This window comes from Odontesthes bonariensis, chromosome 10 (assembly GCF_027942865.1).
Source record: "Odontesthes bonariensis isolate fOdoBon6 chromosome 10, fOdoBon6.hap1, whole genome shotgun sequence".
Taxonomy (NCBI): domain Eukaryota; kingdom Metazoa; phylum Chordata; class Actinopteri; order Atheriniformes; family Atherinopsidae; genus Odontesthes; species Odontesthes bonariensis.
Genome location: NC_134515.1, coordinates 33800170 through 33862023, shown reverse-complemented (window position 1 = coordinate 33862023; position 61854 = coordinate 33800170). Strand labels below are relative to the sequence as shown.

The window sequence follows — 61854 nt, the reverse complement described above, 5'->3', positions numbered from 1 at the left end:
ACAAGAGGTTTCTGTGATTTCCACTGAGAAAAACAGTTTTTTTTCCAAAAACTGAGAATCAGAGATTCTAAAGAGCTCAAACTAATCTTGGGTCTGAGGCTGATTAGTAACCCTGATCTGAAGATCCTCCTCTGCCTGTGGTTTGAGGAATGTGAACATTTAAAACAGTCAGAGGGAGTTGATTCATTAATGCTAACATGATCCTCCTGCTGTAGCCAGGTTTCTGTAAGACAAAATATATCAGTATGATGATCACAGATCAAGTCATTCACTAACAGAGACTTCATAAGGAGAGATCTAATATTCAGCAAACCACATTTAATAGTTTGATGTTTTTGTTCAGTGACACATTTGAAATTCCAGTGACCGAATGATATCTTCTGGATGGTTGTTTACCATGTGTATGTCTGGTGACCTCTTTTTTTCAAATCCCACATCTGAAAAAAATTATACAAAGTTGGTGTCTTTATATCCAACATCTTCAAATTTCTTAATACAGAACATCTGATTGCAAGTAGATTCCTCTGAAACCACTCAAGGAGAAGAACCACCACTCCCAAAGATTTATGTTGTAAGTTCTGAAGGGACATAATCTGTAAAAATAGCTCCACATGCACTGGAGTCAACCATCTAACTATATAACTATTTTTCTTTCACGGGGGACATGTTTTTTTTGTTTTTTTCTTACTTTGACTTCTGATATTTTGTACTGATTATAATATAACAATGTTATTAACTATAAATATATACATTAATTCAATGGTACTTTCATTTAAGTAAAATAACTGATTACTTCTTCCACCTGAGCTCAATTGGCTCCAAAAGTTTGGCAAAAAAAAAGAAGTGTATCTAAATTTAAATAATACAGTACAATTGTTGCAGGTACCAACACTTTCAACAGAGGGCACAAGTGAGTGCTGTAATGATGGTACCTCACACAAGGGACAACATTTAAAAAAAAAAATGTAAAGTGATTATGAATGAGTATATGAGCAGAAAATTACACTTCAATTGGACTCTATTAACTACATAACAATAGACAATTAAATATATTCATGACACAATTTCAACAGTTAGTCTCTCATGAAATACATAAAGCAATACCAACATCACATATCTTAATAGGTACGTGCTTGAATATAGGGTTGAATAAAATTATAATTCTTGTGAAAACTCATTGAAAAAATGCTGATCCTATTTGATTTGATGCAATGCATGGCAACGACATCATTTTATTACAGCTATTTATTTATCTATCATTTACATTTCTTTCTTCAATGTCAAAAGCTTATTGGAAAATAATTGTGTATAGCTACTTTAACTGCATCAGAGTACTGAATGGCATGTACCTCACTCCCCAAGTGGCAAGACTCTGGCATGGCTCCTTGCAGGCAGAGTAAGGATTGGGTTGTATTTTTGGAAGGGTGTGTGTGTGGATTGGTCGCCTTGTTAGGTCTGCAGAAGTATTTCTAACTGCAACGACTGTCAGGAGATAGCTGGGTGGCAGGGACAGGGGGAAAGGGGCTTTTCTCATTAGCCACCTGAGAAGCCATGAAAGATCCCTGGCTTATCAAGGCAAAAAATACAGAAAAAAACTAAACATATAATGATTAGCTTCAAGAGCGAGTATGCATATTGATTTAATCAACTTATCTAAACAGAAGACAAAGTAATCTGGAGAAGAGGAAGAAATAAAGAGAAAAGGTGCTCAATGGAAACGCTCAAAAAATCCCAAATCTAACTCCAAAAGAGGACATCTGCAGAAGTTCTACACCGAGGAAATGTCCAATAAGTTTTGATGTCAGCTGAAGGTGAAGTCAGACCGTCGGAGCTTTTCTCTTCAACAAGGTAACAAACAAAAACAGGAAGAAAAAAAAAAAGAAGAAGAAAAAGCTCTTCTCTCTGATCGGAGCGTTTTGGGCTGAGGTGCGGCATGAGTGGAGGTCGCTTCGAGTTTGATGACGGCGGTGCTTACTGCGGAGGCTGGGAGGGGGGCAAAGCCCACGGCCATGGCATCTGCACCGGACCCAAGGGCCAGGGTGAATACTCAGGCTCCTGGAACTATGGTTTCGAAGTGGTGGGAGTCTACACATGGCCCAGTGGAAACACCTACGAGGGTTACTGGTCGCAAGGGAAGCGCCATGGTCTGGGAGTTGAAACCAAAGGACACTGGATTTACAAAGGGGAATGGACTCATGGCTTTAAAGGGAGATATGGTGTACGGGTCAGTGGTGGCAGTGGAGCAAAGTATGAAGGAACGTGGAATAACGGGCTTCAGGATGGTTATGGAACTGAAACATACGCCGATGGAGGTGAGTGGCACATAAAACACTAACGAAAGTGTAAAAATATTCATCATTTAGAACGAGGCTATTCTCAGCAGTGCTTTATGTATTAATGAGTGTTTGTTTTTTCAGTTAAATTCTATTCCATTTCATTCAATAATATTCTATCAATCCCCTAATGGACATTATGTTACTGCAGTAAAAAGCATTGTGGATAGATAACACAATTTAAAAAATAATAAAAATCAGCTGACAAACATTTAGAAAGTTGAAAAGTTGCAGAAAGAGCTGTGTGGTAGAAATCTTCGGAGATCGCGATCAATTAATTGGGATGTTGTCTTTGTGCACATTGAAACTGCAGTTGCCATCCTCTGCAGAGCGTTTTTTTTATTTTTCTGTGATTATCAGTCGTGTAATTAAGCGAAGCATTTTACTGCAGTCGCTGAGGTGAAGCCAGTATAAACCTACATATATCTTTCATATCTTTCTCGCAATCTAACTTATATATATATATATATATATATATATATATATATATATATATATATATATATATATATATATATATGTTGGATCTATATGTTGGATCTGTAAATTAGCTTGTGTTGTCTAGTGGGAGTGATAGTATGAATAATAGGATGAATGATTTAAAAAAGTAGATCCTTTAGTAGAAGTTAGTTAAGTCAGTATAGTTACAGATGTCCTACAATGTAACAACTTAGAATAGTAAGTTGTTTTGCAAAATGGCCCCTATCCAAAGTTACTATTGGGATATTGTGACTGATATGCTGCTACATGGTTTGAAGTTGAGCTCATTCAACTTATCTATCTGTTTATAACAAACTTAAATATAGTTTTCAAATTGTTGCTAGTAAAAAGTCGAATATTGGTATAAATAACATAAAATGGACCTCTCAATTTTCCTGAAGTTAGGTGATTGATTAAAATTGTGGATTACGCTACACCGTGCTGTGGTTCTTCTTATTACACCAAACACCTCGAGCCAAGTGTAACAAGTTGGCTGCAGCAAGATCATTTTAAGAGACATGGAGACAAATAACTGCAGCCTGATAATTCTCCAGGTCTTTTATGATGTGTGTGTAACCAGAAGAAAATACCTCCCTGCTGCTGTCAGTCAAGCAGTCTTCTGAAATAGTTTGAGCCCCACAGTAATATGTCCATTTCTTAAACGATACCATTACCCACAGAGGTTGGAAAAAGACATTTACAAGAATGCTAAATAAATGTACTACATAATATATTTTGTCCATAAAAAGTATCCTATTATGCATTAGCAAAAAGCTGTTAAATTATAGAAAGTATGTTGTTATGCAACAGAATGGTCTTTTAGTTTAAATATTCCATCCATCCATTTTTTTATACCCGCTTAATCCGTCATTTGGGTCGCGGCGGGGCTGGAGCCTATCCCAGCGGTCTACTTTAAATGTTATTTAGCATATTGTGTCATTTTTTCCACATTGCAGCTGATGAAGAGAAATCTGTCATCGACTTTATTTATTTAATAGAATGGATGTTGCCTATAAATCAATGAAGAGTAAGAAGTGTAAAAATTCCAATATAAAGTGGCATAAATTAGAACAACTTGAATTTTAGTGAATACTTTTATGCACTAATAATGCAAAGAAAACATTTTTTTTTGTTTAAATGCTTTCATATTTTCTTGAAGCTTCTAGTACCATTTTGTTAGCACTCCAGCTTACTCATTTAACTTTGCAGAGGACACTAGATAGTTGAGACACAAGAAATGTATCGTGCTTGTACGTACAATAGTAGTGGTTCCCTGACTCCTCTGCTGGAAGCTGTGGTGGGGGATGTGATAGCACCAGATGTCATGATTTAATAATAGAACCACAAGCCCCATGCCCTCTTGGCCTCAAGGGCTGAGGCCTAGCTGTCACTGTAATCCATACATGTCAATTTTAGCCTGAGAACAGTTCTTTAGCTGACTTGTCAGTGAAGTATTAATGAAGGAGATGTTTCATTCTAAAAATAACTATGACATTCTGGCTTAAGTAAAGTACAGATAGTTTTAGTGACAGCAGTGTTAGCAACTCAGTGAACCTTAACAAATTCTAACAATAGCTGGTTAATGTGCGCAAAATGACTATGCCAACATGCTAATGATGCTAAGGTAATGTTCAGCATTTTCACTATCTCACGTTGTTTGTATGTTCATATTTGCTAACGAGCACTAAACAAGAAGTATTTCTGGTGTTGGAAGAAAAAAATGTTTATCTAAGAAAAGTTTTGTCAAGTGCAAAGGACTAAAATCTTTAAAAATATATATGGTAAGGTTCACATACTTTGGGCTTGTGTGGTAATTTGTTTATAACTGCTATTCAACATTTAGACAAATAGAAAAGCAACCCTGTCAATTTTTCCTGAAAAAGTGCGTGAAATGGGTTATATTGATCAAAATATTTCATGTTAATTATAAAGAGCAGACAGGAAGATTATGGGAGTATATTACTATCTTTTATCAATAGCACACTTTTTCATTTTAGAGCAGACTTCATTTGTTTTCATGACACTGCTATCCTGTAGAGCAGGGCATTTGTAGACAGCAGTGAATGATTGGTGATGCATGCACAGTATTAAAGTTAAGCAGAACATATTTGTTTGCAAACAGGCACTTTTTGATTCTGAAGTTTTAAGGGAGAGCGAACAATACCTTATATGACAGCAAGACTCCTTATGAAAATAAGGAGTCTTGCTGTCATATTGAAAAAATAAGCTCTTGACAGAACATAATAAATGGAATATGACATCCACATTTTTGTCCAAAATACATAATAAAATTGTTATATAGCATATGTAAAATGCTGTTTGGAATGCATTTTTCTTGGTGTGTATTTTGTATTTGATCATAAATCAAAGTATTAGACATCCACTACACTGTTTGTGCAAGGTGTTTTGTAATCTTCTTGTACTCATCTTGTAATCTTGATCGTCTATGAAAATGTTATTTTGACGTTTTGGAGAAGTCATAAATCAATTTCAGTGGGATTCATCCTTTTGAGACCATGAATATCAAAACAAATTTTCACTACAAACCTTCAAATAGTTGATATGCTTACCTGTAATCATTGTTGGAACTGTCATCAGCAGAGTCACGCTGACTAAAATAGCTGTAGCTTTGATGTTTAGTATGCGATTCAGTAAAACTTAGGTCCTGTTTTCCGATGTTTCCAGGTACTTACCAGGGTCAGTTCACTGGCGGAATGCGACATGGCTATGGTGTTCGTCAGAGTGTCCCCTATGGCATGGCAGCAGTTGTCCGCTCCCCTCTTCGTACTTCCTTGACTTCACTTCGCAGTGAACACAGCAATGGCACTGTCTTACAGCAAGATATTCCTGTCATCACTACCACCAACGCCTCAGGTGAAGAGACACCTGTTGCCACCCCAAACCACCTGGGACCATCCCGTGGGGGCTTTGCTCTTACTCTCCAGGTGGACCCTGAAGCTGTGAAACCCAAGAAGAAAAGTATTTTTCGCAGGAGCTCCCTACTGGGAAAGCTGAAGAAGTCTGAGTCAAGCACATCACTTTCAAGCCAGAAGAGCAAGATTAGCTTCCTGAGGACAGAATCAGCTCTCAGTTCCAATGCCAGCGACACTAACTCCACCATCAGCGGGGATGAAAGCCTGGCTGGGGCTGAGGACTTCCCCCCAGTGGAAGCTGACATAGATGCCACCACGACAGAGGTCTACATGGGAGAGTGGAAGAATGACAAGCGTTCAGGATATGGAATAAGCGAAAGGTCCAGCGGGCTGAAGTATGAGGGCGAGTGGCTCAACAACCAGAGACACGGGTATGGCTGCACCACATTTGCAGAGGGGGGGAAGGAGGAGGGCAAGTACATGAACAACATGCTGGTGAAGGCCATCAAGAAGAGGGTAATTCAGCTGAAGGGAACCAAGATCAAGCAGAAGGTGGAGCGGGCAGTGGAGGGTGCTCAGAGGGCAGCAGCCATTGCCAAGCAAAAGGCAGAGATTGCAGCTTCCAGGTAAGAACAGATGATCGAAGATGGTTCACCCTATGTCTGTTTCACTTCTCTCTTCTACATTAACTGCAATCACAAAACTACAGGATCAGTTCAAATCCGTAACCTAGAAACCTTATATTTATATATATTTATATATACTTATTTTTATATTTTTAAAATAGCTTTGCTATTTTGCTCAAGTTATGTCTCTTTTTGGTAATTGTAACAAATTATATAGTTAATATATTCAAGAATTGAAGAATCTACTAACAGGAGGGTTAAATAAAAGTCCAGTGGATTCTGGCAATACTCTTAGAACAGTAGTTATCACTGTTCTCTGGGTATTTTGAATGTCCCTGAGAGTAACACAGGTGCTAAACTCTGACACTTCAATGGAAAGCGAGCACATGGACAGCCCAAACTGAAGAAACTCCAGTAAATAGGGGAAAAACAATTCAAACATAGACAAAAGCAGTTGGATTCCCGTTCCTTGACTCTTTTTGTTGGCATCTTCAATAGAAAACACAATTGTTTCAAGATAACTGTAAAAAATGAATTAGCAGCTAAGGTAAATGTTTGGAGTCATAAATGGTTGGAGATGACATTTTGGATATCTAAATGTTAAAATACATGCTGGTTCTCCAATGGTGCAATCACAGTACTAAAAAACAGTTTAGTCTCTACTGTGATTGCACCATACAAGAAAGTCACAACATTTCTCCCTCTGTGTCTGTTGCCTTGTGTGTCTGACTGAACGTGCACCGTGTATGGTGTTTTCAAACATTAAGACCAAACTAAATTTGAAATCGTAGCTCCACTGCACTCTGCTGCATCGGGGAATGAATATGTGAAAGTGGATTTCACCGACATCAGTGTTAGAAGAGGAGTTGGGAAATGGCAGAAACAAATCTGACTGTTTTTTCTGTTACTGGTATATTCTGCAGCAGCAAAAAACTGTAATGTTGTTCCTCGTTTGATGAGGAGAGTAATCATCATATACTCATTATTTAAGTGACAGAACATTGGGCCTCATGCAAAAACGTTTTCATATTTTTATTCTAAATTTCTCTTACTTTTTTCGTACGAAAGTCTCGTACGAACACGGCACGTCAGATTTAACAAACACGCTTAACTTCGGAAAAAGTGTGTAAACGACCTGCGTAAATGATGAATGCCACCTGTGCGTATTTAAGTGCACGTGCACGAGGATAGTAGATTTGTATACTCCACGCCCAAAATTATACCATATAAGGGTACACTTCCTCTCTCCTCTGTTGAGTTTTGAGTCCATGGAGTCATGAGAATGGCATCAAGGCGCAAAAATAACAACTTTACGGGCTCTGAGATTGAAGTTCTGCTTTCAGAGATCCAAAAAGGAAAATCTGTCATTTTTAGCAGTGTCAGCAGTGGAATTATGGGACCTGCTAAAGCGAAGAAATGGGAAGCAATTACGAGTGCTGTTAATTCCGTGTCACCTGTAGTTCGTAATGTCACCGAAATAAAAAAAGAAATGGTTTGATATGAAAATGGCTTAAAAAAAAAAAAAACGTCTCGCCATGGCCAGGCACTCGATGACTGCAACAAAAGCCCTGCAATCAGTTGTTGCCTCATCATGATGGCTCTTTGATGGGGTGGTTGGGGGGTCTTCTGGCACCACATCTTCTGGTCTGCCTGGGCTGGTTCAGGTAGTAGGAGACCCTCGTTCATGGCAATATTGTGCAAATCTGGCATGCCTTCTCTGGGCTATTGAGCAGTTTGCCCCCCGCTGTAGCGAGACACACCCACCTGGCCTTCAGCTCAGTGCACTCAACAACGGCACGGGTGCATTTGATGTATATGTGTGCAGTGTATTGCTCCGATTATGTTTGGCAGTCCAGCCAAGGAATGAAATTCCCTCTTAATTTGTACTTGTTGGACAGCGGTGTATGGGAATTTGATGTACCATGGGTGATAAACTGATGAGAGCTTTGATGACCAAGGGGAGCGCACGACTCACAGAGGACTGGGACACCCCCGATCTGTCTCCAATCTCCCTCTGAAAGATTCCAGTGGCCATAAATCCAAGGGTGGTGAGGACCTGGACGTGTGGTGGAATTGGTTTTGATCGGCGTGTTTCTCTCTGGAGTTGTAGCTCTAGCAAGCTGCATATTTGCAGCAGCACAGTCCTTGGCAATCTAAATCGCGATGTCAGCCATTCGTCTGTCTCCGCAGGATATCTAAGGTCTCTTCCAAGAGCCTGACGCGCTAAGGCATCCAAAAGTAGCAAGTCAGCCACTGGTTACACTTCCCATTGACCTTGTTATATACAGAGTCAAATTAACCTTCAATTAGTGCATAATTTAAGTCAGACAGAATAATGTCAGCATCATTATGGGGTATAATGTATATATTTATTCATGTTTGCTTCAAAGTAATTAAATATACAATCCATTACTTAAGCAAACTTGATTGGAATAACAGCGGACTATTTTACTAAACTCCTACGACAGGTCTGGATCACTCGTAAATTTTGTTCGTACCTGAAAGAAAACGTAAAATACGAAAAGATTGGTGAATGCACAAATTCTCTTAAATCACTCGTACGCACGATTTACGAACAAATCTGTTCGTACGAACGGTTGTTGCATGAGGCCCATTGGCACAATGGGCCTCATGCAACAACCGTAGGAGGCACTCCTACTGAAAGTCCAGTAAAAGATTCAGTAAAAGATTCAGCTAAGCGAGGACTGAGCTCTAAGGAAACCTACTTCCAACAAACATATCAACTATTCATCTAGAGACTACCAATGAAAAGCTTAAACCTTGTTTTTAAACTTGTTGTCATGTCTATGTCTATGTTTGTTTTGCATCCTAAAACAGTGGTGGGGGGAAACTAACAGTCAGCACTATTGCTGGGCATTTGATGACAGATTCAAACTCATACAGTGAGCTAGCAGGGTTATATATGAAACACACCTCAGGACCCAGTCCTTGCAAAAAGTTTTTTTTTTAGAGCTGGTAAAGAAGAACAAGGTTAATCTAAAATGACCAGCATATTAATAAGTGTTTGCTGCTTTCACTAAGCAAGAAAGCTTTACATTTACAGTTTAGTTAAGGACATCATGCAATCAAAACTACACAGCACCAATAAAGTTAATCAATTAATGTACGAGTTTGTGAGTAGATATTAGAGCAGTAGTATCACTCCTCTAAGCAACAAATTAGATAAGCATATTTTTCAACTATTCCATCCAACTACTGATAATGAGACGTCATTGTAAACTCTTTTCTTCCCACACAGCAGTGTTTAACCTCAGAGTTCAAGGCTTTATGTCATCCAGTGCTTTGAAGAAAAAGCTCATTTGTCCAATTCATTAAAAAAAAAAAAACTTTTTCGCAGACCAGGGGCATGTTCACATGCTGTATACACAACTGACATGTTTAAGAGCTCATGGTAATGAGTCGTTACTACTACCATTCTGACTAATTTACTTAAACCATTATAAGATGCATTATAAGATAAAGTTAAAGGAAATTAGTCATTTGTGGGTATGTACTGTTCATACATCTGCATGTCTACCTTTAGTTTTTTTGTGACCATACAAGGTGCTGTTGTCTCTATCTACAGTCATCACCGAAACCTTAGCTCAGTGTTTATAGCCGTGAGACACTTCACTGATAGACTGCAGACCCCTGTCCCAGCAGATTGAAATCTAAATATTGAACTGTACGCATAAGCAGTATATAAGAATTATTCACTCTGTCACTGCTTTAAGCTCACATTCTGCATATCAGGATAAGGAGAATGGGCTGAGAATGGAAGCATACACGCTGTATTTGTGCAGGACTTTGTCCAGAAGAGTTGGTGGCCTTTACAAACTATCTGAAACTCCAATGTACTGGAAGACCAGAGCTGGATTGTAATCAAGTTCCCTTATTGAGAAGTACGTCTTCAGTACTTGAATTCTGTACCATTTCATATTTTTAGTTGCTTACATTTTAGAAGAGAACTTTCACAACTTGTATGTACAGCTCATGTTATTGGTTAGTTTTCACATCAAACATTTAGACAAAGAAATGACAATTAATATTTATTTAATTTTATATACATGTATTCATTAATGTCCTACAAAAAAGCAACACCTGTTTTGTAAGTATCCAGGCATTTTTATCCTAGATTCCCAACCTGATGACATGACAGAACTGTTGTGAGAACTGCAAGACGGGATCCAAAAATAAAATGCAGATTATATTGTTATGTTGATGTTGTTTTATTACAAATATGCAGCATGCTAAAAGAAAGAAGAAGAAAAAACAATCTGGTATTGTCTGAGTTGGCAGAATGATAGTACAGGGTCTAACCCCAACCCTAAGCAGGGTAATAGAAAGGCTAGAGACTGAGTGGTGGCAGGCAGGCAGAACTGTCAGATTAGCTCTGGGTAGAATCCTGGAAATATGGAGGACAAAGAAAACCAGACAGTCTGAACTAAAAAAAACAAAAAAAACAATCAACGAGATTTAAAGTTCTCTAACGAGAGTTGGCCATATCTGTCCATAGCTTGGACAACAATCTGGCCAAAAGTGAGAGAAAACCCGGTGTATGTTTTATATTCAAAAGCAACAAAAAAAGAAGGGTTATGGAAGGATGGCATGAGAAATTCGTAAGGACTTGGAAAAAGACCACCACACTGCAATGAGAGTCCAACCACACTTACACCAAGTTGTGTTGTAAGCCTGCATCACTGAAACTGTGTTAGAAAATTGGATATTTCTTCTTCCATGCTAACTGAGCAGCTATACTCCAGTGGTCCTGCACATAAACTGGAACCTGTGTTATATAAGCAGAGGAGACATGACACATCTGTTCCTGGCAAAGCTTCGCTCCTGCTATGATCTTTTAGCAGTGAAGTCAAGGGATAAAAATACATGTACAACCAGCGCACAACATGGGATGCCAGACCTGGCCTCTTCATGTCCAGTTGGTTAAAGAGTTTGCTGGCATTTACACACTCTGTGGACATTGTTCTGCAGGCTGCCAGCTGGGTGTCTGGAGGAAGGCCTGTGTGGAAGGGCAGGGTGTAAATGACGCACGCTGGGGCCGTGTGGTCACTGAGGAGCCCTGACTAAATATGGACAGGCGCAGTCCTGCTGTATCACAATCACACGGGAATGGGAATGCAACAGCTGATTATCCACCCTCCCCCTTGCTGTCAGAGCCCATCTTCCCTGTCTGGTCACAAACAGACACTCTTTTCTTTTGCTCAATTGCAGTGACTCTGTCCTTTAACGTCTGCATACCCATTTTAGGCTGTTTATTCACTCCTGAACTATTGTACGGATAACTGTCCACACAGTATACAACTTAGCTTGAAAACAGGAGTGTGCTTGTTCATTTTTGTCTCTTTATGTCTACTGAGAGCTTTTGCTTCTCTGCTGGACGGCAGCAGTTAGAGACTCAGTACATCTTGCGTCAGCAGTGGTGTCAGATGGTTCCGTGGATAAAAATATGACACAGCTCATAAACAAGTGCTTGGGTATAAAGGGTTGGCGTATACATGTACCACACCTTGCTTTAGTGTTAAAGCTTGGATTTCATACTGTACTGCTGATAAGAGCATTTTGTGTTAGATTGCAAACAACCAGTGAGTAAACAACGTTCAGTTGTTACTTCAGGTCAGGACTAGTTGCAGACCCGTTTTTTAAAAGTTGATCATTTAATGAGAAGGGGGAAAAGGGAAAAAATAAGGAGTCCCTATTAATTAGAGACACTGATGAGATTTCTGTAACTGTTCCTCACAATATGACCTCTAAGCAATGTTGCAATAATGAGATTTCAATTAGCACTTAAATTATTTTGGTAAAGTGATTTAATTATATTTAAAAATATAGTCATCTTTTTATAGAAACTGCATGTCTCTTTCAACTCCCTCATGTACGCTCACACACTCTCCCCATAGTTGAGCAGGACCCTCCACTAAGATCCAGCAGCACATGCCAGAATGACAGAATATCTCCTGCCATCAGCAGGCTCCAGGGCGGCTGCAGCAGGATAAAAAACAGACAAAGCAAAAGGACCTAATGGCCTACATGAAGTGAGAGTTTTATATTTTACTGGCCAGACATTAAGCTTTTGATTGTTTTGTGAACTTTAAACTTTGGGGTCTCTCTCCTTCAGCTGGTGTCTCTTAACTCCTCAGAGTAGATTGGGTGTCCTCTCAAGGCAGCTCCCAGAAGTATTGAGGGAATTAAGTTTACGGTTGCAGAAAAACACGGGAAGAAAGACTGAGGCAGTTACACAACTTCAAGGGTCACTCTAGAAAAATGTAGAACTGACACCTTTTCCCCTATGGTGTGGAGAGACATATTTGTTAGGAAGCATTTTTTGCTGCCTCTTTAAACATCTTTAAACTTTTGTGTAGAAAGGTGGATATCAAAAGCACTCACAAAGTCAGTTTTCTTTTCTTTCCTTTTTTTTTTATTTCACTTTAATTCAAGGTATGGATTCTTTCTGAAAGGAAAATTTGCTTGATCAATTAAAAGCATTTTTGGTAATGCTTCACCTTTCAGAGTGTTCTTTAAGGAGGCCATCTTGTGCTTCTCTTTTAAAAGAAATCACATCTCAACAGCAGCTCTTTTTATAGGAAGCCAGTGTGATGCCTTGTTCTTTCCATAGCTACGGGTCGTCTTGCAACAGTTGGTGTCAGAAGTTGGATTTTTGCACCTGTAACAAGTGGAGAAAGGATACTGGCTAAATGAGAAGAGTAGGACGTGGAAGAGACCGTGGAACAAAGAAAAACTCTTTTCCAGACATGGAGGACAGAAATTCCAACAGGACAGTTGGCCCTGAACCTTTACCTGAAGGAAATATGGCTGCCGAAATTGGAGACCCTGAACCAGTAGTAAATGCAATCAGAGTAAGTCAAGAACTTTCTGGACCAGATATTTTTGAAGAAATAAGAGAGTTTATGTGACACTCTAAACGTACAGAACCTATTCTTTTTTAACAGATTCAACAGTTGAGCAGTGACATACCTAATGCTAGACATGATGAATATTATGAACATCCTGTCCAAATTCACCCAATTTCAACATTATTCAGTATTCCAAGCAGGGATTTAGAGGATTTACATAAACCTTCAGTAGAACGAGATCAATGAGTCACCCCACATACAGATGAGCCCATCTCTTCAACAACAACATGCTGTCCCTCCACACAGGACTGAAATATATCGTGGAGGTGAATCCTGAATACCTGTTTTCAAGGAAAGTGAAGATCCCGATAGCTTCTTTGTAAGATTTGAACATATATAGCCCAAACTTGGGGGTGGCAGCCAGTTGAATGGGCTGCTAGAGTGGTCACCTTGTTGACAGGAAAAGCTCTGAAAGGACTATGCAAGAATAGATGAACCGTCTAACTCCTACAATGCTATTAAAGCTGCAGTGTTAAAGAAGTTGTGACAATGTGACGGAAGAAAAATATAGGCAACGTTTTTGGAACACTAATGTGCCAATCAGAGAGACTGTACGAGAAAGCTATAACCGGATTGAGGGACTCTACAAGCGGTGGATGAGACCAGAGAGCTTCAGTAAGAAACAGATTGGAGAAACCATTGTGCTAGAGCAATATCTTCGTGTGCTCCATTGAGATGTTCGCACATGGGTGAAAGAGCATAATCCAAAGACAGGAGAAGAAGCTGCATATTTGGCAGAGCGCTATTTATTTACCCTGCTCATCAGGGTCCATCCAAGTCAAAGGTGACTGTTGGAAAGCTTCGGTTTGGAGAGGGAAATTCTAATTTGACTGGTGTTAACAAAGTAGACATTGGGGGTGGTAAGAAACAGGTATATTCCAAGAATAAATGTGTGTGTTACTGTTGTCAACAGCCCGGTCCCAAAGCTTCTTTGTGCCCTTTAAGAAAATCAAAATCAGTTGACTTATGTGTGGTACCTCGGGCAGATAGTTATGTGAAGGAAAATAAAATGAGTATGCACAAACATGTTGTGGATGTTAGAGTGAATGGTTTTGTGGTAAAAGCACTGGTTGATACTGGTAGTTCACAAACTTGTGTGTTATACTTGTGTTCATGGATGCCAGAGAGATGATCCAACTGCAAATGTAGCTATTGAGGTTGAAGGGCATGCTTTTATGTTGACTGTTGGTGTGCTAGACAAACTAGCTAATAATGTAATTCTGGGTGGAGATTTACCAATCTTGGACAATTTGGTTCATGAAAACTTTGTAGCATACTCCTGTGCTGTGATTACTCATTTGATGAACAAGGGATTAGAACCCCTTCCAGATGCAGATGACAGTTTGTATGAAGGGGGTTACAAGGTTAAAAAAACAAAACGACACCGTTGTCAGGAACCACCTTTTTGAGAAAGCATGCAAAATAGATGGGGATGAGAAAGTACAAAAGGCAGAGCTGGAAAGGGTAATTGGGGATCCTTTTCATTATAACAATCTTCTTTATTTGGCATACATTGAAACACCTAGGTTGGTTGTTCCAAAAGAGCAGCGCACAGTAATCTTACATTTGGGTCACACTGTACCATGGGCTGGGCATCTAGGACGGGCAAAGACATGTAATCGTATTGCTCAGCGCTTTTATTGGCCAGACTTATACAAAGATGTTGAATATTGTAAAAGTTGTCACGAATGTCAGGTAGTAGCCCCTACCAAAGTTTCAGACCGAGCCCACAATCTTCACCGATAATGGATGTACCCTATGTGAGAATAGCCATGGATATCTTTGGGCCTTTACCAAAAAGTAGCAATGGACACAAATATGCTCTGGTCATATGTGACTATGCCACCAGATATCCAGATGTTTATCCATTACGCTCCCTTCATGTCACACATATTATTCAGTGTTTAGTGGAGCTATTCTCAAGAGTTGGTGTTCCAAAAGAGATTTTAACAGATCAAGGTGCAAATTTTAAGTCCCACCTGTTGAAATCACTTTATTCCCATCTTGGTGTGAAAGGTATAAGAACCATTCCATATCATCCTGAAACTGATGGTCTTGTTGAACGATTTAATGGTACTTTGAAGAAAATGCTGAAAAAATTTGTTGGTGATACCAGCAAAGGCTGGGATAAATAGTTACCGTTTCTTTTGTTTGCATACCGAGAAGTACCTCAGGCTTCAACTAGTTTTTCCCCCTTTGAACTGCTTCATAGTAGACAAGTTAGAAGTCCTTTGGAAATGCTGAAGGAGAATTGAGTAGCCAGTGAGGCAACTTTAGCAAAGGCAACCAACATCATCTCCTACATTCTACAGATGAGAGATAAACTGAAAACTTTCCAGGAAAAAGTTAAAGACCACCTGCAGAAAGCACAACAAAAGCAAAAGGTATGGTACAACAAACGTGCCTGTGAAAGAGAGCTGAAAATTGGTCAGAAAGTGTTGGTGTTGTTACCATCAGAACCTCGTAGGTTACTGGCAAAATGGTAAGGCCCCTATACTGTTACAAGGAAAATGGGTCCAGTGACCTATGAAATCATATGTCCTGATAAATATAAACCTAAGCAACTGCTCCATATTAACCTGTTAAAGGAATATTGTAATAGAAATGTTCCAGAGGCTGGGGGGAAGCATGTCCTGATGGTCCAAGATGTCGAGCCTGAAGACATTAATGCTATAGAGGCTGAAGAAAGAGATGAATCCATCCAGAGAACCATGCAAACCTGAGAACCCTCCAGATCATCTGACTCCGGACCAGTGGCATCAGCTGGGTGAGCTTAAGGGAAATTTTCCATCCCTGTTATCAGAAAGACCTGGACAAACTGACATGATAACAAATAAAATTGTTTTGAAAGACACAAAACCTGTTCGTCTTTAAGGGCGGTTTATGGTCGGAAACCAGGTCGTCTGCGTGTGTGTCGCAGTTAACGCAGACATGCCCCCCCCCCCCCTTACGCAGACACTCTGGTGCACCTCCCCAAAATTGTAACTTACCGCAGACAGTGCCGCAGATATCGTCGCAGGGAGGAGAGAAAGGAGGCCTCTGATTGGTCAACTCTACATCCGCTCTACACTATGCGTATTTCCGGTTTGCTAACCGGCTAATGGTGACGCTAACCGTGACGATTCTTTCGCCTCTCTGCCAGCTCCAGTAGTAGCAATATTTCTTCTATTTCTAGATCGATCAGCTGCATCTCAATCAAAGTGCGCATTCGTCCAGTCGCCATTGTTGTTGAATGACCTCTGTAACCGGAAGAGAAACACACCACCCACCACACCCACAATCCTAGCTTGTTCGTGATTGTCCCTCTTGCGTTGTGGCGTGGAATTAACATAGCGCAGACCACGCTTCAAAATTGGGCATAAATCAAAAATAACTGCGTCATTACTGCGACAAGCTCACTGCGACACACTGCTGCGAGAGTATACACGGCCCTTCAGCCTTACAGAATACCAGAGCGAATGATTGAACCACTGAAGAAGGAGTTTCAGATGATGCTGGACATGGGAGTAATTGAACAGTCAAGAAGTGATTGGTCAAACCCCATAGTACTTGTTCCAAAGAAAAACTCAGATATGAGGAAATTAAGCAGCATTTCTGGTTTTGATTCTTATGTATTGATGAGCTATTGGACAAACTTGGGAAGGCCAAGGTACATCACAACCTTAGATTTGTATAAAGGTTACTGGCAAGTACCCAAGTACCTTGACCCTTCTAGCAAAGAATACACAGCATTTCAGATCCCAGGAATGGGCTTGTTCTATTACACAGTTTTGCCTTTCGGTCTTCATGGAGCACCTGCAACTTTCCAGAGACTAATGGATTTTGTTCTTAGAGTCTGCTCCACATTTGCAGCTGCTTATCTAGATGATGTAGTCATTTACAGTGAATCATGGGAGGAGCACCTACAATAACTAAAAGTTGTCTTAAGAAAGATTCAGAAATCTGGTCTGACTCTAAATGTAAACAAATGTGCATGGGCCCAAAATGAGGGAAAATACCTTGGGTACCTAGTTGGTCATGGACAAATGAGGCCACAGATTGAAAAGCTAAATGCTATACAGGCAATTCCCAGGCCCAAGACCAAGAAGCAAGTAAGGTCTTTTTTGGGGTTGGTGGGGTGGTATCGAAGATTCATTCCCCATTTTTCTACATTGACAGCCCCCCTTACTGAACTAACAAAGAAGTCAACATCTAAAGTTGTTTGGAATGATTACTGTGAATCAGCCTTTCAATCTTTAAAAAGGCAGATTTGTCAAGCACCTGTATTGCAAAGCCCTGACTTTGCTAAACAGTTTGTTGTGCAGGTGGATGCCTCCAATGTTGGCCTAGGAGCTGTGTTGGCCAAAGGAAAGCCTGGTGAAGAAAAACGTGCCTGTTTTTGAGTAAGAAACTGTTTGATCGTGAGAAAAATTACTCTACCATAGAAAAAGAAGGACTGGCAATCAAATTGGAGGAGCTATCAATTCCTTGAAGTATTACCTTTTGGGAAGAGAGTTTATTCTTTAAACCGATCACAGACCTCTGAAGTGGGTGCATTCCAAGCAGAATCAGAATGCCATAATATTACGTTGGTGCCTGGCCCTCCAACCATATCAGTTCACTATATATAATACAGCATTGTCCTGGTAAGAAAAATCTTATTGCCCATTACCTTTCACGTTTGCTAGATATATGTAAACCAGAGGGGGGAGGATGTAAGAAAAGTAAGGAAGAATTTTTTTCTGTCTCTTTAAACATCTTTAAACTTTTGTGTAGAAAGGTGGATATCAAAAGCACTCACATAGTCAGTTTTCTTTTTTTTCCTTTTTCTTATTTCACTTTAATTCAAGGAGTGGATTCTTTCTGAAAGGAAAATTTGCTTGATCAATTAAAAGCATTTTTGGTAATACTTCACCTTTCAGTGTTCATTGAGGAGGCCATGTTGTGCTTCTCTTTTAAAAGGGAGTGCACCTCAACAGCAGCTCTTTTTATAGGAAGTCAGTGTGTGTGTTCTTATCTTTGATTGGATAATGAGTGTGATTCAATTGAGATATGATACAAATGCTGAGAAATATGTAAATGAGTAGTTCTGAATGTTTTAATTGTTGATGTATGAGCTTAGGAAATGGAGTCAATGATTCAAAATGTATTAAAATAATGTATTTGCCAATAATGTTGTCATTTTATTTGTCTAGAGGTTTAACCTGATTGGCCAGTTTGAACTCAGAGGCGGAGTCTCGTGCTATATATATGTGTACTGTCAAACAAGGGCGGGCCTGCTTGGAGGAAGCACAGCTCTATGTTGGAAGGACTAATGTATAGAAAATCTTTCTCCACACTATTTACTTATTTTCTTGGATGTTTGAAAATAAATGGCGTCCTGTTTCCCTGATTATTCAAGCCAGCGTGATGCCTTGTTCTTTCCATGGCAACAATGTTAAGATTTAATATTCCCAGTGTTTGTCGTGTTTCATTTCTCCACCCTCTGTCTATCATCTAACAATTAGCAGATGCAACAAACTTTATCAGAAACAGCAGAAATCTAAAAGCAGCTCATTTGCTATTTCATATAAACAATGGATCACATGAAGGAATCCACAGATAATATTCAGGTTTAAAGGAGCATTTTATCTCACTGATTTGATTTTACAGCCTGTAACTTTCATTTTGTTGTTCAGACTAGCTTCTAGATTTGAGAGAGAGATGTTTTCAGCAACACCAGAAGGTGCATTACCATCGACTATATTGAACTGTCCAAATGTACACGATATAGTCCCCTATGTAGTGTGTCTTCTATTTTGCAGTGTTTTTTTCAAAATTTCAACTGTAACTTGACATGGTTTACTGACAACATGTGTTACACCTAAAGTAGTTTACAAAATCTGTCAAAGTAGACCATCTTACATCGCAGCTCAGAGCCTGTAGCTATAAAGCCGATGGAACATGCTGACACTGATGCTCATGCTGATGCAGCTCATTATGTGATTGTCTTCTCTGTTGAGAATGTCTGAGCACAATTATACTACTTGAATGGCTCAGTCTTGAAGTGGCTAGTGTCTTTCTCAGCTTGAGCTGTGGAATTTTAGAAATGATATGCAAAATTAGTAACAGAAGCATGTTTTGAACACTGTATTTAGTGCATGCAGTGAATATGTTAGGGATGCATTGTTATGTGTTCACTTTGGTGATATTTGTAGCTACAACAGTGGGGGTACTGTAGCTCTAAAAACAATTATTTACAAACAATTGTCTTGCTTTGACATATTTAGCTTTTAATGGCTCAAATTAAGTCATAATGATTAGCATACTGAAGATTATTATATATTTACAGCTGCAACCCATGCTTGGATTGTTGGATATAGTACAACAGAGGCAGTAATGGATACATAACAGACATGAGTTTCGCGTTCCCATTAAAGTTCTGTAATAATTAGATTATTAGATTAGAGATTCTTCTTAACTCTCTTGCACTCTTTTGCCCCTCAGTCGCTCTCTGACCTTTATTTCTACACCTTCTACTGAAATCTCCTCAGACAATGTTGTCTAATATCAGACTGATTTGTTACAGTACATTCATTTTAAAAGGTTTCTATAATGTTCTTTCCACAAATCACTTACTGGTTAATTGTTGGGTTTCCTGCTGTACTCAGTTTGAACCAAGAAGCCGCTGCTCCATGTAATGAGATTAGAAGAGTGGACAGAATCAAAGGTCTGGATCCAAGCACCTAACCGGGAAGCTGCTCACATTGCTTTCTACTGTCCTTAATCAAAACTAATCAAAAGCATTTATTCTCATAATTGATTTATAATCCTGTTGCTGTTTTTTTAAGTATAAAAACCCTGTTTCTGGAAAAGTTAAGAAATGTTCTAAATGCAATAAAAACTTAATCTGCAATTTGCTAATTAGTTTGAGCCTCTATTCAACAGACACATGTTCAAAGAAATCTTCACTGACCAAATTAATCGTGTTTAAAAATTTAAACAAATCTAGAAATTGATGTCAGCAGCACAATCAAAGAAGTTGGGAGAGAGGCCTGTTTACCGCTCTGTTACATCACTCACCCTTTTAATTACACTTTTTAATCATTTATTAATGTGTTTGTTGCATTTTTTGCAAAAAGGAATCTGCGCCCATTCTTGCTGAATACAAACTTTCTGCTGACCAACAGTCCATGATTGTTCTTGACTGATTCCACAGAACATGTGTCCACTGTTTTTTTGTCCATCTGACATGACCTAGTTCCCAAAGAACTTGGCTGCATTTCAACTCTGAGAGTTGATTTATGGCTTCTTCCCTGCATAATACAGTTTCAGTTTACCTTAGATGCAGCAGTGAACTGTTTAGAGTGGCAAAGGTTTTACAAGGAACTTCTGCGCCCATGCTGCTATATTGATCACGGTGCCATGTTTTTTCATGAAATACTGACTAAACACTCAAAACTCCAGGCGGCACTTGGCTTTTACGCAAAGACATTTTCCCCAGACTACCTGACCAACTCACAATAATACCTACTATGTTGAAAGGCCAGCATTTTTTTTTACTATTTTTTATTGAGAAATTTTCTTTTTCAACTGTTCAATGATTTTCTGACTAAGTTTGGCACGAAGTGGTGAGACACAACGCATCCTTGCTTGAAAAGATTAAGCCTTTGGTGGATACTCACTCTATACCCAATTTTGACACCCTCACCTGTCTCGAATTAATCTGCTGATTGCAGAATATTCTTGAACAGTGTTAATTGTAGGAGATAAACTTTTCTGTCTTTCTTTTCTTCGTTATTTCCAACTTTTTTTAATTATGTTACTGGAATCAACATCTAAATTTTTTTTTAATTTTCTAGAAACAATTAAGCCGATCCAAAAGGATTTCCTATGTACTTATGTTTTGGTTACATTTCACAAAACTGAAAATGCGGTGAACTTATTTTAGTAACATATGCAAAATAATGCAACAGCTCTCTTGTAAGAACTATTTTTGTTCATTAAAGGAGCTTCATATTTTCATATTTGGGAACTTCTTTCATCGTACATTTTAGTACACCAATACCGTCCATCCAATAACTGACAGATATTAGAATTACCACCTCTTTTTAACACGGTTGCACGGGTGTTCCGTAGAAAGTGCTTGGTGACCATGTGTATCTCAGTGAGGACAACTATACTTCAGCAGAAAATATTGTAATATTACAATCAAAATATATGATCACCTGATAAAATGTGATCCAGTAAACTGGACTACACGGCTCAACAACAAATATGAAATATATTAACAATATATATTGATAAATTAACCATTTTGGTCTATTAATTGCATTGGTTGATAATAAGCTAAGTATGGAATACCAACACTGTGTTCTCTCATTGTTATTTTAGTTTAGTAATCATTGTGAGGTGTTAGAGGTGATCTAACACTTGGACTGCAATAGCAATAGCTTGGACTGCAGGCATACCATGGGATTTACATGCACTACCCATTCACTCACACACTCATTCAGCACTTAGTCCATTTAGGCTACATGGTGCTTTCTTCTACACATGCACATACATTAATTCACCGATGGACGCATCGGTAGGTGTGAGGTTCAGTGTCTTGCCCAAGGACACGTTAACACGTGGCCCGGAGAAGCCAAATGGTCGGCAACTGCTCTCATTCCTGACCAACAGCCACCCCGGTACAACCTTTGTTAATTAGTGTTAGCATGATTAATAACATACAGAAAGAGAAACTAAATAAAAGTAAAATCCAAAGTTTCACAATGCGTATCAGTTCTCACGCCCTGACTACTGCATCATCCCTTCCCTGCTTTTTATAGTACTGGATTCCTGGCAACTCTGATAATATAGATTTTAATTACATAGTAGCTTTGGGAGCAACCTGATGGCTGAGAGGACAAATTAGATGTGATGCTGGGGATATAAGAAGACTTTTACATTTGATTATTTACATTGATTATTTTTTTTCTTTAAAAAGTTGTAATGGGAGCAACAAAAGCTAAACAAGTGGTACTAAAAAGAAACAACTGGAAGAACGTGTTGCAACTTATTAAAGTGGCCTTTCACATGGAAGAAACTTTTCGGATATTGTTCAAAACTAAGTTAGCATATGTTTCCAGTACCTCAATAATTTTAGCTTGTTTGTTGATTCCATAGAATTTTTTGTATTTTTTTTTACAAAAGACTAGCTTTTTCCTGTTCCTTTGCATCAAGCTGAGCTATCCATACAGCCAAACTGGTATGACTCATACACAATGACCTCGAACATTGTTTATTTTATGATATTGTGACAAATGTAAATTTTCCAACATATCACAATGATATTTCAGATTATTATTCTTGCTACTGGTTCACACTGATATGTAACTTGTTTGTCATCTCTTGACCGCAGGACAGCCCATGCAAAGGCGAAATCTGATGCAGCTGAACAGGCTGCTCAGGCCTCCAACAGTGAGTCCAGCATTGCCAGACTGGTGGCCAAAGAGCTTTCTCCTTCCTTCTACCAACCAGGTCAGTGGACATATACTCATTTTAGAGGAAAAGCTTTGACTAGCTTTGATTTTATTGAGGTATTTACTTTCACCTGTGCTCTGAGTTTTTCCAATAGGTGGCATATGTTTACTTAAGTGACTTGAATGCACCATAAAATGCTAATCACAGGCAACACTCCTATGCTGAGGCTTATGCTTGTGGAAACATCACACAAATCAACAGGTTCAGCTGGATCAAAGATGGCCCTGCTTTGCTGTTTTACCTACTTGTTTTTATAGAATTAATATGAACTGCCAACTGCTATCTTTGTCATTCTTTGCCCCTTATTTTATATATTTTGCTCACCACAAGGGGAATTGAATTTGAATGTCTAAAAAAGGAAAATCTTATTTAGTTGAAGGAACCATATCAGTTTCATGGCGAGCCTGTCGACACACACACTTTGACACAAAAGCGAAGCAGCCTGCTGCTTCTCTCCTTCTTCTCCTCTTAGAGAGCTTGAAGAACACAGTCCAGAGACAGAAAGTCATCCAGCTCTCTGATTAACATGTTACTAACTATATTTAGAAGTGGAAAAAACATGTCCTCTGACATGGATATCTTGCAAATAACTGCTTCACTTTTGCTGGGATAAAGGTTACACAATTGTGAACAAAACACAATACTCTCTATTTCCCTTATTAAATCTAATTTTTTAAAATGATTTTCAGTCTTTGAAGAAACATGACTAATGAAGTTTATTCCTCTGAGCCTCTTAGTTGCATCGTAAAAATTAAAATCATATTTATATACTTCTTATGTGTTGAAGTGGAAGATAATTTCAAAGGGTGCAGAAGTTATATTTGCCACCAAACAGCCTCACTGGCTGTTCTCTAAGTTTTGGGTTTATCATGTCTCAGTTATAAGGACATGATAAACCCAAAACGGTTCCAAACATGTTAATCCAACTCAACAAAAATCAGAGAATTTCCTTGTCGGCTCCCAGTTTCCCAGTTTTCTTTTTTTAGAATTCAACCGTATCAACATTTTATCATGAAGCCTAACTATAAAAAACTATAATATTGACAGGTAACCTCTGTAATATACTGTAGAAGAAGTGGCAGGGGAATGTTGTTGTGGATAGTTGGACTTTGGGGGCACCTCTTGCTCACCTGGTAGAGTATGCACCCTACACGAGGCAGCTAAGTGCTCACTGTTGCAGGCCCAGGTTTGAAACTGTACCTGGTTTATCTAGTGCATGTCCCTCCCACTACCACTAATTCCGAGTCTCCTTTCCACTGTCCAAATAAAGGCAAAAATTTTAAAAAACAACACATTGATCAAATGTATACATGGTCTTATTAAGCTGTATGCTCTCTAACATAATGACTCATCTGGTTCTTTAGGTCCCGAGTATCTGAAGAAGAGAGTGTTACAGGAGGTGATGGAAGACAGAGATAATACGGACACTATTATGCATGAGCCCCTGCTGGCTGAAGAGGAGCCCCTACCCACACCACCTGAAAGTCCATTTCTGAATGAACTTGACCACCTCATGCCTGGTTCATCCCCAGGGCGCACCCCATCCCCCAGCCCAGCTATCATCAGCAAAGAAGACCCCAAACTCCTCAGTCCAAGAGGCTGGAATGAAGACAAATCCAGTAAAGGTGGTGGTATTAAAGGAGGAAGTAAGCCCAACAGCGCACCAAGTAGTCGCCCCACTACCCCTTCGACCTCAGCTGTTGCACCTGTTTCATCTGATGAAGGAGGGGCCCCTAGCAGTCGTGGCCCTTCTCGCTCTCTTAGTCGTCAGAGCAACAAGAATGAGCAGGGCTCTGATCTAGAGATTAAGCCACTGCAGAAATTTGACTCTGAAGCAAAAGCACCGGACCTTGCTCCAGCCGCTGCTGCCCCTGTAAGGAATAGCCTCATCTTGCCAGATGAAGAAGAAGCCCCACGCTCTGCCTCCAGTGTGCCGTCCAAAGCTGTGACCCCCGAGCCTAAAGCTACTGAGGTAAAAACTGAAAGAGCTCCATCAGTCCATGAACGATCAGCATCCATCTCCGAGAAAAAAATACAGTCCAGGGAGGGGAGCAGGCCAACCAGCAAAGCAGAGACAAGGCCATTACCAAAACGACAACCCAGCCCAGCTCCACCCCCTAAACCTGCTTCCAATCTTGAACCCAAAACAGTTGCAAAGCAAGTTGAAGCCAAAGCTGCCAAACCTGCCCTGAAGGCCATGATGTCAAGTCAAAGTAATGAGGTGATGACAGAGTCTTCAGAACTGGAGGTGAGACAGTCGCTTTTCATTCTTTTTAGTCATATTTGCAGAACAACTGCTGTTTATTTCTGCTGTTTGCCCCTTCAAAAAAAAAAATAACCCCCTCCAGACGAGAAATTAGAAATTCCCACAAACATTGTATTAATCACGTCAGAAAAGTAGGTCGAAGTATATGTAGACATCTCTACCTACTTTTTTTTAACAGCAAGTCAAAACGCGAGAGAAGAACATTCTGCCTATTCTGTTGATTCTCTTTTGGCAAAAGGTTCAAAACCAAAACAGAAGTTCACTTAATGGCAAAACCAAAAGAAAATATCATTTAATTTGTGTGGACAAACAATGAAGTACAACTGTTGCTTAATGTAATGAAACAGTACAAGGTAATGAAAGCCCGAGAACATTCTTATAACACAAAGCAGTCATTACAGTGATCAGTCATAACATTATGACCTCCTGCCTAACAAGTGTTGCTTTTATGTCAAACAAGTCCTGAATCGTTAATGCAAGAGTTCCACTACAACTCTGAAGGCATGGTGTGGTATCTTGCACAAAGCGGTCAGTAGCAGATCCTTTAAGTGCAGTGTGTTGTGAGACGGGGCCTCCGTGGATCTGATTTAATTGTCCAGCACATTAGCGTGACCGTGGTGGGTTGGAATGGATTTCAATGCTTTTAGTGTTTTAGGGGGCAAGTCAAACCCTCAAACTCACTGTGTTCCTCAAACCTTTTTTAAGCATTTTTGCAGTGTGCCAGGGCACATTATCCTGCGTATAGAGATCAAGAGGCCCTTTCAGCAACGGATGCTGGTCAGCATGGGCACTCTGACTAACCTGCAGCTACGCAGCCCATACGCAAAAACATTGTGATGAACTGTTTTCCGAAGCCTTTCTGTTGGAACCAGCATCAACTTTTTTGTAGCAACATGATAAACTTTGGATAGCAGTGATGCAGCATTGCCTTCACTGGCCCGTGCTGTGCATCAATGAGCCAAGACTCTGTCTCTGGTCCTCACCCCTGTGGACGCCATAGCCTCATTTCCACTATGCAGTCCGGTACGGGTTGGTTTGGAACGGTCATAATGTTATCACTGATCTGTAAATTTCAAAAATTGATTTCCATCTTTCCATTAAGATGGTGATATGTTAGAAGTTGTAATGCAAATATTATAGTGGTTGATGGTTACAGGTCCTTCTCAAAAAATGTGCATATTGTGATAAAGTTCATTATTTTCCATAATGTAATGATAAAAATTGAACTTTCATATATTTTAGATTCATTGCACACCAACTGAAATATTCCAGGTCTTTTATTGTTTTAATACTGATGATTTTGGCATACTGCTCATGAAAACTCAAAATTCCTATCTCAAAAAATTAGCATATCATGAAAAGGTACTCTAAACGAGCTATTAACCTAATCATCTGAATCAACGAATTAACTCTAAACACCTGCAAAAGATTCCTGAGGCTTTTAAAAACTCCCAGCCTGGTTCATTACTCAAAACCGCAATCATGGGTAAGACTGCCAACCTGACTGCTGTCCAGAAGGCCATCATTGACACCCTCAAGCAAGAGGGTAAGACACAGAAAGAAATTTCTGAGCGAATGGGCTGTTCCCAGAGTGCTGTATCAAGGCACCTCAGTGGGAAGTCTGTGGGAAGGAAAAAGTGTGGCAGAAAACGCTGCACAACCAGAAGAGGGGACCGGACCCTGGGGAGGATTGTGGAGAAGGGCCGATTCCAGACCTTGGGGGACCTGCGGAAGCAGTGGACTGAGTCTGGGGTAGAAACATCCAGAGCCACCGTGCACAGGCGTGTGCAGGAAATGGGCTACAGGTGCCGCATTCCCCAGTTCAAGCCACTTTTGAACCAGAAACAGCGGCGGACAGCGGTCCAAAGTACTTTTTCCGGATGAAAGCAAATTTTGCATGTCATTCGGAAATCAAGGTGCCAGAGTCTGGAGGAAGACTGGGGAGAAGGAAATGCCAAAATGCCTGAAGTCCAGTGTCAAGTACCCACAGTCAGTGATGGTCTGGGGAGCCATGTCAGCTGCTGGTGTTGGTCCACTGTGTTTTATCAAGGGCAGGGTCAATGCAGCTAGCTATCAGGAGATTTTGGAGCACTTCATGCTTCCATTTGCTGAAAAGCTTTATGGAGATGAAGATTTCATTTTTCAGCACGACCTGGCACCTGCTCACAGTGCCAAAACCACTGGTAAAGGGTTTACTGACCATGGTATTACTGTGCTCAATTGGCCTGCCAACTCTCCTGACCTGAACCCCATGGAGAATCTGTGGGATATTGTGAAGAGGAAGTTGAGAGACACCAGACCCAACACTGTGGATGAGCTTAAGGCCGCTATCGAAGCATCCTGGGCCTCCATAACACCTCAGCAGTGCCACAGGCTGATTGCCTCCATGCAGGGCCGCTGACAGGTTTGGCTGGGCCCGGGACAAAATTCTCTGAATGCCCACCCACCCACACCCACCCCTACTTTCTCAGTCTCTCATTTATTGCGGATAAACCAAAAGGATTATTTACCACTTTGCCTGGATATGGATATGGACTGAGTGGAGTTATGGCTTTCAAAATCCTACCACAATAAAACTCACGCTATTTTATTCATTTAGAGCTCATAAACTGCACATTTCATCAACCATTTTTCACTTGACCAAGGGAATCATGTTAAGGGTACTTTTATTTATCGCCAGACCCGCGTGTATGTCCGCTGAACTTTCTGAGAATGTTCGGGGTACAAGGCGGAGCCCATTCATCTGGCGAGTGTCAAGTTAAATCAGTCTAAACAAAAGTTACAGGCTACCCCTAAACGTCACGTTTATAACCCATTCGTTACATTCAACTCTATCTAAATGGCAATTTCACACGTTGCCATGTCTATACTGGCTTATTTTAAACAAAATAAGGTTAAACCAGAGCCGCGTTACACTGGCTGTCATTCAGCTGACCGGGGATGATTCTCAAATCAATTCAGCCTGATTGGCGTGCGTGCCTGAAACATTTGGACATATTTGCGGACTAATGCGCATATTCCTTTTTTTTTTAAATTTTTTTTGGGCCCCCCCCCATTCCTGGGCCCGGGACAAAATACCCATTTGTCCCCCCCTATCGGCGGCCCTGCCTCCATGCCACGCCGCATTGAAGCAGTCATTTCTGCAAAAGGATTCCCGACCAAGTATTGAGTGCATAACTGACACAACTATTTGAAGGTTGACTTTTTTCGTATTAAAAACACTTTTCTTTTATTGGTCGGATGAAATATGCAAATTTTTTGAGATAGGGATTTTTGGTTTTTCTTTACTTTTTTGCCAAAATCATCAATATTAAAACAATAAAAGGCTTGAACTACTTCAGTTGTGTGTAATGAATCTAAAATATATGAAAGTCTAATGTTTATCAATACATTACAGAAAATAATGAACTTTATCACAATATGCTAATTTTTTGAGAAGGACCTGTATATGTCTATGTAGAACACGCTGAATGAATTATCAGTTATTCTTACTACCTTGAATGATGATGAAACTTTACCTTTCTGTTGTAATTATTTAATATGTCAACAGATTAAAATAAAATATCACATTACAGGAATTTACTTGTATAGTGTTCACTCTAAAGGCTGATGAGAACACCTCCATTGTGTCTGCCCATTTAAAATGAAGCCAGAATAAGTATTAACTTAGTTTAGCATAGAGACTGGAAACAGGGGGACAAAGCTAAATTAACTTTGTCCAAAGCTAACAAATACCACCTATCTCTGCCTCTAACACTCAAAAACAAAATAAAACTGTGAGCTTTATTACTGCTGGCCCAAGGAGGTTACCAGTTGCCTCAATCTGTTAAACAGTCTTCTTAATTGTAGCTTTATGCAGTATATAGCAGGCAGGCATGCGAATGATGTTGCTCTTTTCATCTAATCTCAATTTTAACAGAAAGAAGGTTTTTCTCACCTTCTCAAACTAATTCTATAAGCAGTATTTTCAACAATCCTCCAGCTGTTCATCACATTCACAAAGTGTGAAACTTGACAGTAAACAAATAGACGTACAATTGAATTTATGTTGGTCATCTACTGAATGCACTGTGCTCATACAACATATGTTCCTTTCTTTCTTTCAAGGGCCCAAACACGATAATGGTCTGCATGGTAATCCTGCTCAACATCGGCCTGGCCATTCTCTTCGTTCACATTTTGTCATGAGACAAATGCCACCACATCAGGTAAAACTCCAAACCTGTTTCCAAGAAAGTTTAGGATAAGATAAGATGAAATGAGATAAGATAAAATAGACCTTTATTCTTTGGAATTGAGACATGCACAGATACAGTTACAGCTCAACTGGGCCATTTAACTGGACCTTCATCCTTGTAACAGTATACATGCATGGGACTGGAACTGAGTTATTGACTGAAGTATGTCCAATACCACAACACTGTGGATTGTGAGTTAAACACAGACTTTCTCTGTGGGAGAAATTAGATGTAAGCGAAGCTGAAATCACTACAAATACATTGCCTTTAACTTACCTGAATGCTAATTTTGTTAAATGAGACTAAAGTTATAAAATCAGAATTGTATTAGTGCAGAGAGACATTCTGAAAATGCTTTGAAGAGGACATAACCACTTTTCTGCACTTGAGAGCATTTTTAGGTGCATTTTTCGGTGTCTGAAGTCACTACTTTTCAAAAACACAACCCTGGCATTTTATTTTGGGCCCCCTTTATATATAAGAAATGTGACGTTTAGTGAGCTCATCACATTTGCAGTGGGATCCCTTTACATGGTTATCCGGCCTATTTTGCCTCACTATCTTCAACTTAAAATGATGCTGCATTTGCTGTACCTTGGAAGGAGGAATTTCAGAATCTTCCCTTCTTGCTTTTTTCTCTGATATCAACATCAAATTTCATGATAAGTGAAAGTGTTCATTGAAAGAAATAAATGAGCTGATGATGGTATCCTACTTTGTGTAAAGTACTAAGAAATCTGACCTCTAACTGATATTTTTTACAGTTACAGTTACACGTGAGGAATCTTTTATTTACTACCTCTAAGTTTCAGGGTTATATATATATATTTTTTTTTTACATATTTCAATAGATTATATAAGGTTTAAATTTTTATTAAATCATTGCATTTTGTTTTTACTTACACCACATCCATTTTACAGCACCTCCCAACTATTTTGGAAATGTGGCAATTTGTATCAAAAATGTCTGTAGAAGGCAACACGTTAAAACTGAATTTTTGTGGGTTTGGTCTGCAGGTTACTAGCAGTGTTGGAAAGCGATGCTGTTGCTCCTCCTCCATACGGACCAGAGATCAAAGACATCGCTGATGGTTGACAGGAGCCTCCTGCAGACCGCTGCAGGTTTTTGTTGGTGTAATTGTATGAGGATCTGTGGAGATCATCTCTTTCCAGTGCTTAAAGAAACTGAAAGACACTACACGACTGAAACCTCTCAGTTAATCTGAATATGATTGTTATATTAAAGTTGCTGGCTGGATGGTTAAGTATGTCTTGGAGTGGACACTCTAGAAGCAAGGTGGTAATGCAGAAGTCAACTTAGTCACTGTTTTACGCAAGCATGTCATCATTTGCAGTGTAGCTTTTAACAAAACCCTTAATTGGCTCATACTGACTTGCTCAACTCTGAATCAGTAGATCATCACATTTTGTCACAACATGGTTTCTTACATCATTGTAGCTGAATGAATGTTGCTACCATATACGGACTGAATTTTCTTTCCACTATGCCTTGAACTTGATTTGACGCTGCAGCAGATATTTAGTATTTGGGAATGATAAGTGTTGCCATCAATTCTTTAATTCATTGCTATGTCTGGTGTTAAACAGGTGAAAAAGATGCTTTAGGAAAGGTTTTTGAAATGTGTGCTTGTATCATCTGAAAGAGTTCTCCCATAGCTTCTATAAATACAGCTCATGTTGTTTCATCTTTCATCTTGTTGCTTTTCACTCCCATAAGAAAGGCTCCAAAGTGTTATGAGTAACATTTCTACTTATTACATTGAACAAAATCTTTTTATGAAACTGTGGTCTACAACGCTGCACATTATTCTCTTTTCACTTTGATTGATATGCATGCGTTGTCAGTCTGCTTATAATTTCTTTGGGAAGCAGATAAAACAAAATGAGAGGGGAAAACAAAGAAACTTAGGAATGTCACTGCTTTTGCTTAGGTCCCGTATGTTCCTCCAATGCCATGTAGTGCTATTTGGAACCTCTGTGGTTTCAAATGAGTTTAAATTTTTTTGGTAAATATGGAGAAAATTATACCTACAATCCATCTTAGCCAAAGCAGTCACTGTATGTTGTAATGGGGTTGCGCAATCTATAGATTTCTATTCATGCAGCTGATGGTGGGTTGAAATGATGCATTTGTCTGTGAGCTTCTAGAACATTCTTGGTTTGATGTGACAGCATAGAAACCGATTTACACTGTGCTACAGCATTATATTCACATCCCGTTGCGCTTAAGAGCCAAACTTTTGTACGCATGAGGGCACTTTGTGTGCACATTTCTGTATTTTTGTACTTTTTGAAGTGCACCTTTTCAACATTCACAATACCCCACCTTAAGGTAGTTTGGTTGAAAAGAAATATGCCAATCCTAAATTTACTTATTTCCCAAAGGAGTTAGATTACCTCATGATATCGAGATAGAGAAAAACACAGAATGATTCTTAACTCCATGTCTTACAGTAAGAAGAGAGTTGTTGTTTTGTTTTTGTTTTTTTGAGGGGGTGGGGGGGCATGAAGAATGTTTTTCTCCCTTTAAGGTCGCTAATGAAGACTAGATTAAATGGAAACGTGAAGGAATATTTACAAAAAACTGGTTTCAATAAAGGCCCCATGATTATACATCTGGTATTTTTTGTTGTATTCTCACAGTTCAATGAAATATTCGGGCCATTTTAGTGAACGTGACTGCAACATGAAGGACTACTTACATTTGTGTAAAACTTAAATGACTAAATTAGAATCAGAATTCAAAGCATGTGAATGAGGATTTAGTAAGTTTGGAGGTTTGTGCATGCCATGTCACTCAGTCACAATAAATCCAGTCGAGTAAAACGGCATTTATTTTTAAACACCAACTGTCTGCCAGAATGAGACACCTTCTGTCCCTTGGGCCAAACCGAATACCACTCCTTATTTTAGACTTTAGTTCTGACAAAGGGTAAATATTACACTTCTAGTTTGTAAGATCTGCTGGTGGTAGGATGAAAACATTTGATTAGTTGAGTGCTTTTCTAGTGAGACTAAACTCTGCACCAGCTGGAAACTGTCACCTTGGGTTCAAACAGTAGAGCGTCGCTGCCCCCCAGTGATCAAAATGAGGAAAACGCCACCTCACAAGTGCACATTTGAAGCAGTTATTTCATCTGAGTTCTTGTGATGCAGTAGAACTAATAGTTGGCAGATATGTGACAATAACTGAGCATTACTTTGAGTGAGAAATTGCAGAGCAGGTTTGTCCTTCAAAAAGGATGGGTCAGTGGTCCCTGCTGCAGTAACTTAAAAAAAAAACAAACAAAAAAAAAAAAAAACACTGAAGCTCCTCTGAATTACAGAATCCTACCAGCTCCTACTCAGATAATTACACTCAAGAGTGCATTTAGGAAAACTTTAAGAAAAGAACTATTTGACCAACACAAATTCCCCCTTCCCCTGCCTAATGTTACCAGAAATACATTTACACAAACCGCTTTAATGGTCAGGCTGCGACACAATTGTTCAATAACGCTGCCTACAACTAATGTGACATCCAAAATGCTGCACTGGAGAGCAGTCCAAGTTTAACTCGTATACATTTATATATATTTTTTTAATTATTAAACTAATGGTTTGTACAATTTGGTGTAAAGAATAGGGGGAAGAATCGAACACCAAATGGTTGACAGAACATTGTGCAGCCAAAGAACCAAACTTTATTTTTGACATTCATAAGAGGCACAGATCACATACAAGGAATAAATGCTGGTCAATACTCCTCTCCCTCATCATCGTCCACGCTGTCAGCCACAACCTCTTCATAATCCTTCTCCAGAGCTGCCATGTCCTCTCTGGCCTCAGAGAACTCTCCCTCCTCCATACCCTCACCCACATACCAGTGAACAAAGGCACGCTTAGCGTACATCAGATCAAACTTGTGGTCAAGCCGAGCCCAGGCCTCTGCAATAGCAGTGGTGTTGCTCAGCATGCACACAGCCCTCTGGACCTTGGCCAGGTCTCCACCAGGAACTACAGTGGGTGGCTGGTAGTTGATGCCAACCTTGAAACCAGTGGGACACCAGTCCACAAACTGGATGGAACGCTTGGTTTTGATGGTGGCAATGGCAGCATTGACGTCTTTGGGCACCACATCACCACGGTACAGCAGGCAACAAGCCATGTACTTGCCACGGCGAGGGTCACATTTCACCATCTGATTGGCTGGCTCAAAACAAGCATTTGTGATCTCAGACACTGAAAGCTGCTCATGGTAAGCTTTCTCAGCAGAGATGACGGGAGCATAGGTGGCGAGAGGGAAGTGGATACGAGGATACGGCACCAAGTTGGTCTGGAACTCTGTCAGATCAACATTGAGGGCACCATCAAACCGAAGAGAGGCAGTAATGGAGGACACGATCTGACTGATCAGCCTGTTCAGATTGGTGTAGGAGGGGCGCTCGATGTCGAGGTTCCTACGACATATATCATAGATGGCCTCATTGTCCACCATGAAGGCACAGTCTGAGTGCTCTAGGGTGGTGTGGGTGGTCAGGATGGAGTTGTAGGGCTCCACCACAGCAGTGGACACCTGGGGGGCTGGGTAGATGGAGAACTCCAGCTTGGACTTCTTGCCATAGTCCACAGACAGACGCTCCATCAACAGGGAGGTGAAACCAGAACCAGTGCCTCCACCAAAGCTGTGGAAAACCAGGAAGCCCTGAAGGCCTGTGCACTGATCAGACTGAAGACAAAGATTGAATAAACACAGCTTTCAGACAAAGTCGCCTTATTTTCAAAAATGTCACAACTGCTCTGAATAGCTCACCAGTTTGCGGATTCGGTCCAAAACCAGGTCAATGACCTCTTTGCCGATGGTGTAGTGTCCACGGGCATAGTTGTTGGCAGCATCCTCCTTGCCAGTGATCAGCTGCTCAGGGTGGAACAGCTGGCGGTAGATTCCAGAACGCACCTCATCTGAGAGGACAATGAGACACTGAATTAGTTGTGGTTCACAGAAAATGTAAGTGAAATATCAGAATACCAAATTTAATGTTTACCAATTACAGTGGGCTCCAAGTCCACAAAGACAGCTCTGGGGACGTGCTTTCCTGCTCCAGTCTCACTAAAGAAGGTGTTGAACGAGTCATCTCCTCCTCCCCGTGGCTTGTCACTGGGCATCTGTCCATCAGGCTGGATCCCATGTTCCAAGCAGTAAAGCTCCCAGCAGGCATTGCCAATCTGGACACCAGCCTGACCAACGTGCACTGAAATACACTCACGCTGTGGGGAAAAAAAATAAAAATAAAACAAGAAGTCATTTATCTGCAATCACTTAAGTACTTAAAAAAAAAAAAAGTCTAAAGTTGGACATTTGTAGCTGAAAGGACATGGCTCTGTCATTTTAGCCACTTCCAGAAGAACATGACTCACGTGTTGAGTACTGCTCTTGGCTTAATGAAAGACGTAAGGAGATAAAGGGCTCTACTGTTAACGACCAGATATTCATGGCTACGGTCACCGGATTCATTTCACACAGACATGAACCTCTGAAAACCCTTTTATAAACAAAACTACCGCAGGTATGGAAATGTGATGTGGTCAGAGAAAAGAAGGCTGTGTTAAGAATAAATATTTTGCCTTTCAGTTAGGAGGCGCAACAAAGCACACACCCCAAACCACCGCAACGTTAAGTGTTAGAAGCTCATGTTCATTTCTTTTAGAAGTGAAGAATTCACAATAGCCCGTTCGATCCCTTTTTAAAAAAAAAAGTGCTTCAACAGAGGAATGCGTCAGTCACACTGACTCTCGCCAACTGGGTCAACGTGCACGCGAGAAACAGGAAACACACCCATGACTGAATTTGAATTTGGACAATAGCCTGTCGAGTTACAATAAAACTACGGTCTGAACTGCTCACTGACGACCAAATTGAATTAGCAGTGCTGAAGAAAAAAAGTCAACCTTTGAAATGCTGAAATGAATGCAAGAAAATTTGGAAGATTAAATAAATAAATAAATAAAAGGAAAAATACATATTTAAGTCACACAATGAAAAATGCAAGTTAGAATTTAGCTTAAACTACTCACCATGTTTGCTCGCTTAAAAAGTTTACGCGTTGAGATGAGGAAAGAAGAAAAAAAAATAATGTTAGCTCCTACAACAGACTTTTATGAGTCCTGCGTAAGAGAGAACTGCCGACTAACGGGGCGGGTGGGGCCTTTATACTGACTGGTTGTCTCCGGAAACGCTTTGCTTAATCCAATTGGTTGGGTGCCACATAAGTCTAATTTTCATTGGTTAGAATGAAGGGAAACGTCATTTCCTCCGTTTACACGCTGCAAGAAATTCAGGGAAATAACGGTAACCTAAATGAAACACATGGTATCAGCCATGCGAGCCACGCAGGTGGAAATGGGAGAAGTGCCATTAAGAATCAGGAGCATACAGTTTTTATGGGAATACTGGATTTATCTCCAGGGCTGTCACGATTTACACCCTGCCAAGCATAATTTAACAAACTGTTGGGCACACTGTGAAAATAACAATAAGTTTTAGAGAGGTTAGTGATGTCATGGCAGAGGGTGTTTATTTATGTATTTTACAGTACACTCCCATAGTTTGAGCCCCCCCCCCACCCCCGCATTGCCCAAGGCCATATGTAGATCTCAGTTAACAGCAACACTTGAAAAACAGGGTTTGACAACTTTCAATATGGCACATTGTTCAAAATGATTTTGATCAGTAATGTTCAAATTCCGTGCATCTGACGATTTTTTATTTCTTATAAGTATACGATCAGGTAGTTCATCATTTAGAACTGACATTCTCACCACAATATACATTATATTGTACAGGATGGAGATCAAAGGTATAAATACACATTTTGTTTGGGTTCCTGCTCCTGTTGGTGTGGAGGGGAATGAGCTGGTTGATATGTTGGCTAAACAAGCACTAAGATGCAAAACAGTTGAATTTCAGGTTCCATTAAGCAAAGCGGAATCTAAAATATTTTTCAGGACATATTCATGGCAGGAATATGCAGACTTGAGCTAAACTGAAAGGGGTCTAAATAACACACTGAGACACGTTGTTGCTGGGAGGAAGTTGGGTTGGAAAAGAAGGGAGAGCAATATTACCCCTCGTTTAATAGGTCATACAGATCTCAGCCATAGATTACATAGAATTGGCAAAACATCCAACTGGGAAAAGAATACACTGTAGTCTGCCAGAAACTGTGGAACATGTTCTACTTCATTATAGGAAATATAATAGCGAGAAGGGGACGCACGTTGGTGTGTTGGTTAGCACCGTCACCTCACAGCAAGAAGGTTCCAGGTTAGAATCCCGGTTGGGACTTTCTGTGTCAAGTTTGCATGTTCTCCCCATCTATGCGTGGGTTCTCTCCGGGTACTCCAGCTTCCTCCTACCATCCAAAAACATGCATGTCAGGTTCATCAGTGACTCTAAATTGTCCTGAGGAGTGAGCGTGCATGATTGTTTGTCTCATTTGTCTGTATGTGATGGACTGGCGACCTGTATGGGGTGTACCATGCCTCTCGCCCAATCTCTGCTGGGTTGGGCTCAAGCACTGTTGACAGGTGTAGAAAATGGAAGAATGGATGGTGATACAACTGTCAGGTCATTTTCCTTAAAATGAATCAATGTTCTTTCTAAAGGACTACACCATTTAATTCTAATTGTAAAATTTTGTAAATTACACTTTTTAGTTGGAAGAGGAAAACATTATTGAAAGACATTTCAGCTTTTTCTTACAGTTGGTAATTGTCGTTGAAGTGAGAAAGGCCTTGCTCTGCTTTACCAATTCCCTATACCACAACCAGTGGTAAGCACACATTAGGATATCATTAGTTTGCACTGTAATTTGCAAATAATTGGTTTTTAATCATAGAGAAGAGCTACTGTACTATCACTCTGTAAAGTTAAAAAGACAAGATCAAACATTCTAAGTGGCTGGCTTTAACGCTGCTGGATAAAGGATTTTCTTACTAGCTCTTTGTTTTGTCGTCTTCTTGTCTGTAGTGTCACAGACAAGGAGGTGATCTTGCTCCTTTTATCTTTTCTCAGCAGTGCAAAAGTTTTTGCTGCCAGGTTGAAGCATTCACAAGGTGTTTACTGACCAAGAGACAACATAGACATTGCATCCATGTGTGTTGTTCACTGAGTGCGCTATGCTTAGACATTCCTTTTTGTTTGTTTGTTTAATCACGCATTTGTCTGTGAGCTCCTGGAACATTCTTAGATTTATGCGACAGTGTGGAAACCTGTACTGTGCTTCTGTATTATCTTCATAGCCTGCTGTTTTTTGTAGAGTCAATACTTACACGAGAGAACTTTGTGTGCAGTCTGCGATGGAATGTTGAGGTGCAACATTTGAAATATGTTATGAATTATTTATCAAATCTTTTATTTAATTTAGCGTCATAGTGATACGAAGAAAGAAAAAGTTAGTCGTACCATATCTTACAGTGAGAAGGCAGCATGTTTTGGGGAAAATTTAAAACAGGCATTAAAGCTGCAGTCTGCAAGATTTGTTGTTGTCATACGTAAAGTCCTACTTTTTGGCATTTTAAGAGTTTAAATGATCTATCAGAACGCTTGAAGTTGAAAACGGTGACCTCCGTAGTCGCAAAATGCAAGAAATGCTTATTTTTTAACCGAAAAATAAAAAGTTATTCAACTTCCTGTCCCGCCCCTTCAAAACACATGAGAACTCGTGCACGTCGACGTGCACGCCAGATGCGCCTACACGACTCCTCATTCATCAACTCACCTGTCATTTGCGATCATGGAAGACACAGTAAGTAGACAAGCCGTAATGAAGTTCAATAGTCCAGATAAATAAGCGTGGGGACGAGCCTACCTTGTATCGCGCGTGCACAATCGGTGATTGACAGGCAACAGAGCCCAGCTCGTAAACCTGATTGGTTACCTTTTACCGGTCCGGTCTGCAATTTTGTAAACAAACCTGCTGGCTTTGGAGGGACCTAGCGGGACATATAGGGGACCTAGAGAACTCATTTTTTTTGTATTGGGGTATTTAATGTACTACTTTCAGAATCCCCGGACAGTTCCAGGCATTATGCTTGAAAAAGAGTTGCAGACTGCAGCTTTAAGCTGAAATAAAGTTAATCAAGACAAAGCCTTATATTTATGAATCATAGTTTCAGTAAGACAGTAGGTTCAATCTGCCAGTACAGGGGCAAAATTGTCAGATCAGCTACTACAGTATTTGCTCACTGGCCAAATCATTCAACATTAACATTTTGCATTCAATTACAAAAGATTATTATGGAAAACCTTATAGCCAGTGTATTTTGAGTGCTGGTCCCAAGCCCGGATAAATGGTGAGGGTGGCGTCAGGACATGTGCCTCATCGATGATGCGAGATTGACTTGCTACGTGGCAACCCCTGATGGAGGGAAGGCCGAAAAAAGAAGATTATTATGGAAAACCTTATGAAGGCATTGTTCTGGTAAGTTGGGGAGGTTTTCCCTTCAAATACTCATAACACTCACCCAGAGAAAATGTAATCTAATGTTATGTTTGATAATTTGAGTGAAAATGGAAAAAGGAAAAAAGACACAGCTGCCAAGAACCAAACTTTATTTTTGACATTCAAGAAAGGCACAGATCACATAGAGGAAATGAATGCTCGTCAATACTCCTCTCCCTCATCTTCCTCTCCCACACTATCAGTTCCAACCTCTTCATAATCCTTCTCCAGAGCTGCCATGTCCTCTCTGGCCTCAGAGAACTCTCCCTCCTCCATACCCTCACCCACATACCAGTGAACAAAGGCACGCTTAGCGTACATCAGATCAAACTTGTGGTCAAGCCGAGCCCAGGCCTCTGCAATAGCAGTGGTGTTGCTCAGCATGCACACAGCCCTCTGGACCTTGGCCAGGTCTCCACCAGGAACTACAGTGGGTGGCTGGTAGTTGATGCCAACCTTGAAACCAGTGGGACACCAGTCCACAAACTGGATGGAACGCTTGGTTTTGATGGTGGCAATGGCAGCATTGACGTCTTTGGGCACCACATCACCACGGTACAGCAGGCAACAAGCCATGTACTTGCCACGGCGAGGGTCACATTTCACCATCTGATTGGCTGGCTCAAAACAAGCATTTGTGATCTCAGACACCGAAAGCTGCTCATGGTAAGCTTTCTCAGCAGAGATGACGGGAGCGTAGGTGGCGAGAGGGAAGTGGATACGAGGATACGGCACCAAGTTGGTCTGGAACTCTGTCAGATCAACATTGAGGGCACCATCAAACCGAAGAGAGGCAGTAATGGAGGACACGATCTGACTGATCAGCCTGTTCAGATTGGTGTAGGAGGGGCGCTCGATATCGAGGTTCCTACGGCAGATATCAAAGATGGCCTCATTGTCCACCATGAAGGCACAGTCTGAGTGCTCTAGGGTGGTGTGGGTGGTCAGGATGGAGTTGTAGGGCTCCACCACAGCAGTGGACACCTGGGGGGCTGGGTAGATGGAGAACTCCAGCTTGGACTTCTTGCCATAGTCCACAGACAGACGCTCCATCAACAGGGAGGTGAAACCGGAGCCAGTGCCTCCACCAAAGCTGTGGAAAATCAGGAAGCCCTGAAGGCCTGTGCACTGGTCAGCCTGAGGAAACAAAAGATGAGAAACAGTTGTGTAATTTCATATTCATCTTCAAAATATCAACGGTTCTGAAATGCTCACCAGTTTGCGGAATCTGTCCAGCACCAGGTCAATGATCTCTTTTCCAATGGTGTAGTGTCCACGAGCATAGTTGTTGGCAGCATCCTCCTTGCCAGTGATCAGCTGCTCAGGGTGGAACAGCTGGCGGTAGGTTCCAGTACGCACCTCATCTGGAGAGACAAGATATTCAGTTTGTTAATAAGTCAAAAAACCCACTAACACCAGCTTTTAGTTGTAATGTGACATGATTTATTCGCCATTCAGTCCTGCATCAAATGACTGCAGTAGTTTCGGGTGTTTATTTGCTCTAGATCAGCATCAATAGGAATGTTACAACAACAAAAAGAATTTTTAAATTTATCTTAAAGTCATGCATATCAGACAAGGTGGTCCAGCACAGCTTGCTGAATGCAATGTAATGACATCTTTGTGTTGCAGTAGTTATAGAATTGTACACTGGTAGTTACTTGATAACCTCAGTTCTGAATATATGAGAACACTGTTAGTAAAACACTCTATTACTGGCAGTGGGAAAGGATTTAATCAACTTTTCTTACTGAGTATACCCATGTTTAAAAAAGAAACACTTAAATGGTCATCTATAAGACATGCTGCTTACCAATTACAGTGGGCTCCAAGTCCACAAAAACTGCTCTGGGGACATGCTTTCCTGCTCCAGTCTCACTGAAGAAGGTGTTGAAGGAATTATCTCCTCCTCCAGTAGTCTTGTCACTGGGCATCTGTCCATCAGGCTGGATCCCATGTTCCAAGCAGTACAGCTCCCAGCAGGCATTCCCCATCTGAACACCAGCCTGACCAACATGCACTGAAATACACTCACGCTGTGGGGAGGGGAAAGAAAAAGTTTATATTTTTCTTGTTTCTTTGGAAACTTGTGATGAAAAATTTGCCAGTTTCCAATGTCAGCTGTTCTAAATAAATTGCTCCTGGAGGTTTTGAATCACATGCTGAGGATTGCTATTCGTATACAAATAAAGAGAGAAAAGGGGCTCTTTTGTGAGGAATCTAAAGTAGAGCGTCACTTGTAACATACATTGGAAATGGAACTGAAAATCATTCAGAGACAAAAATACCACAGAGGCTGGCATATAATGTTTTAGGACAAAAGAAAGTCTTGTTTAAACAACAAATATCCTAAGTTCAGCTGTGCAACAAAACACACAGCTGCTCCTGATTATAGAATTTCACATGAAAGTAGCAGGCCTACACAACCTGAAAGAACAAATGTGAAACAACCATAAAGCCAAAAGAATGCAAGTAGGATTTGTTTGCAAAGCCATTGAAAGCAGTTTGATAAAGCCCTGCAAGCTCTTTGAAAAGGTGCTGAAACAGACAAATGCCACAGGCACACTGACTCTCGCCAGCCAGGGGCAGAGCCAGAAGGTTGGGGAGTGTCTGTGTGTGTGGGGGGGGGGGGGGGGTGGGGGGGGGGGCGGGACACCCCCAGAAATATGATTGGACACATCAGGTGCCCCCCCCAAATGAGTGACATGCACCAGAGCTATAGAGTAATACAGAGTTACGACACCCGTTGTAAAAAACGGCGGACGACACTTCTGGGTTACAGAGACGCCAATAGTTCCAAACAAGGGACGCAACTGTTGATCTCAATTGCTCGTCAAGAACAATTACTGATAAGGTGGAATGGATTTAGGGCCTAACTGAAAGCTTGGTAACGGAGGCTAACGTGAGGTAATTACCTGATAATTTCACTAAAGTCTGTTAACTTTTTATGGTCAAGTGACATTATGTAAAGTTGTTGTACCACAGAGAGTTGTAATCTATCCTATTAGGAGAATGAGAATTACCACAGATGAAGAATACGGTGAAACATGGAAAGACATCGCAGAAAGAGGACGAGCTGCGTCATTGGACAGTGAAATACAAAGCTGAAGTTTTACAGTGCCTTAAAAAAAAAAAAAAAAAATATCACTTATGTGTTCGGACAGGAGATGCTTTTTGTTGTTCAACTTTGCTACAAACCACGAGTGTCAAGGTAACATTAACGCTACATCTCGTGATGCCAACAGATGATCGGTGTCCTTCCAAGGCTCGCCCCATGTTAACGTCTACATTTAATTCTTAGTGTCACCAAGGTTTTCCATGAGCTCTTCAGACTTTACAAGATTGCGGTTGTAACTTCAGTCAGTACCGCTTCCTACGAGAGAAGCTTCTCAGCTTTAAACTCATAAAAACCCACCTCAGAACAACAATGGCCGATGACAAGTTAAGCCACCTTGGAAGTGTCACAATGGGTGGGTGAGGTAGGACACGGACTCAGAGGATGTAGAAAACAAACTGGGTTTTATTTCACCAAAAAAAAAAAAAATTAAAAAATTAAAAAAAAAGGACTTGACTGGGTATGAAAATACTTAGCTTGACTTGAGACCATGAGTATCTGGCAAAGTGCATGGGGAAACCTGGAAACTAAATACTGAGGAGGGTGCTTGGTGAGTGAGTGCAGCTGATGGGGAAAACACAGGTGAGGGAAGTGAAGCTGATGGCAGGGCAGTAGAAAGACTGAGGTGACATAGCATGGCAAAAACTAAAAAGACCTGAACCTAAAACTTAACAAAACTAAGACGTGAAAAACTAAAACATGGTCAAACTAAGAACTTATACAGAAACTCAAAACGTGGCAAAAACCCAGACATGACAGGAAGTCTCAGTGTTGAATCAAGGAGGGCACATACCCTCAGCATTAATGAATAGGTCGAGCATTTTGCTGAATCTCACCACAAACAAAAAAAGATGCTGTTCTCAACCTTTATAATGTAGTTCATGTTAAAATGGTGTCATTGTTTGTTGTAAAATTGATGCCAAAGTGTTGGTGTAGTTTATATTCCATACTTTGTTAATAAACTATGCAAATTACATACATACATTTTATCTCCTGTGTGTTTAACATGTACTTGGATAATATTTCAACATTTGCACACACTTGCAATTTATTGTTTGAGAAACACGTTTATTGTCATAGTCTGTGGGCCCCCTGAAAATAGCCTTGGCCACCTCAAGGATGAAAGTGTGCTCCGCCACTGTTGCCAGCTGGGTCAACGTGCACGCGGAAAGCCGGAACACACCCATGACTGAACATGAATTGGGGCTGTGGCCTGAGACTTACAGTAGAACTATGGAAAATACGTTTGTTAAGCAAAAGTTATTTGTTGTATTAATACACCTTAAATATAAACACTTAATTGTACGAACTCATTTAAATTAACCAGCTTTCACATGACAAAAAAAAAAAACTTTCTTAAAAACGTTTTTAAATGAGCGAAATCAGCACATGATAAGTGAAACTAAACGTTACATACTCACCATGTTTCCTGAAGTGAAAAACGAAAAAAAACCCAAAAAACTCAAGCTTTGGGATAAAGAAGAGGAATAATCAAAGTTTGCTCCTGCTGACAGACTTTAAAGAGTCCTGTGCAAGAGGCAACTGATGATGACTACTGGCCGAACGGGGTAATTTATACTCGTTTGACGATCGGAAACGTGTTCTTTGACGCGATTGGTTTGATCTCACATGAATCTCATTCCCATCTGTTCAAATAAAAATCGTGTCTTTGTTGACACTTCACGATATCTGCAAACCTTTATAAATTTAAAAGTTCGTCGAACTATATATCTGTCACGCCCACGGGACTCTGCCCATGTTTTAAGTTTTATGTTACGTTTTGGTTTTCAGTTCATGTCTTGGTTTTGAGTTTTGTCATTGTTTTTCCCCTCACTCTGGTCATTAATTCATTCACTGCACCTGTTAGTCATTGTCACCAGCTGCACCCTGTCTCCAATCACTCCCAGCAGTGACGCGCGGGTCGACGAAAAAACATCCCGCAACCGACCGCTTTTTCCACTAACCCGCCCGTTAACTCAGACCGCAAGAAATATTTTTGAAAAAATGTTGACCCGACCCGCTTTTTAAAAAAGTAGCCAATGGTCTTAATGAACATCCTAGCGTCATTGGCAACGCACAACGGACCTCATATCCTACCTGCATTCATTTTAAGGTGTTAAAATTGTAAGATGGCATTGCTTGTAAGATTATGTTGACCTGATTCAGGTCACATAAAGACATATATGGTCTGTTTACTCTTTGGCTGCGACACTGGCTTCCCGGTGCCACACTTGTGACGGGCCATGTTGGTCGTTCCAGTTTTGTGGCTATCAAATGCATACATTGCTTCACAGGAGGTGCACATGACAAAGCCTGCACTTTGCTCATCATCTTTGATGATCTCGGCGAATGAGTCCCAATCCTTACTTTTTCTGCTTGTGTGTTTGCGGAGCTTCCACTCTCCCAACTTGACCTTCTCTCTTGCCGTCTCCATACCTACTGTACTTCTGACCACGTACGTCATCTCTGCGGAAGTTATTCAGCCAATAAAGTGTATTTATTTAATAGAACATTGTGTCTACTGTTTGAATTACAAACGTTTACCACGTTATTTTTTAATGTTTATCTCAAACGACAAAACGACCCGACCGATTGCAACCCGAATATCATTAAAAATATTTTTTTATGACCCGCAACTGCGGTCGACCGCGGATGCCTGCAGGCGCCCGCTGGCTTCGGGTCAGCCCGCGCATCACTGACTCCCAGCCCTCTATTTAGTTGTCAGTCTCCCCTGTCAGGTTTATCAGATCCTTTCGTACCTACCCATGTCCGTTACCTACTCTCCTGTGATTTCCCTCATGCCATACCACATTGTCCTTTAAAACTAAGTATTTAATCCATGTCATGTCAAGTGACTTTGTTTTGTTAATTCACAGTTTAGTTTTTGAATCCGGCTCAGCCGCGCTTTTTGTTTGAACTTAAATAAATAAATCCAGTTTTCTTTTTGAAAGTCCGCATCCGTGTCCTACCTCACCACCCCCACCCTGGCAATATCATGGCATGCCCTTCAGGAAATTAATCTTTGAATATATGGAGTGATCACTCCATAACCTTTGAATATATTGAATGAATCCTGAATATAAGGAATTAACCTTTGAATATATGGAATGAAACTTTGAATATATGGAATGAATCCTGAATAATGAATCCTGCATATATTGAATTGAGGCTTTAAATCCAATTTTTAAAGACTGCATCACATCTGTAGCCTACACATGTGTTAAACATGTAAAATGCATGAACAGAAAGAAGGGACTCACCTGTTGAGTAATGCATATTTCCTTATATGGAAAGCCTTGTCGGAATAGTGGGGTGTCGGAATGGGTGGTGCAACCCGAGGGCTACGTAGATAATTGGTCATTTTTCTGGAGAAAACCTGGTCTGATGAAGAGAGACGGCATTCATCCCACTTTGGAAAGAACGGCTCTCATTTCTAGAAATATGGGTGAATTTATTAGTCATCCAAAAACATGACAACCCAGGGTTAAGACCAGGGGGGTATTCCTAGAAGCTGGCTTAGCGGAAAGCCTGGCTTATTTCGCTACTTCTGGCTAAATTTAGCGAGAGTTCCGTTCCATAAACGTGGCTCATTTGAACGCCCGCTGAGTAACCATGGTAATTAATGCTGCTGAACTAGCCTGGTCCCGGGCAGGCTAAAGTTGAAGCTTAGCTTAGCTGCAACTCAAAAAATGTCCGACCGGCTGAAACAGACTCCGGAAAGAAATGTTCACCTAGAATTCTGCGCTCCCGCAACTCATGTCTTGTCTAAAAAACGAAACAAAACTGTGGTTATCATATCACCACTTTCACTGTCTCGAAAAATCAATCAGTCGGTGCCAGTGCAACTACAGAAACGCAACTATACACACGTATTGAACATGAAATTAAATGAGAGAGAACATGGTATTCATTAAAACTAATCAATACCTAACAAACATCCATCGACCAGACTCAGAAAAATGGGGGACAGGTAATAATGTTAATGATACAAATTATTGAAAGCTCCTTTCAAAACAGTCAAGGACTGTACAAACAATATATTAGATCAAACGCAGGAATTAAAACATCTTACCATATTAAAAATACACAGAACGGAGCAATCACTGTAGGTAAGCAAAGTTAAACGGATGGGTTTTGAGTTAAGACTTGAACAGAGGGTGAGTGTGAGTACACAAGGCAATTCAAAGTGTTTTACAGCTACATAAAATCACAAGAAGGCAATAAAATCATTCCAAAAAACAAAAAAATCATTAATTAATTAATTTAAAAGTGAAGAGTGCAGATAAAATACTTTCAGGTGTCATATGCACATCTAAATAGAACTGTTTTCAGTCTGGATTTAAACATTGTCACATTGTCCAAGCCCCTGCTGGACCCGTGGAGGCTGACTATGTAAACCAAACTTTTTCCATATCCTAAATGTACAGGTACACTTGGGGATAATTGTCCATAGACTCTGAACTGGATTTCTCATTTTGAAAAATACCACATCAACCCCTTTGAGTAATGCTGAGCAATGTTACATTTATGCCCTGTGAAACCTCATCATTGACTCCTATCCTCCGAGCATACAGATGATCTGTGATGGAGGTCATTTCATTTCCAACATTGGGGCTAAATGGCCGGGATCAGTTCATGATTCTAGGATGTTCCGAGCATCCTCACTGGCACAGAGGTTTGCACAAGGTGCGAGAATTTTACTTACCTGAAGGAGTGTACTTTTGAAGTAAGGTGTAGCATAGGCAGAATTTTGGTAATCTAATGAGAGGTCAGGTGTAGAGGTCATCTTAAGGAATTTAAAGTGCTCATCATACTTTATTATAGATAGCCATATAAGGCACATATTGCATCAAATTGCCTAAAGTCTTAACACATGTATATCTATCCAACATTTATCTTATTCTGCAGGAGAGTTCAATGGTGTCCTGCTTGCAGAGGCTATGCATGTTGGCCGTACCTCCTCACGCCATATCCTGATCCAGGAACAAGGGCATGCACATGCACATGCACATGCTACAACAAGGGCACGGATAGAAATGACCTTTGGCCAAATTAAATACAGGTTCATTGCTTAAACTTCTCAGGCACCATGGCTGACTTCTGACAGAGCTATCTTAAATTAATAGTATACTTCATATTTTATACATTTTGTCTTGTGGACAACTTTTCAGGCTGAAGTCTTTTCTTCGTTGAGTCCCCCAAAAGGAGCATCAAACATCTGCAGCTCATCCAGAACGCTGCTGCTGGAGTTTTAACCCGGACTAAGAGATCTGAACGCATCACACCAGTTTTAAAATCTTTACTCTGGCTTCCAGTCAGTCACAGAATAGATTTAAAAGCCTGCTGATGGTTTACAAATCCCAGAATGGTTTAGGGCCAAAATACATCTGTGATATGTTCAGAGAATATAAACCCAGCAGAGCTCTTAGATCCAAGGACTCAGGTCAGCTGGTCCAGTCCAGAGTCCAGACTAAACATGGAGAAGCAGCATTTAGCTGTTATGCTGCAAACAAGTGGAACAAACTGCCAGTGGAGATTAAACTTTCACCAAATGGAGACATTTTTAAATCCAGGTTAAAAACATTTCTGTTCTCATGTGTCTATGCATGAAATCTGCAAGCTATCTTTGAACTCATCTTGACTGTTGCTTGTTTTTAAATTCATTTAAATGATTTTATTTGTTTCTCTTTAATGCTCGCTAAATGGACAGAGATGATTTATAACTTTCCACACCTTAGGTGATGGCACCCCACTGTGAATATAAATGTAAAAAACACATTTCCAACACTTTGCATGAACCGTACAATAATGACAAGTTTGAGATCAAGTTGAGTTGAATTGTTTAATTATTATTACATGTTTCTCAAGCTGTGGATAGAAAACAGAATTAAATACAGTTCACAACACGAAATTCTCCTTTATCTAAATTTATACTAACATCCCTCTCCAGTTTCATGATCTCTAGCTTGATATTTTTTATTTTCAGTTTCTTCCATATCTAGTTTGGTGCTCTCTTTATTGGACAAACACATTTCTTCAAAGGCTACTTACCACTCTGAAATATGTTCCTGTACTTTACCTTCACCTGCTGCCAGGTACGCTTTTGGCTGTTAAGATTGCTCCTGTTGAGATGTAACAGTGAAAAATTAATATGTGGGTCACACACTCACGATAATATAGTCACAAAGTATGATGATGCGTGTCGATTATTGGGTTATTAATAAAGTGAGCAGGGCCAGTATATGTGTGCTGTACATCTCATACAGAGACAATTCAGCATGTTGTATGTAAACAAATTATAACACAAAGAGGAGAGCATAAATACATGAGGACAGTAAAATAAATGTCTAACAATTGACAATGGTATCATACCATTGGTATGAAACTTTCATAACTTACGCATTTAGTCTGTCTGCAGTTGTTTGCCATGCCGTTTCCTCGCTTTATTGATCCCAGCTGTATTACCATTTCTGGTGATGACACTTTTAAAATCCTCATACAGCTCCATAAGCATTATTTGTTCAGCTGCCGAAAAAATAACAGCTCGTGTCTTGCTCTCATTTTCACACAGATCTCCGTTTTTCCACCATCCACTCGTCAGGGCTTCTTACGTTCCTCGTGCACTTGCACTTAGCTAGGCTATGTAAGCCTCGCTTGGATTAGCCTCACCGAGATGCCGCTAAAATGTCGACGACGACTTGAGGCTTAATTGGGAGATGGCGCTAGTTCAAGCGACGCTTACCGGCTATAGCCTGGCTTTCTTTAGCTACTTTCTAGGAATACCCCCCAGGATTCAGATTTGTAGTACACACTTCTCTGCAGCTTTCCACCTGCTGCTACCCCCTCAATCAATAAAGAGCAAATCCTCTTTTGCAAAAAAAATTTAAATAAAATCTTTAACTGAACAAAAACATCAAACTATTAAATGTGGTTTGCTGAATATTAGATCTCCCCTTACGAAGTCTGATGATTTGTGATCATCATACTGATATACTATGTCTTACTGAAACCTGGCTGCAGCAGGAGGATCACGTTAGCATTAATGAATCAACTCCCTCTGTTTAAATGTTCACATTCCTCAAACCACAGGCAGAGGAGTGGCAGCTATCTTCAGCTCAGGGGCAGCCGTGGCTCATTGGTCATCCAATAACCGGAAGGTTGGCGGCTCAATTCCCACTCTCACCACTCAAAGATTGGTGAAACTGACTGGAGGGGTGTCTGTCCATCTCCTTGTCACGGCCGAGGTGTCCTATAGGCAGGGCTCTCAAGTTTTCAAGTTTGCTTGGAGTGAGATTCGGGCGGGGCAGGGGCCGGGCCATGTGCGTGGGGGGGGTTCCTTTCGGGTTTTTTTTGGGGGGGGGGGGTCCCTTGCAGTATCCCATCGCCATAAACTAGCTACTTAAAGAACAAAGAAATTGTTTTATTTATACCAAAATCACAAATCTTCACTTTTACACTAAATTCTGCTATATTTTAAAATAAATTGTTTTAGGTATGCAAAGTCTTAACAAACAAAAAACAGACAAATTAAATTAAGAAAAACAAACATAACCCCAAATGGGCCCCTTGAGCAGTCCCTCTCTGTGTGTGTTTGTTTATGAGTGTTGTAAGTGTTTGCGGCAGATTTTGATGCTTGATGACTGATATTGGGGGCTCCCATTTAAAGCACTGAGGCTCAATGTCAGCCATTTTCACAGTCATGATGGATGACAGAGTTCCATTCAGAAACAAAGTGTTCCTGGTCTTGGTTTTATTGAGCCCCACCATGGAAAAAACCCTCTCTGCATCAGCATTTCAGTGTGGCAGAACTAATACCAGTTTGGCAATTGTAGATAGCCTTATTGGGAATCTGTTCATACCAGTCACCTTTGAAAAAAATTAACCACGGAAGCCTAATTACACTCCTACATATTTTTCATTTTTCATGTTGCTCATGTCAAAGGGTGTGTGCTGAATATTTAGGTCTACTACTCAAACGAACACTTTAATCGGCAGGTATTGGTCTTTTACAAGGAGTAGGAAAACTATAGTAACTAATAAAAGATTCAAATAAATGAAGATATGACCTGCTGATGATCCTGACGGTTCTCTTCCACCTCCAGCTCGTCTACAACTTCTGCACGCATTCAGAGCATAATAGGTTATGTCCGCTGTGCATTCATGGGACGCGTGCTTGCAGCTGAAAGCTATTTCACACCCGGCAACAAGAAATTCTGTTTTCTGATTGGCTGAGAAATTCTATTTTGTGATTTGCCGATGGGTTGCTAAATCAAGACAGCTGTACCAGAGCTATAGTTCTGAGCTGTGCGAGCGCACAGTAACCTGCCATTGACTCGTTTATAGTATCGGCCATTAGAATTTCTGTGCGACGAAGTTGATCATTTCTCAGCGTGAGAAATGGCATGTGTGGCGTGTGAGCGTGTGAACTTGTTGAAATGCGTGTGTCTCACGCTCATTGCGTGAGACTTGAGAGCCCTGCCTATAGGTGTCATGCATAGGAAGGAGAGCAGAGCACCCATGCGTATTCCCATGCTCCCCAGGTGCTGTGAATAGCTGCCCACCGCTCCAGTGTATGGTATCTGTATCTAGGAGTGTGACCCTGCCAACCTGGATGGGTTAAAAGCGGAGGACAAGTTTTGTGTGTATGCATGACAATAAATCTGATCTTAAGCTTAATCAGAGTGACTAATCAGTCCTAGACCCAAGTTTAGTTTGAGCTCTTTTGAATCTCTGATTCTCAGTTTTTCCCAAAGTGGAAATCACAGAAACCTTTTGTGTTTGTTGTTGTGTATCGTCCACCTGGCCCTTATTCTGAGTTTCTGTCTGAATTCTCAGAGCTTTTATCCCATTTAGTGCTTAGTACAGATGAAGTCATTATCGTGGGTGACTTTAATATTCATGTAGATTTTGAAAATGACAGCCTAAATATAAACTTTAATTCTATATTAGACTATTGGATTTCCTCAACGTGTTCACAGACTTACTCACTGCCTTAATCACACCCTTGATCTTGTGCTGACTTATGGCATTGAAAGTGAACATTAATCATTGCTCCAAACATTAACATTATTCCCTCATAACCCTGTCTTATCGGACCATTTTTGATAACCTTTGAGTTTACATTACTTGACTGTACAGTTTCTGAGAAGAAATTTACATATAGAAGGTGTCTATCAGAGGATGCTGTAACCAGATTTAAAGAATTAATTCCATCATCATTTTCTTCACTGCCATGTGCAGATATGACAGAAGACGACTTCCTAAATTTTACTCCAGCAACACTTGACTCTCTTGTTGACAGCACTATAGTTTCAATGCATACAACACTGGACAATGTTGCCCCACTGAAAAGGAAGGTAATCAGTCAGAAGAGGTTGGCTCCTTGGTATAATTTGCAGCTGCTTTAAAGCGATACAATGTAACTTCTCAAAAAGCTCACTCTGGAGCTCCCCCTACAAGCTTGGAGGTAATGTACGGTTACACTGTCGTAAATACAACACCCTTTCACTTTCACTTTTCACGTTTGTTGACGAACCGGCGAGGAGTTAGAAGGTGCAAGCTATGTCGACCAAGAAGGTAAGAGTAATCAAATGTACCTGGGAGCGTGAGAGGGGTCTATTTGTTTTTGCGGTAGGTGTGCCAGAAAGCAAGTCAAAGTACTTCCGCTCAGCTCCCGGGCCGCCACCGGGCCACTCCAGCAAAGTTACATAGCGCAGTTTTTCCAACTCAGACCCCCGAAGGGCATAGGAGACAGGCCAATCGTAATATTAAAACTCATTCTAGCCACACAAATTTTTTCAAGCTGTTATTTTAAGGTAGAAATGTTACATAGTATTGCTTTAAAGCAGACTACAAGAAAGCTGGAGAGACAGTGGTGTTCCTCTAATTTAGAAGAGTCTCAATTAGTCTGGAAAGATAGTTTAATAACGTATAAGAAAGCCCTTCGTAAAAGCTAGAACTGCTTACTATTCATCATTAATTGAAGAGAATAAGAACAATCCCAGGTTTCTTTTCAGCACTGTAGCCAGACTGACAAAGAATCCGAGCTCTGCTGAGCCAGGTATTCCTTTAAAGCAATACTATGTAACATTTCTACCTTAAAATAACAGCTTGAAAAAAATTGTGCAGCTAGAATGAGTTTTAATATTACGATTGGCCTGTCTCCTATGCCCTTCGGGGGTCTGAGTTGGAAAAACTGCGCTATGTAACTTTGCTGGACCGGCCCGGGAGCTGAGCGGAAGTACTTCGACTTGCTTTCTGGCACACCTACCGCAAAAACAAATAGACCCCTCTCACGCTCCCAGGTACATTTGATTACTTTTACCTTCTCGGTCTTTGTTGACAGGATATGTACCTCAGCTTTTAAGGTTGCTGTAATTAAACCTTTACTTAAAAAACCTACTCTAGATTCAGAAGTGTTAGCTAATTATAGACCTACAGTACAGACCAAAAGTTTGGACACACCTTCTCATTCAAAGAGTTTCCTTTATTTTCATGACTATGAAGATTGTAGATTCACACTGAAGGCATCAAAACTATGAATTAACACATGTGGAATTATATACTTAACAAAAAAGTGTGAAACAACTGAAAATATGTCTTATATTATAGGTTCTTCAAAGTAGCCACCTTTTGCTTTGGTTACTGCTTCGCACACTCTTGGCATTCTTTTGATGAGCTTTCAACAGGTAGTCACCTGAAATGGTCTTCCAACAGTCTTGAAGGAGTTCCCAGAGATGCTTAGCACTTGTTGGCCCTTTTGCCTTCACTCTACAGTCCAGCTCACCCCAAACCATCTCGATTGGGTTCAAGTCCGGTGACTGTGGAGGCCAGGTCATCTGATGCAACACCCTATCACTCTCCTTCTTGGTCAAATAGCCCTTACACAGCCTGGAGGTGTGTTTGGGGTCATTGTCCTGTTGGAAATAAATGATGGTCCAACTAAACGCAAACCGGATGGAATAGCATGCCGCTGCAAGATGCTGTGGTAGCCATGCTGGTTCAGTATGCCTTCAATTTTGAATAAATCCCCAACAGTGTCACCAGCAAAGCACCCCCACACCATCACACATCCTCCTCCATGCTTCACGGTGGGAACCAGGCATGTAGAGTCCATCCGTTCACCTTTTCTGCATCGCACAAAGACACGGTGGTTGGAACCAAAGATCTCAAATTTGGACTCATCAGACCAAAGCACAGATTTCCACTGGAAATGTCCATTCCTTGTGTTCTTTAGCCCAAACAAGTCTCTTCTGCTTGTTGCCTGTCCCTAGCAGTGGTTTCCTAGCAGCTATTCTACCATGAAGGCCTGATTCACACGGTCTCCTCTTAACAGTTGTTCTAGAGATGTGTCTGCTGCTAGAACTCTGTGTGGCATTGACATGGTCTCTAATCTGAGCTGCTGTTAACCTGCGATTTCTGAGGCTGGTGACTCGGATGAACTTATCCTCCACAGCAGAGGTGACTCTTGGTCTTCCTTTCCTGGGGCGGTCCTCATGTGAGCCAGTTTATTTGTAGCGCTTGATGGTTTTTGCGACTGCACTTGGGGACACTTTCAAAGTTTTCCCAATTTTTCGGACTGACTGACCTTCATTTCTGACAGTAATGATGGCCACTCGTTTTTCTTTACTTAGCTGCTTTTTTCTTGCCATGATACAAATTCTAACAGTCTATTCAGTAGGACTATCAGCTGTGTATCCACCTGACTTCTGCACAACATAACTGATGGTCCCAACCCCATTTATAAGGCAAGAAATCCCACTTATTAAACCTGACAGGGCACACCTCTAAAGTGAAAACCGTTTCAGGTGACTACCTCTTGAAGCTCATCAAGAGAATGCAGAGTGTGTGCGAAGCAGTAATCCCAGCAAAAGGTGGCTACTTTGAAGAAACTAGAATATAAGGCGTATTTTCAGTTGTTTTACACTTTTTTGTTAAGTACATATTTCCACATGTGTTAATTCATAGTTTTGATGCTGTAGTGAATTCTGAGAGAGGCCGCCTCAAAAACCGGTACAGAAAATGAGTGATGAAGAAAGCTGCTGAAACGGACGTAGTCGAACAAAAGAAATCTTTATTTCTGTTGTCAGGTCCGTCTCATTTACAGAAAATGCATCTTCTGGGAGAGCCTGTTGTCAAATGGAAAAGCTCGCTGCCCGGGGAGAGAAAGTCCCTTACTTTTAAAGAAGATTCAAGGCCACTGGTCCAGGCGTAAAGCCAAGAGATATGGTCTGACTGTAAGGATGTCTCATATCAAATCTACCTTATTTGGTAATGTTAAGGGTTTATTTTTCAGTGTATCTCAGTGTCTTGCACGGAGACGCGCGGAGGCGCGCACAACAATTATGTACTTGATGAAACTAACCAGCTGTGGACTCAATGAACTCAATAAGGCCTGCTCCTCCATTTTAGCTGTGGGTCCATACACCTCATTCCCCCCTTCGGGACTACTTAGAGTCCCGAAACACAAAATGGCCTCTACAATATGTGTCATGGTAAATGGTCAAACCCATGAACCAGCATCAACAAAGACTTCGCTTGTTCGACATTATTGATTGCCCAATCTCTTAATATATCATAAGCCCTCAATTTCTGAGTCAACTGATTAGTTAAACTCCTATTTACGTGTCTATGCGCACATTATTTTAACTATTTTAGACTAGGTAAGCTAAATCTATCATATAATTAGTCCAAATTCGGCTACAGTAAACCAGCCTACCGGTCTCCCTCCAGTCACACAGCTCATCAGTCTCCTGACATGACTAAACATTCATGTCCTGCTCTCCCATACAATCTGTGTGTCTATGTGGGGAACCTGCAGGTCAGTTGTCATCCAGTCGATAAAAAAAACACCCATCCTAAAAAGTGGGGAAAAAGATTGGATGACCTAAGGGAATCTCACTCTGGTGCCAATCTAAGCAAGCAATCCCTGTTTCATATTAACAATTACCTTTACCATTAACGTCTAATTTCAGGACCTTTATGGTCAATTTGGTCCAATTTCGTCCTATTATGTCCACAAAGCATGGCTCCTACTGTATTACAGAGAATAGGCTATATCAAAAGCATAATGACAAAAATATCACAAGTAACATATAAGTTCACACTCCATTATGGCATACAATGCAGATTGAAATGGTTCATAACAGCAACCAAGATTATAACATCAACGAGTACATTTTTCATGATTATAACTCAATCCACACAATTCTAGAGTTTCAGCAAACTAGTACTACTGAAAAATATCAATGCATTTGCAGTGGAGTAGCCGTGCAGCTTAGTTTCCATCTTTTGTTATCCAACGTCCATTTTCGTATTCTCCTGTCCAGGGTCCCACAGTCCATTTTCATCATCCCGTCTTGAGTCTCTGAGTCCATTCCGTGGAGGTCCCTGGACAGCCAGTGTCTCTCAGTTCGTTTCCCATTTCCCAGAGTGTCATCCTGAGAAGAAAGAAAAGAAAACACCCACCAGTATCTTGCCGGAAAATTAACTTATGCTACAGTATATTGCATGATTACATAATTGTCGCACGATGTGTCCAAACTCCGCTTCCAGAGTCCTACTTACTATACCTGTATATGTTGTTTACTAATTCCCCTAATTACTATATTAGTGTGTATGTGACATGTGTATCTACTTGTGTCCAACCATCTTATCCTGTTAGCCTCAGCATAGTCATTCCCCCCTTACATCTGTCAAAACTCCCGTACAGAGTTGGAACACCTCTGCGTCTGGCCACACCACTGCAATAGCAGATTGTCAAGTAAAACACTGTATCATAAATGTAGACAAGGTTAATAAGACTGCACACTGTCAGAAATAAGTAATAAACCATGTAAAAACGTCACACTCAGTATAAAACTATAAAATATGTTTGTGGTAATAATCGCTAAGCTTTCCATCCCAGGAGTGGCTCCTGCATGGTGCTAGAAACAGAACCTCTTTTCTAGTCTGGTTTCAACCTTTCCTCACTCAACTGGCAACTCCGCAATGAGCACATTTCTTAAGAACACGAGTTGGAGTGGACCCTGGCCAAAATAACAAACAAAACAGGTCTATTTTGAATATGGTTGACTTTCCTGACAAAATTAATGCAAACCAAAAATGCAGTCATCTTACCTCCTAGAGTAATATAAACAGGAGAAAACTGGGTTAACAAAATGGCCGTCCACTCCTACTGCATGATTGTCTTAGTTGTATCTTTAAAGTGGATACATATCCATGATATCATCCTCTGCTTGCACCTCTTCCGTGTCTTCATTCCACCTTCCCCTTTCCAATAATGGCTTTTGTGCTTGGTTCTCCTCTTTTTCCTTTTCGCCGAACTGTCAATGGGGTGAATCTCCTCAGCTGGTGGTTCTTGTTGGATTGTAACGACCTAGTATGGCAGTTTTAGACTAGCCATAAAACAACAACCTGTCCATCCATATGGTAAAAATAGATATACCTTATTCCCACACACCCACCATATGTCTTTTAACGGTTCCAATGGTCACATTTACAGTGATTAGTTCATGTTTAACACACAGGGTCCTACTCTCTCGTTTATCCGGGGCATGGAAAGTTACCCTTGTCTGGCCTTCAATCTTGTTGTTTGCTTCTCTTCTGACTTGCATCTTATAGCTATCGCACTCTGATATTCCTACGAACATCCCTGGCTACCGCACCGTGAGTGTCGTTTGAACAAAAACAGACTTTGGCCTTAACGGCCACTACTTCCCTTGGATCGGGCCGTGCTGCTGCCCCCTTCTCCTGTTGATGTTGTAAATTAAGATATGGCAAATCGCTTAACCATGTACATTCCTTTTTGGGTGTAAATAGATGTTTTGACAGAGCCAACCACCTATCCGTTGGTGCTTGTTGATTATATAACAACCAAGATAACGCATACTCCTGACACAAGGGACTAAGTGGCTCAGGTATTGTCTCCAGAATTGACGGCCATGTGTTTGGTGCTGAAACCTTTACAAAGCAGGGGCAGTTATCAAGTGTGGCTCGCCGTACGGAATGAGTCAGTTGTTGGAACCACATGTTCTTATTAGCCCATGGGTCAGTAATTTGCAATACCGAAGAATCAAACCCAAATGCCCTCCATTTATTTTCTCTTTTATAAATGGTCTGTTCATCCGCAGCTGCGTCATTTTCTTGCTGTTCAAAATCTAGTGTCTCTTTGTCTAATTTCCTATTGACATGGTAAATGGTGTCCGATGGTACCACCTTTTTCTCCACCGCTTGTTGGCGGAGCAGATTTCGCCGTGGTACTCCCTATCCTGTTATTGTTATTGGAGGTAGTGTTCATTTTCGCTACAGTCCCCCGAGCAATACTAGTGGTTGCCGGTTCTATTGTTTACCCTTTGGATGTGTGTACGAGTGGAGGGAGTTGTGTTGAGAGAGGTGTTGCTTCAGGAATTATCGTCTTTGTTTTCGCCCCTCCATTTCTTAACCTTAACCTTACATATTTGACTTCAGGTTCAGCTCTATTACGCCCTTCTTTCCCCTGGGTTGGGGACCCAAAATATATACACGTATACATTCCTTGATCCCTTTTTTGAACATGTCGCACAAAAAGACTACGGTCTCCTTCTTGTTTCACTCTCCTTGCTTCATTAACCAGTACATACTTTGGTGGTGCGTTGATGGTGGCGTTTGAGTAGGTTATCAGTTTTCCGTAGCTGTCTTTCCACTGTGGTAGATGGGGTCCTCCCACGTCCACCACTTTGCACTCGCATGGAAGCTGGGCCGACTGACCCTCGGCCACTATTACCTTAATCGCCGTATCTCTCGGGTTTGGTCTTTCTGCGGCCTCCTTGGTACAGGTGACTCTGTGCCACTTCTTGAACCGTCATTGTTGTTCTCTTTGATCTTTGTTGGATTGCTTTCTGGAGAGGAGGCCCCCGTTGTCTCTGGCACGTGTTGCAAATTGATAATAATAATAATAATAATAATACCTAAGTTTTATATAGCGCTTTTTCAAATGCTCAAAGACGCTTAATTGATGACCCCAAATCTTTGTAGACCCTTTTACTTGGACCGCTGTCCCTGTGCTGCGCACAACTTCAAATGGTCCTTCCCGGCATGCGTTAAACCACTTTCTCCTAAAGACCTTCATGAACACTTTGTCCCCTGGCTGCAAAATGTCTCTCTTTTGCTCCGCAAGCTTCTCCTGCTCGTGGTCCTGTTTTTGCCTGTCAATGACATACGTGGATATGTTCCTATGTAACCATATACTTAACGTATGTCTTCATTTCATCCTCCAACAGAGACAAATTTGGACCTTTTCCGTTTGTTCGCAAAAAGGGCGTGGGCATTCGTCTGTCCGTCACCAACTCATGTGGTGTCATTTGCAAATCGCGAAGTGCGCCTGAACGGCATGCCATTAGAGCAAGTGGAAGCGCTGCCACCCAATTCAGTCTCGTATGTTGACAGATTTTTACAAGACGGTTTTTCAACACGCCGTTCATTTTCTCACACATGCCTTGGCTCTGTGGATGATAAACCGCTCCCAGTCGTTGTTTGATTCCTAGTTTCTGTAGGATCAGTTTTACAGTTCTATCAACAAATTCTCGCCCGTTATCTGATGATATTCTATCTGGAAGCCCCCATCTGGGTATGACTTCACGACACAGGAACTTAGCAACAGATTGAGCGTCTTTTCGCCTAGTTGGGCAGGCCTCTGGCCATTGTGAGAACCTGTCCACTACCACCAACATGTACCTTTTGCCGTCTACTGGTTTTATCATGTCAACAAAATCCATGACCAACTCCCGCATAGGGCCTTTTGGAGTCGGAATGTGTCCTGGAGGAATTGTCATACCTCTCCTAACATTATTTTTCAAACAAATGGCACATCTTCCGATGACGTGATCAGCCTGTTCGAGCAAGTACGGTGCCCAAAAACCCCGTACTCTTGTGTGATCTTTCTCTTAACTTCCCCCCTTGCAACATGGGCTTGCCCGTGTGCTTCCTGAATGAGTAGATCTAACAAGTCAGGGGGCGCCACCATCAAACCCTCATGGTTTCTCCAAAGACCCGTAGGGTCTTGACTGGCAACCCTCTTAGCCCAACGCTGCTTGTCTATCGTACAAGCTGCTTCCTGCATTAAATTCACATCTTTAAGTGTGCTTTTGTCATCTAGGTCTAGCTTTTTCAACGACAAAATCCGTTCCGTGTGCTTTACTATCGCGTAGCCGGCTACCAACTCACTGCCTATCTGATAGCAGGATCCATTTAAAGCCTGCTGATGGTTTAGAAATCCCAGAACGGTTTAGGGTCAAAATACATCTGTGATATGTTCAGAGAATATAACCTATCAGAGTTCTCAGATCCAAGGACTCAGGTTAGCTGGTCCAGTCCAGAGTCCAGACTAAACATGGAGAAGCAGCATTTAGCTGTTACGCTGCAACAAGTGGAACAAACTGCTAGTGGAGATTAAACTTTCACCAGATGGAGACGTTTTTAAATCCAGGTTAAAAACGTTTCTTTTCTCATGTGTCTATGCATGAAATCTGCACGATATCTTTGAACTTATCTGGACTGTTGCCTGTTTCTAAATTCATTTAAATGATTTCATTTGTTTCTCTTTATATTCTTTTATGTATTTTAAATGCTTCTTCCACTCCCTGCTGCAATGCTATTATTCTGTGTAAAGCACCTTGAATTGCTTGTCCATGAAATGTGCTATATAAATAAATTCGATTTGATTTGATTTAATTATATAACTGGGCCGTACAGTGATCTACCCTGTGCTTGGTCACAAAGCTACTTTTAGCTGTGGTAAACCATACTTCAGAAAGACATTCTTCAATTGTTTTCAATAATTTTGTGTCTCCTTCCGCACTGAGATTTCCTTAAAAACCAACTTCTTTTTCCCCTCTCGTCTGAGTGGCCTATTTAATATTATCTGTGTCCCGTTAAAACATTTATTTGACGTTCCCATCTCAATTCCTATTTTCTTCTAAACAAGTATTCCCCATTTTATGTCCCTTTAATAGCCAACCAGTTTGGATGGAGTACACTTGAGCAACTGATCAGATCAGCGGAACACTGTTTTTTGTTGACTTCGTTATGTTTCCCCCAGTCTGTTGTTTCACTGAGACACTACTGGATAATTACAACCCAAACCAGTTTATGCACAGATCACCTTCCTGTACATACATACATACATACAAACAAACAAACAAACTATTATTTTTCTCAATTTCTCATCTCTGTTTTAACGTACATACAGTCATTTATCTCTGTAGTTTTCTCCCACTGACTATGGACTCCTTAAAATTTTAACTCACGGTTTTGCAGATCTCAGTTAAATAGTACACATTAATATTGAACTTTACTGGGTGAGCAGGTCTTTGTTGCCTTCAGTAGCCTATATGTGAACATCTATGTCTATGTATGATTATCTTTCTTATATTTCTTGGTATTGTTCTGTGTGTATGAGGCCTAAACCCAATTTCTATGTGGCGCCCGCGGTGTCACTGGAGCAGTGGTGGTACTCTGTTCCGCATCGTCTTCATTTTTGTTAATCCATGCTTCATACCATAAAATTGGAAATACTATAATAAAGGTAATGATAAACAATACACAGGTAGTTCCTCTTAACCCACAAAATCCTGGTAATCTGAATGGATGCCACGGCCAATGTCTGTCCATTTTTCTATCTTATTTTAGCCGCACCCGATGTTCTCGTTTTAGCCGTTGTTTTCTTCACTAAGGTTGAGATGAACCTCTCCTGTTGAGAAAGTTCCCCTTTGTAGTCAGACTTATGCTTCAGAGAACGGTGGTGGGTAACTAATCTTTCCCTTTTTCTGAAGATCGTGGTCTTACTAGTTTACAGTGTGATGAGTGAATCCAGGAAGTCCTTTCTACTTTTTCCAGCTGCTGTGGGTGTTGTACGTAGTACCTGATATGGACGTTCCCCCTTTTGGACTGGGCCAGTTCTTTGTCCCTTTTTCTTTATCGGTTTGATGAAGATCCAGTCTCCGGGTTTTACTGTCTTCAGAGATTCCTCCACAGGTTCACCTGGAACAGAATTGACAGATGTAGCGTTACCGGGTATTTATATACCTATTAAATATAAGGATTTATGAGATGTTCTTACAGTCTCAAATAAACCTTACCTCGAATTCAGGGCACCACCTACCTAGGTTTTGACTTAATTTAAGTCACAGTCAGGTAGGAAAACTGTTCGAAATCTTACGATCCTGGTGTTAAATTAATATTCAATTAATATTCAGTCTCATATCTCGCTACTTTCGTGAAGTTCTCGTTTGGTTGGACAGACATTACGTAAAGAAAGCATACGACACAATCTGTGATTATAACATATATATAGATATATGAGCTGTTTATTACAATGATATGATCTTAGACATGAACCTTAAACAAACAGGAGATGCATGGAATATGGGTGATTATATAAAACACTTAGTGAATATAAAATAAAATATGGGGAATGGGGAGATACTGGATGTATTCAAATAGTTTGGGTTGGCTGACTATTTGACGCTAAATACTGACATTTCGGATTAATGTATCATTCTGTGAAAGCCTCGAGACATCCATCAAACCCACTTTAAGGTGAAAACGGGTCGGTCTTACTGTGCTGAAGTTCTGTTCAGTCGGTTCGGACCATGGTAGCGGCCACGCGGGTCCGAGGGGATTTCTCTTCCGCTCTCTGGGCCTTCCTGGCTGTGGTGGCTGACTTTAGCGGACTTCTCAGTTGCTTCTTTCACCGGGAAACCGAAACGATGGTGCCGAGGACTGGGGTTAGATGGTCGAATCTTCTTAGTGTCAGTGGGTCCGTTGCTTCTCTGATGAAGTGAACTTAAGTTCACAGAAGATTAATAAAAGGTTGCTTGGAGTTGGCTTCTTGGTAGGAAAAGGTGATGATGGCGTGAAACAGCGGAGGTTAGGACGTGCGACGTAGAAGGACAGGGATGGCGAGGGACGAACAAAAACACGTAAAACGTGCATCTTCAGAGTATTTCAATCTGTTTCTTTGTTCGGG

General features: G+C 40.7%; 3 protein-coding genes across 3 annotated transcripts; 1 reads left to right on the top strand and 2 right to left on the bottom strand.

Moving 5' to 3' along the window:
• Positions 1-1466: 1466 nt before the first annotated feature.
• jph2 (junctophilin 2) lies at positions 1467-31865 on the top strand. Its single transcript, XM_075475330.1, has 6 exons — positions 1467-2312; positions 5499-6312; positions 22606-22724; positions 24092-24975; positions 29101-29201; positions 30249-31865. Exons 1-5 carry the CDS (start codon positions 1934-1936, stop codon positions 29179-29181), a joined length of 2277 nt encoding a protein of 758 aa, XP_075331445.1. The 5' UTR covers positions 1467-1933; the 3' UTR covers positions 29182-29201; positions 30249-31865.
• Positions 31866-32912: 1047 nt separating this feature from the next.
• LOC142390018 (tubulin alpha-1C chain-like) lies at positions 32913-35423 on the bottom strand. The gene is made up of 4 exons (XM_075475331.1): positions 35307-35423; positions 34277-34499; positions 34045-34193; positions 32913-33960 (listed from the first exon to the last, which is right to left on the bottom strand). The coding sequence occupies exons 1-4, from the start codon at positions 35307-35309 to the stop codon at positions 32989-32991; spliced, it is 1347 nt and encodes a 448-aa protein (XP_075331446.1). The 5' UTR covers positions 35310-35423; the 3' UTR covers positions 32913-32988.
• A 3473-nt stretch (positions 35424-38896) lies between these two features.
• On the bottom strand, positions 38897-44313 carry LOC142390426 (tubulin alpha chain-like). Its single transcript, XM_075475841.1, has 5 exons — positions 44046-44313; positions 43271-43278; positions 40548-40770; positions 39950-40098; positions 38897-39871 (listed from the first exon to the last, which is right to left on the bottom strand). The coding sequence occupies exons 1-5, from the start codon at positions 44311-44313 to the stop codon at positions 38897-38899; spliced, it is 1623 nt and encodes a 540-aa protein (XP_075331956.1).
• Between the last annotated feature and the right edge of the window lie 17541 nt (positions 44314-61854).

Excerpts from the sequence above, each read along its gene's own strand:
- LOC142390018 (XM_075475331.1), bottom strand. Across the intron at positions 34,194-34,276 it reads CTTGGAGCCCACTGTAATTG|ATGAGGTGCGTTCTGGAATC; the intron begins GTAAACATTAAA and ends TTGTCCTCTCAG. Across the intron at positions 33,961-34,044 it reads TGGACCGAATCCGCAAACTG|TCTGATCAGTGCACAGGCCT; the intron begins GTGAGCTATTCA and ends CTTTGTCTTCAG.
- jph2 (XM_075475330.1), top strand. The coding sequence starts at position 1,934 with ATGAGTGGAGGTCGCTTCGAGTTTGATGACGGCGGTGCTTACTGCGGA. Across the intron at positions 22,725-24,091 it reads TCCTTCCTTCTACCAACCAG|GTCCCGAGTATCTGAAGAAG; the intron begins GTCAGTGGACAT and ends CTGGTTCTTTAG. Across the intron at positions 24,976-29,100 it reads CAGAGTCTTCAGAACTGGAG|GGCCCAAACACGATAATGGT; the intron begins GTGAGACAGTCG and ends CTTTCTTTCAAG.
- LOC142390426 (XM_075475841.1), bottom strand. The coding sequence starts at position 44,313 with ATGACGTACGTGGTCAGAAGTACAGTAGGTATGGAGACGGCAAGAGAG. Across the intron at positions 40,099-40,547 it reads CTTGGAGCCCACTGTAATTG|ATGAGGTGCGTACTGGAACC; the intron begins GTAAGCAGCATG and ends TTGTCTCTCCAG. Across the intron at positions 39,872-39,949 it reads TGGACAGATTCCGCAAACTG|GCTGACCAGTGCACAGGCCT; the intron begins GTGAGCATTTCA and ends TTGTTTCCTCAG.